At 44.9% G+C, this 72,089-nt stretch overlaps 1 protein-coding gene across 1 annotated transcript; it reads left to right on the forward strand.

Moving 5' to 3' along the window:
* Nucleotides 1-14,726: 14,726 nt before the first annotated feature.
* Nucleotides 14,727-32,617, forward strand: GJA5 (gap junction protein alpha 5). The gene is made up of 2 exons (XM_027535369.1): nucleotides 14,727-14,871; nucleotides 29,193-32,617. The coding sequence occupies exon 2, from the start codon at nucleotides 29,225-29,227 to the stop codon at nucleotides 30,302-30,304; it is 1,080 nt and encodes a 359-aa protein (XP_027391170.1). The 5' UTR covers nucleotides 14,727-14,871; nucleotides 29,193-29,224; the 3' UTR covers nucleotides 30,305-32,617.
* Nucleotides 32,618-72,089: the final 39,472 nt, after the last annotated feature.

A 72,089-nucleotide genomic window follows, 5' to 3' on the forward strand; every position in this document is an offset into this window, starting at 1 on the left:
CATCTTCTATTTGCAATGGCCAGAGGGTAAGGATGGAAACTTGAATGTGGAATTCTTGGGCCTGAAGTCACCTCAGGAGTCTTCTCTTTTCCCTCTGTCAGGGCTGTGCCATGAGGAAGCATCTGTAGATTTTATCTCTTAGCATCCATGCCTCTTCGTCATCACACCAAAATTCTGCTTTGGGGGCCCTGCCCTTCCCTGTTGATATTTGAGGAAGTATAGCAAAGGGGTGCCACACTGCCTCGGCTTGAAACCCTGCTCTGCCACCAGACCATCTGTGCGAACTGGGATGGCTAATTCAAACCCTATGGCAAAGTTTCTTCATTAGAATAGTACCTGCCTCATAGGGTTACTGTGAGAAGAAAATATGCATAAATATAGTGCTTAGAGCAGTGCCAAGTGGAAAATCAACACACCATAAACATTAGTGATTTATATCATTAATCTTTTCTAAAGCTTGGCTGAACGAGCGCTCTTTCCCTAGAATTTGAATCTTGAGCAGAATGAGAAGAAGACAGAAAGCATTAAAGCTGATTTACTCAGATAATTGTGCCCCCAAAGAAGCGGTTAATCAGCTCCTGCTCCCTGGATCCTAGGGCAGTTCTTGTCTGGTCCTTCTGGAATCTGGAGCTGCAGAATATTCTTTTATTCTACATTCCTCTCCCAACACTCTGCCAACAAATGTGCCCCGCCCCCACCTCATTTTGTTCTTCCTCTTCCTCTTTCCTCTCCTTCTCCTTTTTCTTCTCCTCTGGCTAAAAGTAGGAAGTGTTAGTTTCTGATACTTCTTGACAAGAAATTTTACTAAACCAACATCCCTTGAAAATGGCCCTTTAGCCTTGGCTTAAATCCTTCCATAAAACACCTCTCTCTTTAAATTGGTAAACTCTAAAAGTACTTCCTCATAGCAAAAAAAAAGTGTGTTAGGTGCTCAGTCATGTCTGACTCTTTGCAACCCCATGGACCACCAGGCTCCTCTGTCTATGGGATTCTCCAGGCAAGAATACTGAAGCGGGTTGCCATGCCCTCCTCCAGGGGATCTTCCCAACCCAGGGATTGAGCCTGGGTCTCCTGCACTGTAGGCAGATTCTTTATTGTCTGAGCCACTGTGAGAGAAAACCTTTCTAGGACCCTGGGGCCAGAATGTTTGGAGCCTGGCTCAGTCATTTGCTTGCTGTGTAGCTTGGTCAGGCTGCTTAACCTCTATGCCTAAGTTTCCTCATCTTTAAAACAGAGGTTGGTAATATTTAACAGTAACCCCTTCATGGTATTGTTGTGAAGATTATGTGTCGGAAACACTTAGATGCCTAGTAAGAGTGAGTTGTTGGCCCCCTTCCTCCCCCTCCTTCCCCCCTCAGGTTCTAGCTGCAACCTCTATAGCTGCCCAGAATGAGCTAAATCCTCCTCTTCATGTCAACCTTTCAAATAATGATGCTCTCCTCCTTTCATTCTTTCCCCCAGGCTCAGCCCTGCTTCCTCTGTAAGCTATTGTTTGTGGGCCAGACTGACCAAACTGGAAACAGCCAGTCTTTAACTGGCCTGCCTCATTACTTTATCAAAAATAAAGCACAAACATCTTATAAGGCTTTATGTTAAAATTTGCCCACATCCTCGGGAAGGACCTGTGCCACAACTTCTGGACCCCAGCGCCTCTGAGCCAGACTCCATCACCTGGGCTGAGAGTGGAGACTGGGGTCAGGAGGAGGAGGATGCACGAAGGCCCTGGGCACAATAGCTGTTGGGAAAACTCTCCTCTCCCGGCCGGGGTCCACCCTGGTTTGTGCAGAAGCAGATATACTTCTTGCATTTTGCCTGCTCTGCCTGCTTGGCTCTAGAATCATGGACACAGCCCTGTACTAGGCTGTTTCTGGTTGTTGACATGCCACCAACAAGCCTGCATGGTTTTCTCTTTTAGGAAGAGCTTTCCCCACATCGTGGAGAGCAAGAGTCTGATTGATAATAACATCAGTTGCGTGGCACTTCGCAATTTGGAACACATTAGTTTGGTACAGTATTGCGACGAATTTGTCAGAGCCAGAATAGCTTTTTCACACACACACAAAAACATACCCCACCCCCACCCGCAACTTTTTTTTTTCGCCATGGAGACATTGGGGCTTGGTGAGGTTAAGGGACTTGCCCAAGTCATACAGCCACCTGGTGACAGAGCTTACATTTGAGTTGAGTTTCAACTTCTTTGTGACATGCCTTGTTTGGAAGGCTTTGGGGCTACTGTTGGATTGCTATCCCTGTGATGGCATCACTCTGCCCCTGAGGCTGCAGGACCTCCTGTAGCCTTTTTCCCAACGGTCAGCAGAGACACAAGAAACAGGTGGCCTGAGAGCTCTTGTACCTACAGACCTTTGAATGTAGAGACAACAGCTTGTGATCTGACAGACCCATTATGTTCGGTCAGTCTGCAGGTGTGTCCGGGAGAGAATAAGAACAGGAATAGACTGGTGGGTTGGTATTATTCATGTTAAGGGGAAAGTCATGTTCCATTGTCTCTTCAACCTTCCGCTTAAGAAGGGAGCCTTCCAACCGAGGGACTGTGTTCTTTGAGATCTGTACAGAGATTTTAAGGAAAATAAGTGCTGGCCCCTACTTGGATTTTCTTGGATTCAGGGCTCCCAGGACAAACAGTTTTCTATGGTGGAAAGTAGATGGGGTGTCTTGCCTGGCTCTGTCATCCCTCACCTTCCAACCCTGGCCTGGCAGTAGGACTGAAGTCACCCAGCCCTGAGCTCTACCTGGTGGCCAAAGCAGAAGTGATTTTACACTGGGTGTGAAAGGTGGGATAAGGCAACTAGGCAATCATCCTGCAGATCCCTGAAAACTGAAGGAGTCCTGACTCATCTCCTTCCTTGGCTCCCTGCTGTTGCAGAACAAACTGATGTGGTTTGCAAAGCTCTTAACAATCTGGCCCCACACTTTGGCTCTGCAAGCCAAGCTCCCATGAACCTTTCAGTCCAGCTGTTGTAGAATTATTTTTTGGTCTTCAAAAATGCCAGTTTTCTTTCTCACCTCAGGTCTTGGCTCATGTTGCCTGGGGTGGACTGCTCCCGTTCCTCTGTCTGGAGAACTTCTGCTCACTCTTCAAGACATCATCACGTCACCTCCTTTGGGGAGCTTCCCTGGCACTTTTACTACTTGCTCCTTTTTCGGTTTCTACAGTCTTCTGATCTTAGCTCTGCTGCAGCCCTTCTCACATTTATTTTGCTTGTGATTTATTTTGTCATGTAATTTATTTTATGGTGAGTGAACAGACACTGAGATCAGATTGCCTGGATTCAAATCCTAGCTCAACCACAGAAATGTTGGATGACCTTGAACAAAGTCTCTGTCCTTGCTTTCCTCCTCTGTAAAATGGGAATATAACACCACAGTTACTATGAAGATTAAATGAGCTGTATATTAAAGGTTTAGGTCACTGTCTGGCACTTTTAGTGTTAGTTGGTATCATTATCAGTAGCTGTTTGAAGTCGCCTGTCAAGGTTCCATCCTTTTCAACCTGTGCTTCAACCATCATGATGTGGCCTCTTGCAGGCCCATCAATAAGTCAATGAGCCAGACCTGGAAGTGAGTGAGACGCTCTGTTTGCACCCTTGTGTGGAGGTGAATAGATGCTGACATGCATGGTTCCTGATTTCTATTCTATGTTCTTCTAGACCAGAGCTCCAACTGGATCCCTTCTGTAGTCCTTTCCAGCTCCTTCCAGCATGCTTTGCCCAGCCCCCTCAATCCAGATGGACTCCTTGGGTATCAAAATGTCCTTGTAGACTCAGCAATCTAAACCAAGATAGCATTTCTCCTCCAACTAGTTCTCCATGCCTGTGGGTCTCCCTTCTGGTAACATCACCCAGTTGATTCTCAGAAGAGTCTGGGAGCATCTGGAGCTTTATTATACCACCAAGTTCTGGTCTACATGCTATGTTTGAGTCACTCAAATATCTAGTTCTCAGCACAGTACCAAACTTTGTGCATTTTAAAAACTAGACAAATGGATGATGGAACGAATGAATAAATAAATGGATCAGTGATAGAGCCATCCATTAGCATTAACGCTTCCTATGCTTTCCCACAGTGTAGTGGTGTACGAGGTTGACTGTACCTGGATTTTCTGTAACTAACAGCTGAAAGCATCCTAATTAGAATACACTTCCAAGCATATGCTCATTTCTATTGTTCTTATCTGGAATTCTCAACACAGTGCCACCATCTGGAATAAAACAGGTCTAAGAACATATTTTGGGCTCCCAGACTGCTGGGAGGGGAACACCTCCAAGAGCAGAACAGTTGGGCATCCAAGACAAACTTCAACTTCTTCCAAGCTTTGGCTTGGTTTGGAGAGAACCAATCACTTAGAATCATAGTGATGGTGAATTTTAGAGCTGGAAGGAATGGTGAATGCAATTCAACCCAATTCCTTCCTTTAACCAAGATGGAAAAGTGAGGGCCAAAGAGAATGAGTGACTTCTCAAGGCCACTCTGCTCTCTAAGTGTCAGTTAGGACCCGAACTCAGGTCTCTCGAGTCCATGATTAGCGCGTTTCTCCCCAGCCTCTCACAGTCCCATCAGCCCTTGCCTTTTCTCGTGTCTTCACCGTCACAGGCAGAGCTGATACCTCAATCCCTAGGCTGTGTGGGAGCTCACAGAAACATGGGTAGGGCTGGTGGTTTTGAGGGCAGCGGACCTGATGGCAGTGGCAAGAGCTGTTTGTTTTCACTGTTCAGGATTTAAACATCTACTTCTGTTTACCCACAGAACTAATCTCTCAAGACTTTTGAAGGATTTTCTCAGGATCGGTCAAGGTCACCCTTATCTTCCCCAGTGTTTCACCACTCACTCAGACACTTCCTTTTGTGTGTTATGTATGTGGTGGGGAAGGGGTTGTTGAATAGGGGAGGCTAGTAATTTTTGTTTTGTTTTGAATTGTTTTGTTCAGAAATTCTGCTTTTTCCCACGAGTTGTTTGTGAGGCTTTGAAATGAGGGCTAGGAATCACATGGAGTAATTTATTTGGGGCAGACAGCGGAATGTGTCAGCGGCACCAGATTACCTTGTCTTAGAAATTAAAAGGGCGCCACTTACCTTCAACATGGTGATATTTATATTAACAAAAAGGTTGAAATGCCCAATAATATCATTAAAGGAACATTGTTAAATCTACAGAGTAAGAAATTATGCAACCTAGGGACTTAGCAATAGTTGAAGGGGACATATCTGCTGGAATCAGTCTGGAAGGTCCCGCACAGATGCTCAGCTTTGGGAATTCTAGTGCAGTGCTAACATCCTCACAGAGAGAAAGGCACAAACACATTAAATTACCTTTGGGTGTCATTTCCATTCACTACACTCTAGATAATCATTAAAAAGGTGAAGAAGATGAATACTAGTGACATAGAAAATGTCCCTGACATACTGTTAAGTATAAAAAAACAGACTACAAAGCAGTGTTTGTAATACAATTCTAATTTTGTAAAAAAAAAAAAAAAAATTATAAGGATAAGAATATGGTGGCTAAAAAAGAGATACCAATATTTTAACAGTGGTTACAGGTGATTTTAAGTCCTGTTGATACTTTTTCTGTATCATTAAATTTTTACAATAATACACTATTGTTGTTGTTGTTCAGTTGCTAAGTCGTGTCCAACTCTTTTGCAACCCTCCAGGCTCCTCTCTCCATGGGATTTTCCAGGCAAGAGTACCAGAGTGGGTTACAATTTCCTTCTCCAGGGGGTCTTCCCAAACTAGTGATCGAACCCACATCTTCTTCATTGGCAGGTGGGTTCTTTACTACTGAGCTACTTGGGAAGCCCAATACACTATTACTTTTCATAATTAGGAAAATACTATAAAGGTTTGAAAAAATAAAGCTTTCTGTTTGTAGCTGAGCTCAGGGATTGGTTTATGAAAGGAGGAGGAGGTCGGTCCTTGCCTTAAGAAAGTTAGGCGATCAATAAAATGCTATTACCCTTTCCTGTAAACAAAGGTCTGTCTAGTCAAGGCTATGATTTTTCCAGTGGTCATGTATGGATGTGAGAGTTGGACTGTGAAGAAAGCTGAGCGCTTTTGAACTGTGGTGTTGGAGAAGACTCTTGAGAGTCCCTTGGACTGCAAGGAGGTCCAACCAGTCCATTCTAAAGGAGATCAGCCCTGGGTGTTCCTTGGAAGGAATGATGCTGAAGCTGAAACTCCAGTACTTTGGCCACCTCATGAGAAGAGTTAACTCATTGGAAAAGACTCTGATGCTGGGAGGGATTGGGGGCAGGAGGAGAAGGGGACGACAGAAGATGAGATGGCTGGATGGCATCACTGACTCGATGGACATGAGTTTGAGTGAACTCTGGGAGTTGGTGACGGACAGGGAGGCCTGGCGTGCTGTGATTCATGGGGTCGCAAAGAGTCGGACACGACTGAGCGACTGAACTGAACTGACTGATGAAGAGAGGGAGGTAGGAGGAGTGTATCCTTGATGTAGGTATAGGGTAGAGATTCTTGAGTCTGAAATTCTAAAGTGTGAGATGTACTCCTGGTGTCTCCAGTCAGAGTTTGGCATCATTATTTCCCATCCAGAGACCATCTTAACTAGGTATTCTCAGCTCTGTAGTTAAACATTAGTCCTTAAATAAACATTTTGGGCCTAGTTTGGGAAGCTAACTACCCTTTACAACATTATTTCTGTGGGAAAATATGCTCCAAATTCCATACCATCAATTCACATTGGAACTTTTAAGATGCAACCATTTTCAGTTTGGAGCCATTTTTGTCCCTTTTCCCTTAAATCACTAATTATTTAAACAATCTCTATTAGTTTGTTAAAGATTACAAACTTATAAACAAATCATCTGGCTTATGCTTCATTTTTTAGAGTCCAGCACACAGTCAAAGGGTTTTCAAGACTGAAAGGGATCTTAGAGATCAGCACCAACAACTAATTTTTGAATGAATATTACTTCTCATGGGTCAAGCTGGCTAGAGCTGTCTAGGGATCAAGCAGTTGTCTGTCTTCCCCAGAATTTCTCTTATTTTTGCCATGATAATTAATTTCATGCACCAGCTTGACTGGGCTAGGATGCCCAGATCACTGGTAAAACATTATTTCTGGATATGTCTAGGAGCATGTTTCCAGAAGAGATTAACAGTTGATTCTGGGCTGGCACTATCCAGTCTGCTGAAAGCCTGAATAGAACAAAAAGGCAGAGGAAGGCTGAATTTTCTTCTTGAGCTGGGATGTCCATCTTCTTCTGCCTTTGGACATTGGGTCTTGGGCCTTCAGCTTCTGGGACTTATGCTAGTACACCATCCCCACTCCCTACCCCAACTTCAGCCTTACTATGAGAGTCACAGCATCAGCTCCCTTGCATCTCAGGCCTCTGGACTCAGACTGAACTATACCACTGGCCTTCCTGGTTGCCCTGCTTGCAGATAGCACATTGCAGCATATCTTAGCCTCCATAATTTTATGAGCCAATTCTTATAATAGATCTTTCCTTATATGTCCTTCTATCTCTATATATCCTATCGGTTCTGTTTCTCTGCAGAACCCTGACTAGTACACTTACGTACTTTTCCTTAATTGTTTAGAGAAGCTTAAGGAACATATAATTCTTTTATTCATTTTCCCAACACATTTACAAATTCATTGAGGTAAGGGTTGGACTTTGTAATCCTGAAGCTCCTCTAGCATTTGGGACAGTTTCATGACCATCCAGAAGGTGCTTAATAAACACTTGGAAACCTTAGGAGGCAGTGGAAAGAGTGCTAGATGAGGTGTGATGAAAGTTGGATGCTGGTCTTGGCTAGCTGTGCAAGTTTGAAGTTATAAAAAGGAAGCAGTGGTCAAGCTGATCTCATAGGGACTTTCTAGACCTTTAGCAGAGAAACTCACCTCATGTCAATGGGACAGATTTCGTCCTGTTTGCTAACATACTTCTAGGTCAGAGGAAAGGGAGAACATGTTGACCTCTGTTAGATTTGTCAGTCATTTCAATTACTTTGAAGGTTAGTGGCAAATAACCTTTCTTGACCTTATAGACCTAGAGCAATGATCTTTGCCCTTTTCTGAGGCAAGGGTGTTTTGTGAATCAGATCAAGAACATGGTCCCTCTTCCCCTAAAGCTTTGTGTATGAATATAGGAGTTTCTCAGCCCCATGAAGCCCACCATAAGTCTTCTAGAGGTCCATGAGTGTAATATTCAATTAAAACCCTCTGGCTAAACTCTAAATGGCTGGCTTCTGCTGCTGACCTTGGACAAGCCGCTTCCCCACTGGGGGCCTCAGTGTGCGAATCTGGTTCAGTCACTCTTTAAGTTCTCTCCCAGCTCCAGTGAGTCCTTGATACCTGTGGGACACTCTCTAAGAAGTCATGATCCTGGATCCTAACTCTGGTCCATTCCTGCTACTGAGGATACTCCTGTCCAGGGAGGAATTTCTAGAGCATCCTGACTGAGAAGCCATTGGCTCCCCAGAGGCCTCCAGGGGGAGGGCAGGAACAGGGCTTTCTTTTTGGCTTTCTGCTCTTGGAAGAAACTTACTAAGAGCCATGTCAGAGGGCAGATGCCCACTGACACATGCGTATCCAAATGAAACCCACACCCAGAGGACCAGAAAAGGCAAGCCAGCATCAGGGATTCAGCCGTGCCCTGAACAATACAAAATCTCCACTCTCAGGCGTTCTCCCACTTTCGTGACTCACCTCCTCTCATTCCAGAAAGTCATGCCCAGGAATTAATTTATGGGTCCTGTTCAGAGGTCTTTAGGTAAACAGCTCTACCAATCCTTTCAGCTTCCCAGACAGCTTGATTTCTGGCCCCAGGGAGGAAGCTAATGACTTGTAGTTACTTTGCTATTGTTTTTCCGAAAACAATTTGACTTCCTTTCTGATAGTCTCAGAATTCCTACTTTACAAATGAAGTCGCTACAGCCCAGGAAGGGCTGAGCTCACCAGGTCGCTTGCACAATGCTCCTTGCTCAGTAGCAAGATCTCCTTTGGGTGAAAAGTCCCAGAGGCTCCAGAAAGAAGGGTGGGCAGGCAATTCTGGGGATGTAAGATCTGTCTGGGGATGGAAGGCACCTTGGTGCCTCTGACTCTCTTCTGAGATCTCACCTCCATCCCAGAGCTTGCAAGAGTAACAAAGGTGTATTGGTGTCCAAAGAATAAACTTGTGAAGATGGTGTTATTATGACCATTTTATAGACCAAGACGTTGAGGCTCAGTAGTTTGCCCATACCCTCTGTCCATGGGATTTTCCAGGCAAGAATATTGGGGTGGGTTGACATTCCCATCTCCAGGGGATCTTCCTGACCCAGGGATTGAACCCAGGTCTCTCACACTGGGTGAAGATTCTTTACCATCTGAGCCACCAGGGAAGCCCAGTTGTCCTACATATGTCCACTTTAGCACTAATTACACTGCATTCAGCTTACTGGTACACAGGGCTCTCTCCAGTCATGGGGAGCATCAGGGCAGATTTTATCTCTCATATATCTTTGTATGCCCTGTCCTCACACATAGTAGGTCCTCAATATACCTTCACTGAATTAAAGATAAGTGAATAAATGACTCTACAGAACAGTGATGTTCCTCAGACTCTGGGAGGAGGATGCCGTGAGGCAAGTACAGGTCTGCTGGAAAAGTACATGTCATGTGTTCCCGAGTACAAAGGGACAGTTTTAAGTGTATGGTAACTTTGGATGTGTGCAATGCATATCTGCGTGGCTGTATCTGGTGGCCTTGCTTACAGGAGGCAATAATGGTGGCCATAATAGTTATAGCTACTATAATGGTGATAACACCATGTTCCATTGTTAATTTTTTTCTCTTTCCATAGTATTCTCCCATCTATAATTTAATTTTGATCTTCAGAACAGATCTCTATGTATTTTACACATGAGAGAGAATATTTATTTAACACTCACTATAAGCCAAACATGATATACATCTCATTCAATCTTCATAAATAATCTACAGGTTTGATAGGTACTATCATTGTCTTTATTTTAAAAGTGGACCAGATGTGGCTTTCAGGGAGAAAAAAATTGTCCTCTGTCCTTTTGGTTCAGTACTTGGGCTGGGGGAGTCGGGGTGGGTAGAGTGGCCCATGAATTGAACTCACGAAAGAGATTAATAGCACAAAAAGAGATTTTTTTTCCCAAATGCATAGGGGAGCTAACAAAAGTAGTTAGCTCACTAAATGGTTAAAGTTAGAGGCTTATATATTTAATTTAGAGAAGAGATGGGGTGGGGTGGTGGCGGGGAGGAGGGTAGAAAAGACTTCTATGGGAGGAATAAATAGGTTTCCTTAGAAAAGACAAACAGGTATTTAGGAGAACAAATAGGAGACAAGAAAGTTGTGATAATGTTTGTTTATGCAAGTAGAGTGATCATTCTGTCTTCTTCATGGCCATGAAATTTCCCTGGAGAGGGGATTTATAGTAGTCTCATTTCCCAGAAGCTGCTGCTTCTAGTCAGATAAGGGAAACTCCGAGAAGCCTTCTTTCTGCCTGCTGCTGCTGCTAAGTCACTTCAGTCGTGTCCAACTCTGTGCGACCCCATAGACGGCAGCCCACCAGGCTCCCCCGTCCCTGGGGTTCTCCAGGCAAGAACACTGGAGTGGGTTGCCATTTCCTTCTCCAATGCATGAAAGTGAAAAGTGAAAGTGAAGTCGTTCAGTCGTGTCCGACTCTTAGCGACCCCCATGGACCGCAGCCTACCTGACTCCTCCATCCATGGGATTCTCCAGGCAAGAGTACTGGAGTGGGGTGCCATTGCCTTCTCCGTCTTTCTGCCTAGTGAATCTCAAATGTCTTCAACTTACTCTTCATACCAACTCTGATGCTCCAAATGGGACCCCACATGGCAAAAGAGGACCCACGTCTGCTGAATGGAGTCAAGATCTGGACCCAAGCACTCTAACCACAAGTTTATTTGCTCTGAGTCCTGTGTTTTCTACCTTGAATATTTAGCTATCTGAACATGAGATTAACCTTTGGGGATGGGGGGCAGGGGGGTTGGAGAGAAAGAAAATTAAAACAGAAAACAGGGAAGAGTCTTAGTCTTCTAAATGCCTCTGCTGCTGCTAAGTCACTTCAGTCGTGTCCGACTCTGTGCAACCCCATAGACAGCAGCCCACCAGGCTCCCCCGTCCCTGGGATTCTTCAGGCAAGAACACTGGAGTGGGTTGCCATTTCCTTCTCCAATACATGAAAGTGAAAAGTGAAAGTGAGGTCATTCAATCGTGTCTGACTCCTAGCAACTTCATGGACTGCAGCCTACCAGGCTCCTCCACCCATGGGATTTTCCAGGCAAGAGTACTGGAATGGGTTGCCATTGCCCTCTCCGTCTAAATGCCTCTAATCTTGCATAATAACTTGACTCCAGGAGAACACTAATTTGGGAGGAGATATAACACTTTTGCTCATGAGTTTGCTTTTTATTATTATTGGCTGGATTATTAAGACAGGCCTGGGGTGTTATAGCTATTTCACATGCAAGGAAATGACTCTCCTTTGAGTGATGTGTCTGCAGGCACTTGCATTAATGGCATATTTGACGGAAAGTTTCTTGACCTTGTGTTTTAAGATGCTTGCCAATAGATCACCTAGATACCATGGACTTGACTGAAAACATCTTTCAGAATAAAGGAGAAGCAAGCCCTTTTTAGTCCTTGTGAGGTGGGTAGGTGTGGATAGACCAAGAATGCATAATTTATTATAAGAGAGAGGTGTGCTCCGGATATGCACTGCACACTCTAGACACTGCTGATGATTCAACCAAAATAAAATTCCCAGCCTTCTTGCTTTCAAGGACTTCCATTCAGATCTAGAGGACAAAGCCCATTCTAAAGTTTCCCAGAAGAAGGTCCCAATCTTTGTGGATGCAATGCGTGGACCTGGGACTCACAGAAGCCCAGTGATGCTGCATCCAGCTGTTGTCTTCATGCCCTGGCTTCAGTGGGAGAGCATCAGGCTTGGCTGATCCTGGATTCCTCCTCCTCCTCTTCTCATTTCCGTGGAGGCTGCAGGTACAAGCCCACCACAGAGTTCTTAATTTTGGAATCAGAAAAAAAATCTCACCTGCCTTAAGCCCAAGAAAAAGCTTGGTTGTGACTCAGGCCTTTTCTTGGGGACTAAAACTTGAGATGTGTTGAGAGTAGATTCATAGACCAGAGTACCAGGGGCAAGGAAGTCTGTGTTTCTTTTGCTTTCTGCTTCTTGGAACAGGATGTTCTTGCTCATTTTAACCACTGGAAAGTATGTCTTTAAGGGGACAGCTTACGACTATGGTGTCTGAATCTCCACTGGCAGAAAAGTGTGTGACCTCAGCCCACAAACCAGGGCTCCAGTGACCCATTAACACCCTCCAATGAGGCAAGAGGGACTCATCACTCTTGAAAGGAAATGCTGACAGAACTTATTTGCATGTGTTACCCTTATAGGCTCTAAGGAGAGTGGCTGTTTAAACATCTGGACCCCAGCGTCTTGGGAAGGAAACTGATGGAGTCAGAGACACATTGAGTAGAGGAGACATTGAAAGGTCTATTCATTTGCCCTCTTGCCCATCAGGAGAAGCAAAAAAGAAGCACTTTTCAAAATACCACCTTAAAAGACTCATAGAGAAGATGATTGGTCTCTTCCTGGAAACCTCAGATGGTGCTGGACCCGCTGGACTCACAGTCATGGTCAAAGACAACCTCTCCTGCAAGGGCTGGAGCCCATCCTTCTTGTGGCATCTGCAGGTCTGTTTGCTTCCAGCTGGAGGGCCCTGTGCCCCACTTCTCTGACCAGGTAAACAGGCTTCATGAGAATTTCCTCTACAGCCATGGGGAGAAAGTGCCTGGCCTTTAGCATCAGGCAGACATTTCCTCCCCCTATTAACTGAATAATCTTGGGCAAGTCACTAAACTTCTCTGAGTCTGAATTTTCTTTTCTATAAAATGGAAATAATAACAGAGCATCTACCCTGCAGTGTTGTGAGGTGAGAATGCCTGGTACTTAGAAGGCCTTCAGTAAATATGCCTTTCCCTGCCCCCTTCACCATTATCAGACATCACTCTAATGAACATGTTGTCCAAATGGTGTTTTCCCCACCCAATTTAACACTTCATTATATCATTATGCATTGACGATAAATACATATAGATACTGCCTTTATACTAACTGCTTTATCTGAATAGCTCTTTTCTGCAACTAGAATATCAGCCTCTTGCGGACAAGGAACAATCTTTTCTCCCACTTAGCATAGGCTGGCCCTATTGTTATTCAGTTGCTAAGTCCTGTCCGATTCTTTGCGACCCCATGGACTACAGCGCCCCAGGTTTCCCTGTCTTTCACTATCTCCTGGAGTTTGCTCAGATTCATGTCCATTGAGTCAGTGATGTCATCCAACCATCTCATTCTCTGTTACCCCCTTTTCCTCCTGCCTTCAATCTTACCCAGCATCAGGGTCTTCTCTAATGAGTCAGCTCTTTGTATCAAGTGGCCAAAGTATTGGAGCTTCAGCTTCAGCGTCAGTCCTTCCAATGAATATTCAGGATTGATTTCCTTTAGGATTGACTGGTTTGATCTCCTTGCAGTCCAAGGGACTCTCAAAAGTCTTCTCCAACGCCACCAGTTCAAAAGCATCTATTCTTTGGCACTCAGGTTTCTTTATAGTCCAACTCTCACCTCCATATATGACTACTGGAAAAACCATAGCTTTGATTAGATGGACCTTTGTCTGAAAAGTGATGTCTCTGCCTTTTAATACACTGTCTGGGTTTGTTATATCTTTCCTTCCAAGAAGCAAGCATCTTTTAATTTCATGGCTGCAGTCACCATCTGCAGTGATTTTGGAGCCCAAGAAAATAAAGTCTGTTACTGTTTCCATTGTTTCACCATCTATCTGCCATGAAGTGATGGGACTGTATGCCATGATCTTAGATTTTTGAATGTTGAGTTTTAAGCCAGTTTTTTTCACTCTCCTCTTTCATCCTCATCGAGAGGCTCTTTAGTTCCTCTTCACTTTCTGCCTTTAGAGAGGTATCATCTGCCTATCTGAGGCTGTTGATATTTTCCCCCAAAATTTTGATTCCAGCTTGTAATATTATGTCTATATCCATATCTATATCCATATCTATCTCACCCCATCCCGGTGCCTGACACATAAAAGTATTCTCTTTGCATTAGAGAAGGAGAGAGTGGTCCTGGGCAGTGGAGATGCCCTCTCCCCGCCCTTTGGAGCTTTCAGGTGACCCCTGGTGTCTATTCTGGGTGCTGGTGTTTGTGATTTGTGAGAGCATGTTTTCTGTGTTCAGCTCACTGATGTGGGCATAGTAGACATCCCCGAAAAACCTGCTCTGTGAATGCGCAGTCCATTTTTCTGACAACAGGAAAAGGATGGGGAAGAGGGATCTCTGGGGTAGTACCGGTTTTCCCATTGATGCCCAGGAAAGCAGCTCAGCAGCGGGTGGGCAGGCAAAGACTAGCACCATTGCACAACCAGCCTGAAGGAGAGAGGGCTAGCTCGAGGACTGTGGCAACAATGACAGGGGGGGGGGCCGGGGGGAGGGGGAGGGCTCAGTCTCCTTCTGGGGAGAACGCCGTGTGGAAAGGCTGCAAGCAGGTCAAGGGGAGAAAACTTTTTAAACAAGCAAAGATCCTAGGAGCACAAAAGGGAGAGGGGAGGGAGAGATCCTGAGGGGGAAGTGGGAGGAGAGAGAAAGAGTAGGAAGAAGTGGGCGGAGGGAGGGTGACAGATAGCGATTAAAAAGAGGGTGGGAGAGGAGCGACTGACAGGCTGGAGAGCGAGGAAGAGTGGGCAGCGGAGGACAGGCGGCCAGAGAACCAAGAAGCCTACGGGAATTCCAGACAGAAGGAGGAGGAGAAGAAGGTAAGAGTAAACTTGGATTTTAAGAGCTAAAACTACCAATTGATGGGAAAGAGCCATAGAGAAAGTCTTGAATTACAGGCTGGTCACAACAAAGCTCTTTCTCTGCACCTGTGGGTTTCTCTCCTACCTCTCTCACCACCAGCCCCTGTGATGGTCAGCTCTGGGTATATTAAAGAGGATGGCTTAGGAAGCAGTAGATAAATCACGTACTCGATTTAGAAGGAGCTGTAGAAACGCAAGTGGAGGGCCTCTGCCATCTGTCTACCTCTCACAGAGTCTCCATGCTCCAGGGGCATCTTCTAAGCAGGACACCAGGCCATTTCCAGGAACTTTTGTGAAGACTGGAATTGGCCCTTTAAAAACTCAAACGATCACTATTTTACGATGCTTCCTCTAGGCTTGGAATCTTTTGAAATGTTTCCACAGCATCTAGAAGAGTGTTTTGATTTTTTTTCCCCCCTAAGGCATGTTGGATGGTTTAAAAATATTCCCTGCCTGGTTTCTTGTGGAGTATCATGTCCCTGCTGTACATTGTGAGCAATCTGGCCCCTCGTGCTGGAGGAAAGAAGCTGGTGAGACCCAGAGAGAAAGCCCCAGAGAAGCACCCATGGGCGGTCTCCTTTCCTCCTGGGCACAGGGCAGGAAGGTTTCTGTTGGCCCCTTCATCTCCCTTTCAAGCATGTGGTAAAGGAACTGGGGCTCAGGGGGCCAAGAGACCTGGTTTCTACTGCACTGAGGGGCTTGTGATCTTGGACCAGACAATTCCCCTTCTGGGCCTCACTTTCCTCAGCTATAAGATGGAAGGTTTGAAGTAACAGGACCCCTCTCATTACCGTCAGCAGTAACATTGTCCAAGGCTGAGATTCCTAAGCTCAAATGCACCTCAGAAACACCACAGAAGGGAAGCCCGACAAAGGATTTGACATCCTTACTGCACCTTGGCTCAGTTTTTCCTTCATTCCTTCTCTCAATATCCCACCATAATGGAGGACTTCCTGGTTCTGACTCCTCAGCATCCCACCGAGCTGTTTTCTGAACACAGCTCTGGCACACAGAGTCTGACTGGCCTGAGACAAGAAAGGACACCAGGCAGGGAGTCAGGCGACCTGGGAGAGATCCAGTGACATTGGACAGAGAAGAGACCAAGGCCACCTCCATCTGCCTGGGGTGGTAGGCTCATGGCTAGGGACATAAGCTGGTATTTAGAAGCATCCCAGCCTGACTTTTACATCATCAGGCCAAGTGGCCTCTATCTCTTCCACCCACTGACCTGAGAGTCATAGCCCAGCCCAGCCCCTGACTTGCCGTTCACCAGGGACAGCTCTGAACCTGCCACCCTTCAGCCAGGGTCCCTAGGGCACCATTGCTGTTCAGAGCCTGCTCCCCCTGCTGTCTCTCCAAGCCTTTTCCTCCCTTGCTGGCGGTCAAGGAGCAGCCCCAGAGACCACTGGCATACAGTAAACCATACCAGGACATGAGTTTCCTGGCTTCCAAACTGGCATCCTGGGGCGTCCCCTCCCCAGACACATGACGTTCACAGAGCCATGGCAGTAACACAACCGTGTTCCCTGCTTGGCCACTGCCTGGAATTCCAGAGATGTTCTCGCTGCGTTGTTGAAACCGGTTATTGTTCTTGTCTATTACCTGCCTCACTCCTGTCCCTGACTCCAGATACTGCCCTGAAGTCCTAGGCCTTTAGAATTGGAAGTGGTCTCTTAGGTTTCCTTTGGCAAGTGAGGAAAACAAGGCTCAGAAAAGGGAAATGATTGTTGGAAACAAGAGAGAGCCAGGGCCAGTGTAGTTGGGAGAACACCATACTCAGCTCACTCACACCACGGGCTCTTCTGCCTCCCATCCTTGGCTGTGTTTTCTGAGTTTCCATTTCCCCCCAAACCTCCCTGCTTCTTGCATGTAAGTATCTGTACAGTCCTGTTGCCTGGCAGTGGCACCACTGTCCACCTGCTCCTCTTCATCTCCGCCAGCTGGTTGGGGGCACCCGCAGTGGAGGCTTCTGGGCTCTCACAGCCAGCAGGGCTACCACAGGGCAGCCTGGCCTCATGAGTCCTGGCTGATCTCGCCTCTGGGACCAGCTGGTCAAAACAGAGCAGGGAGCCTGTCGGTGTGGATCAATCAGACAGGAACTAGAAGACTCACAGTCCTCAGGGTTAGGGAGACCCAAGGCCCAGGCTTTGTCATCTGTCCCAGGAAAGATCTCACCCACCTTGGAGTCCAGCAGTTCTCTGTGTCTGGGCTCCAGGACTGAATTGACTGAAGGGGAGAGATGCCCACTTTTTCAGGAAAGCTTCAGGGCTCATAGGAAATAAGCTGACTTCCCTTTCAATAGCCAGAAGTTTCTGGTTCCTGGCAAGGGACAGCTTGATGCCACTGTGTGAATCAATTGTTTCTGACATATTAGCAAACAATGGGCAAGAAAAATTCAGCCTTTAGTAATCAACTCACCTTCATAAGGAAAGGGAGTCAGGAGGCCTCAGAATCAGAGGTACTGAAATAACACAGAAAGATCTTAGATTTTCTCTAATTCAGGGGCAGGGCAAAAGGAACCACATTTGGATTAGAATTTCAACTGTGTAAACCTTGGGGAAATGATTTAATGTCTTTGAGCCTCAGTTTCTTTATCTGTCAAAGTGAATACATACTTTCCTTGTAAAGTTTTATGTAGAGTAAATAAAACGATGTATTTTAAATGGCTACCATGCAGTAACTGCTCAGTGAATGATAGAACAACAGAGGAGAATACAGGTCACCTGGTGCTCAGTCCAAGTCTCTTGAATTGAGTCTCGTTTTAAGCAAAGGTCTTTCCATAGTGAAGGCTCACCATGACTTGAAATTCTGAAGGTACTGCCTGGTTTTTATGACCACAGATTTTTTTTTTTTTTTTCTGGGTCTACTTTTGCTGACCTCTAAGTTGGGAATTAGAAAATCTGGATTTGCCTCTTGACTTTCCACTAATTTGCCAGATGATCACAACTGGGCAAGTCACAAATTCCCCTGATGTTCTAACAGACCTGGAAGGGCCTAAACAATCATCCAGCTCAACCTCTTTGTTTTACCTATGAGTGAACTGAGGCTCAGGGAGAGGGAAGATCTTGTCTGGAGTCACAACCAAATAGCTGGAACCAGAAAAACCTGTCTTCTGAGGCTCTTGTCCACAGAGGACTTCTAGAAGCTGAATCCAACCTCGCATCTCCGTGATTCAGAACTTTAGGAAGTGCAGGTGTAGTTAGGGGTCAGGATGCCTCTTCCCCTCAGATCACAGAGTACACAACCTCCTATTTCTCTTTCATGGAAAACTGAGTCACCTTCAAAGCTATCCTTGTGGATGTGCCTTCGGATTGGTGATTAGATTCCTAAGTGCTGCAGCTCCTCAGAAAGAAGGAATTACATGAAGCACACATTGTAATATCGACTCATGAGTCCATCTCCAGACCCAAAATCTTGAGTTAAAGGAAAGTTGGGAGGCAGGCTGGACCAATGATGAGTATAAATGGAGCGTGATTGGAGTGGATCTCTACACGTCTCTTCCTCTCCTCCTACCACTCTTCTTTAAACCGAATGACATAACTGATGTAGAGTTAAATTAATATCCTTCCCATTGCCCATGTTTTCCTCACCTCTGACAGTCATCCTCCCCCACGTGGTAGCACATGGGGGCGGTCCTTGCTGAGGCCCTCTAGCCGGCCTGCTCATGTCAAATGCTGAGTCAAGGTGGCTCGCTGGGTCTTATTTGAGAGGAGTTTTTACTGGAAATGGCAGAAAACAAGGAACTACATCACTGAGTGGCTACTATGTGCCTATTATGGTTCTAGATGTTTCCACTTATTCACACACTGTTTAATCCCCATGAGGAAACATGCCCTCTTTACAAATGAGGAAGAAATTGAGAGGTTATGTGACTTGCCAGAGGTCACACTACTAGACAGTGATGGAGGCAGGCTCGAATCCCACTCTTCCGAGGAAGCATGAGTCCTACCACCTAACTATTTCTGTTCCCATTGCTCTTGTTGCAATCTGACATCAATGGAACTCCAGCGCCTGCTGTTTGGCCAGCTGAGAACCCAGCGGTAGACAGTGTCTCAGCCAAGGGCATTTACTGGCTAAAAAAGGAAATAACTTTCTATATGTGATTTCTGGCCAAACGGTGGCAGATGCTGAGGAGTCTGGGAATCCTGACCACTGTGGGCTGAGGGCTCCATGTGATCATCAATTCTAGGAACAGCATATGCAAGGGATGGCCAGCCAATGAACCAGAGGCTAAAAGGAAAAACCCTGGGCCTCTTATGGGAAAGTGGGGAAAGCCCTGCTTGTGGAGTTAAGACACTGGAGCTCCAGTCATGGCTTTGTCACCAGCTGTCAGTCCTGTCAGTCCTAAGGCCTCTTTGCTTTTCTTTCCCTTTTAGAGGCACAGAGAGAAAGGCAGGCTTTGAAGTCAGGTAGACCAAGTTCAAGTCTCCTACACAGCATTTGCTACTTGTGTGACTCTGTACAAGTTCTTTAAACTCTGAGTCTCAGTTTTCTCAGCTCTAAAATGGGATAATACTGCTTTCCTAGCAGGGCTAATGTAAGAGTTAGAAAGTGGACTTGTAAAATGCTTCACACGTGGAAAACACTCAGATAGTGGTTTCTGTTATTACTACCACTTAACTTCCCTGGACCCTGGTCTTCATCTTGGGTTGAGACATAAGGGGTTGATTTTGATTGATCCCTAGATTCCTAGATTCCTTTTAGCTCTACTGTACTATGAATTGATGACAAGATGTTGGAAATAATAAAGCATTTCATAAATGTATTTTTCATTAATAGCCACATAAGTATCAATCAACCCCTTCTGGGATAATAAAGATCTCCCAATATTTCCTTGTAATTCAATATCTCCATTTGCCATTCCCTCCCATCCATTCCTTGTAAATACATCTTCTAACATTTTAAGAAGATTACTTATCCTAGCATAATGCTCTTTCTCTACTTTGCCTGCTCCCTTCTACCTCCTTGGCTTTGAAACAACTGTCAGCCAGCAGGATCTCTGAATGGCCCACTCTGTCCTTGCCAGAATCAAATAATTAAATTTAAAGAGGAGTTAATTATCTGCCCTTGGCCGGAGTAAAAGGAAAACTAAAGTGATACTTAATCTCGTCCATCTGTCTCCTTCTCCCTCTCTCTCATCTCTAACTCCTCCTCCCCTCTCTAGAGATTAAGATTCAGGGGTGCAGGCCCCCTGGACTTCTCATTCTGAGAAAGTTGCCCACACTGCCCAACTCAATGCTGCTGCTACTGCTGCCAAGTCGCTTCAGTTGTGTCCAACTCTGTGCGACCCCATGGATGGCAGCCCACCAGGCTCCCCGTCCCTGGGATTCTCCAGGCAAGAACACTGGAGTGGGTTGCCATTTCCTTCTCCAATGCATGAAAGTGAAAAGTAAAAGTGAAGTCGCTCAGTCATGCCTGACTCTTAGCGACCCCATGGACGGCAGCCTACCGGATTCCTCCATCTATGGGGTTTTCCAGGCAAGAGTACTGGAGTGGGTTGCCATTGCCTTCTCCGCCCAACTCAATAGCCATAGGTATATCATAAATCTAGCTAGTTGCTTTCCCTGAGGCTGAAGTAGCTACCACAAACCTAAATCAAGAAAAGAATGAAAGTTCTAAATGTAAGAATTACCCTCAACCACGTACAAATAGTCTCCCTAGTCTCATAGTTATTTCACAAACATCCCTGTGGCAGTTATCTTATGTTAAAGAGGCCACTCTTCGACCAGTAAGGATTTTCAAAGAAAGGAACTTCAGGTGATTTAGAATCTAGCATGATTCTTAAGGCAGGAGCACTGCTGTCAGAAAAGACAAGAGTTGGCTTTGATGCCAATTTCATCGCTTACCAGCAAGTCACCCTCAAGTGATCTTGCTCAAGTCTACCCCCACTGAGGCCTGTAAGAAGGGAACAGGGTCAGTCCCTACTTTCTCTGGTTGCTGTGAGAATCAAATGAGAAAATATATATCAAGAAACTTGCAGAGTATCTGGCACATAGAAGGGTCTCATAGAGTGTTAGATTCTCTTTTTATTCTCACCTTTTTGTGTAACTCTGGGTAAACTAGCAAATGGAACTGAGAATCTGCGAGGATAATAAAGATTAATGAGGTGGCTGAGGATCAAGAGCACTCTCTCCCGTAATTCTCCCTACAAGTCTATTTTAGGGAGAAACTATTGGGGGTGAAGGAAAATTAGAAAAATGTACAATCATAAGTAAGCTTCACAAGAGCTCTGAGATGATGGTTACAGCTGACACTTCACTTTATAAAGCCACCTTTGATATCTGGCATAGCACTGAGGCTCATGGACACTTTCTGAACTGAGCTGCACTGACATGAGACTGCATCTAAGGCATCCTGTAAGTGACACCCTTTGGGTCTTTTTACAACAGAATTCTCTTCATTGGGAAGCAAGTCAACCCTGCCCTTGCCGCATTCCACTGCATGGTGAGCGAAATTATAACATGGGCCCAGGGGATTGTTATTATTACTATGAATAACAATCTTTATTGAGAACCAGAGGTCTGGTAGATACTATCCAGAACATGTGTCATTGTCCAGAATTAGACACAGACTCTGCAGAGTGATCTTAAAATCTAATTTTGACAAACTTGGATGAGTTTCCCAGTAATCTGTGGGGAGGGGGCAGAGAAGGAATAGTCCGTGGTGACCAAGTCTCTTGCTGTAGACACACTCAGTCCTGTTCAGTTAAGTGGAGGGCTCCCTCATGCGCAGAAGGAAGGCTCATGGCTCTTCTTTCCCTGGTATCCCGGTCACCATAGTAACTGTGCAGGTGACCCTAGGTTGGCTTCCCAGGGAGCTGCCTCTACTGGCATTAGGTGTTTTGAGTGACCTGAATGCTGTCATTCATCCACCGTTGTTTCTAAAAAGTACACAAATCTGCCTATCAACTTCAGGGCACAATATTAAGCTCTAAGGGAAAAGAGAGAATAGAGAGATTTCAGGGGGAGGATCCAATGATGAATCATTATGGGGTTTATCTTCAAGGACAACTCAACTCAGGGTTGAGTTGGAGAGATGATACAGAGTCAGCAGAGCAAATAATTCTCATTACGTGTGCGAAACTCAAGGTTTTACAATTAAACCCAAGCCCCAGCCCCTGAGGTGGGGACACAAATTTGTTGTTAAGTAAAATACTATAGTGGAGAAGACAATGGCACCCCACTCCAGTACTCTTGCCTGGAAAATCCCAGGGATGGAGGAGCCTGGTAGGCTGCCGTCCACAGGGTCGATAAGAGTCGGACACTACTGAGCGACTTCACTTTCACTTTTCACTTTCATGCATTGGAGACGGCAATGGCAACCCACTCCAGTGTTCTTGCCTGGAGAATCCCAGGGACGGGGGAGCCTGGTGGGCTGCCATCTATGGGGTCGCACAGAGTCGGACACGACTGAATCGACTTAGCAGCAGTAGCAGCAGCAGCAGTATACTATAGACTTCCCTGGTGGTACTGTCAATAAGAATCTGCCTGCCAATGCAGGGGATTTGAGTTCGATACCTGCTCTGGAAGGATTCCACATGCTGCAGAGCAACTGAGCCCGTGCACCACACCATTGAACCCACGCTCTAGAGCCTGTACTCCACAATGAGAAAAGCCACCGCAATAAGAAGCCTTTGCACCCCAGCTAGACAATAGCCCCCATTCTCCACAACTAGAGAAAGCCCATATGCAGCAACAAAGACCCAAAACAACCAAAAAGAAATTAATTAATTAATTAAAAAATAACATATTGTAAGGACTGATATGTTTGTTCCAGAGGACAGAACTAGAATCAACAAAAGAAAGAGAATTTTCAAGGCCTCCTCACAGTAGCTTCTAACTCACTTGCAACACACCTTCTGAGCAGGAGAGACGAAGGTGCAGTTTCTGCTATGTGCTGGGTGGCACTTGTCACCTGCAGCTTGCCTAGTTCATGCTGCAGTCATGACTAAAGGACTGCAGTGAGCAGGATGACTACCAACGGAAGGGTCTCACGTCCCCCACTCCATTTGGGGGCTGTGTCAGAGGTAATGCAACTTTATTACTAGATCAAACATTCTTCCCCCAATCATTAAGAAAACATTTATTATGCACCGAATAAGAAAACCTAATGCAATAAAAATACTAAGTATTCACTTTGGGAAGTCTACTACCCATCTTATAGGGGAAGCTGTTAAATCCTTGAGGGCAGGAATCATGTCTAATCTGGGTTTTTGCTTGTTTGGCTAGCTGGGCTGTGCAGCATGTGGAATCTTAGTTCTCTAACCAGGGAGCAAACCTGTGCCCCTTACGATGGGAGCGTGGAGTTGTAACCACCAGACCACCAGGGAAGTCCCCTGATCTGTTTATTAATTCAACAGATATTGACTGCCTAGTCTTTGCCAGGCCTGGTACCTCTGAGGTATTATTTCAGTGCCGAGAATAATAGCAGACACATAGTGCAAGTTAGCTGAAAGACAAGAAGTTTTTGGAGAACAAGGATAAGGCAGCATATAGGCCAGTGTGGGAGTATATCCCGACTGCTAGTTGGTAATTTAGCATCTTCAGAGTTCAGGAGATATCAAAGAGGGCTGAGGTCAATTTGAGACAATGTCTCCATTTCCACTCAGAATGGTGGGGCAGAGAAAGAGGTGCTGACTATGAGTTTAGGTTAATTTGGGCTGCTCTAAATTGGTTTTCTTTAAAAACATTGGCTGTGTAGGGCGGCCTAGGTGCCAACATAAGGAGGAGCGCTGGATTGGGAACTAGACACTGAATTTTATTCCTAATCATATAATACATGAAGTGAAGGAGTAAAATGATGCTCACTTTGCACAGAAACCTTCCTTTGGCCCTTTCCATCTTATCCAAGCACCACATTACTATTACCAAACAAGTTCCCTAATTACTTCTCCAAAAGTTTTGCTTTGTCCCACGATGTGACACATTGAAAGAGGACATGGAAATTCTTGGAATAAAGAATGTTTGGGGTTGGGATGTTCTTGTCCAGGTTCTAGGGACTATCTCTTTTTGCCTTGGGGGCTTCAGAACTCATATCAGTTGCAAAGGGCTGTAGAATTCAACTATCCAGGGCTCTACGAAGGGCCCAGGCCCCACCTGAGCCGGAGTCAACCTCCCGTCTTATGTTTCCATCCCTGCTGTTGCTTAGTCTCTAAGTCATGTCCAACTCTTTGTGACTGTGGACTGTAGCCCACCAGGCTCCTCTGTCCACATGATTTCCCAAGCAAGAATACTGCTGTGGGTTGCCATTTCCTTCTCCAAGGGATCTTCCTGATCCAGGGATCAAACCCAAGTCTTCTGCTGTGGCAGGAGGGTTCTTCACCACTGAGCCCCAGGCCCCTGTATTTCCCTAATGTTAACACACATTGTGCTTTATTGCAATTATGCGTTTATTCTCTCTCCTTAATGAAGGAAAATAAAGGCAGTTCAGCTCAGTAAAGGCAGGGACGCTTGTCTTTTTAGTTGCTGTATCTTCAGTGTTGTCCTCACTGAATGATGCCTGATAACTGGTAAGCATTCAATAAATGTATTAAATGAATGACGGAAAGGGAAGGACATCATAGGCTAAGAGAACATGAGAAGCCAAGATAAAGAGGTGATTTTCCCATTTAGATCACCACAGAGCATTAAGTAGAGTTCTCTATGCCATACAGTAGATTGTCATTAGTTATCGATTTTATTTATAGTACCAATAGTGCATATGTGTCAGTCCCAATCTCCCAATTCACCCCACCCACACTTTCCCCCCTCTTGATGTCTTTATGTTTGTTCTCTACATCTGTGTCTCTATTTCTGCTTTGCAAATAGATTTGTCTGTACCGTTTTCCTAGATTCCACATATATGCATTAATATATGGCATTTGTTTTTCTCTTTCTGACTTTACTCTGTATGATAGCAGAGTCTAACACAACATTGTAGAGCAACTATACTCCAATAAAAATTAAAAATAAAACAATACCAGCTATATAGGAAAAAAGATAAAGAGATGAGAAATTGTGGGTCATGAATATGTGTGTGGGGAGTTGTGTAGCTTAAGTATTGAGTATGTGAGGGGAACAGCAGAAATAGATAGGATGGGGAGGGCTTCCCAGGTAGCGAAGTAGGTAAAGAATCCGCCTGCCAATGCAAGAGATGCAAGAGACACAAGAGACTCAGGTTCAACCCCTCAGTCGGAAAGATACCCTGGAGTAGGAAATGGCAACCCCCTCCAATATTCTTGCCTGGGAAATCCCATGGACAGAGGAACCTGGTGGGTTACAGTCCATGGGGTCGCAAAGAGTTGGACACGACTGAGCATACACACACTGTGGAGGGTCTCAAGAGCAAGTTAAATAGTTTGAACTTTATAAACAGCAGGAAGCTAGTGAAGATCACAGACAAAGCAGTGGCGTATACTACCATTTGTATTTGATAGGTTTATTCATGGCATGGGCAGCTTCCTTTGCCCTCCTAACACACTTCCTGCCAAGAAATAGATAATAATCTACAAAGTATATTGTGTGCTATTCACCCAGAAAACTCAATGAGTATCTCATCTACAAGTTTCTTTGGCTGAGGTTGTAAGGGGCCCAAAGACACCCAGAGGAGTCAGGAAATTGACTTTAGCCAGGGAACTTTCCTATTATAAGCTGAGCAGCTTGTACATAACAGCAATGTGAAGTTTCTCTGACCCTGTCTGAGTCATCCAAGAAGTTACAGATGAGAGGTGTTTCACCCTATATGCTGCCACCAGGGCTCCCGGTCTGCCTCAGTCCACACCTCCTCAGTTAGTTAGTTTCTGTTGTTCTCTCCCAATGAGGCTTCCCCAGAGGCTCAGGGGTAAAGAACCCACCTGCCAGTGCAGGAGACGTGGGTTTGATCCCTGGGTCACGAAGATCCCCTGGAGAAGGAAATGGCAACCCATTTCCTTATTCTTGCCTGGGAAATCCAGTGGACAGAGGAGCCTGACAGGCTACAGTCCATGGGGTTGCAAAAGAGTCGGACACGACTTAGTGACTAAACAACAACAGCAAAGATTGTCTTTCTGATATTCTATCAAGACTGCTTTCCTTTCTGGTACCTGTGCTTTACCTCTTCCAGGTGGGACCCCTTGGACCACAAGTGAGGGAGTCAGCAGGCAAGCCTCCTGGCAGACCAGACCAAAGCATCACATTCTTTGCCTTGAACTATTTTTATACATCCTTGGGGACTTGCAAGGAATGAATGACAGTGCCAGAAGATCAAGGGAAAAGTCTTCAGGGATGGAGGAGAGTTTGAAAAACTTGCCCTGGAAGAATATACATCTGTTCCGTTTCTTTTTCATTAACCTTTCTCTTTCTCTCTGGCTTTCTGCCCTTCTCCTCTGTTTCTCTCTTCTGCTTGATAATTCACATCTCTCCACCTTCCACTTTCTTTTATTTTTGTCTTTCCCCACCACTTTCCTTGCTAGAAATGGCTGCCTTTTATTTGGTTCTTATATTCTGAGTACTGTGTGAAGTGCTTTTTATGTATCCCCTCATAATACTTGATGAGCTAAATAACAGTATCCCATTTTGCATGGGAGGAAATTGAGACATAGATCCAGTAACTTCTCCAAGCTCAGCAGATACTCACAAGGATTTGAACTCCACTTAACTAACCCCCAAACGGACTTCCCTGAACTGTTACAGTCTCTTTCCCCCCATTTCCACCACTCCCTCGTCTTTTCCCTCTTTTTAATCCTTCTCTTTCCCCTTCTCTCCCTCCCTTCTCTCTGACACTCGCCACATCCTGGCCTCTGCATGTGTGCTGATGACCCTGAAGGTGCTGAACACTGTGCACGCGCCCAGAAGGGATCGTAGACCATTCAAATTCTTATCTAATCAGCTATTTTCCTTTTGGAAAAACGCGCCACAATTTTCCACTTTGGGAGGGGGCCCTTAATCATGTGAGGAAAAGGGCAGATGTCTGGTCACAAACCAGAGGAGAGGTCTCAAGACTTGGAAGGGTCTTTGATATGAAGGCGAACACAGATAAGGTCCTTTCTGCTTACTCACGGACCCTTTCATTCCCAGGGACTCTGTGTACTCTCAGGGTTGGGGAGTGGAGTGCTGGGGGAAGACAGAGCCAAGAGGCTGGTCTCTGTCAAGATATCAACTCAGAAGCCAAAGCCTGGACCATGAAATATGGTCCTGTTCTTCCTTCCTCTTATGCATAACAACTGGAACTGGGATAGGATAGGGGGCATGCTGGCAACAAAGATGTGAAGGTTAAGGTTTGAACTTGACAACCTCTAAAGTCCCATCAGAGTCTGAGGTTTTAAGATTCCAAGAAGGGAATATTTATCTTCAACTCCCTCCTTTTTTTTTTTTTTTTTTTTTCATTAGGACTGGTTGATTAAAGGCTTAAGCCATACGAACATTTATTGCTCATCAAGTAAAAATTCTGGACATAGAAGAGTCAAGAGTTGATTCAGAAGCCTTGGGGCACTGGTTGCATTTCTGAGATTCCCTGGGCAGCTTCAGGCATCTTGACTCACACAACCTGTCCACAGGCAGTCGTGGGGGTGAAGAGGACTTCAAGGGAGGCTCTCTCTGTTTACTGGGGGATGGAAAACATTTTCTAGAGCACTCCCTCCACATTAGACCCTCCCCACCTCACCTCACAGAGCAAAACTAACTGCAGTGAAGGCTGAGAAAGTGATAGCTGACCTTCTTATCCTGCTAATGGACACAGGCAAAGAATAGGGGATTGGTTTGCCATGAGTAGGAAACATCAGTGCCTGCCACCCGCTCCTTCATTCATTCAACTAAGATTTACTAAGCCCCCACTCTGGGCTAGGTGATGATGGTACAGAGGAAAAGGCAAGTCTTGTTCTCAAGGAGCTCCTACTGGAAGAACATAGACAGAAAGAGGATCACAAGATGTTAGGAGAGGACTGAGTATCCCCAGGGTCACTGCAGAGCTGAAGATATTCAGCGTGAAGAACCCAGGGAGGGCTGGAGAAGCAATGACTGGGTTCAGTTTTGAAGAGTATATAGGATTCAGCTAGGGGTGAGGAAACATGTAGGAGGCGGTTGGGAGGAAGGCATTCAAGAATCTTTCAGGAACTGTCATGCTGGGGACCAGCAGGAAATGAGGCTGATGAAATATGCCAGGACCTATGAGGGAAGGTTCTAGGTGAGACTTAGAGGTTTGGGGCATTTATTCTGAATGTAAGGTAGTCAGGTCTGGGGGTGGATGCCTTCTGTATGCAGAAGGACAAGCTGAAAGGCACAGCTGGAATGGTTGCACTGCAGTGAGGAGTAGATCAGCACTAGCAGCTGCTCACCAGCTGGGGGAACCTGAGAAACCTCTGAATGTCTTCTTTGTGCTGCTGTGCTTAGTTGCCCAGTCAGGTCCAACTCTTTGAGACCCCATGGACTATAGCCGCCCCCCCCCACCCCCACCACCCCCAGGATCCTCTGTCCATGGGGATTCTCCAGGCAAGAGTACTGGAGTGGGATACCATTCTCTCCTCCAGGGGACCTTCCTAACTCTGGGATCAAATCCAGGTCTCCCACATTGCCAGCAGATTCTTTACCATCTGAGCCACCTTTGCCACCTCCCAGAAGATCTGACCCATGCTGCAAGGCTCCGATTGCTAGAAAATGCTTCCTGAGGAGCCAAATTTGCTACTCCCACCCTCTTTTTTCTCTACCACCTAATTCTACCTGTTGAAGTCAGAAAAATATTTTTTACCCAACAGCCACTCAACCATATGGAACATGTGAGCTATGATTTTCAGCATATCACATACCTCATCTCATTTAACCCTCAAATCCTCTGGTGTAGCTATTCCCATTTTACAGACAAGGAAACAGACTCAGTGAGGCAAAAGTCCAGAGTCACACTTGCAGATTCCTGTCCTACACTACTCCAATATTTCACAGGTGAGGTCCTTGAATATCTGCATCAGAATAACTGAGGCTGCTTGCTGCAAATCAAGATTCCCTCGGGGGCCAACCCAGACCTCCCAGAGTAGAATCTCTGGAGGTAAAAGCACAGGATCCACACACATTTTAACACACATCTCAGTTGATTTCTAGATCCATTAAAGTATGGGAATCATACTCTAATCTTGCAATCAGGAGTCCTTTGAGTCTTCTCTTTCATTTTTGCTGGGCATGGGGGAGAAGGAGAGCCTTTCAGGTGAATCTGATTTTTAAGTTGCCTTTCTTAAGGAACGCATTGGTTTGGGTCAGTGGAATCACAGGACATGATCGGACTTCTCAGACATCCGCAGAACCATCCCTCTGTTTTTCTCTCTGCCCCATTGGCAGGAGTCTTGGCGCCTGTCTTCTGCTGAGCCAAGATGGGTGACTGGAGCTTCCTGGGAGAGTTTCTGGAGGAAGTACACAAGCATTCCACGGTGATCGGCAAGGTCTGGCTCACAGTCCTCTTCATATTCCGCATGCTGGTGCTGGGCACGGCTGCCGAGTCATCCTGGGGCGATGAGCAGGCTGATTTCCTCTGTGATACGATGCAACCTGGTTGCGAGAACGTCTGCTATGACCAAGCCTTCCCCATCTCCCACATTCGATACTGGGTGCTGCAGGTCATCTTCGTCTCCACGCCCTCGCTGGTGTACCTGGGCCACGCCGTGCACATGGTGCGCGTGCAGGAGAAGCGGAAGCTGCTCCGGGAGGCGGAGAGGGCCAAAGAGGCTCGGGCCGCTGGCTCCTACGAGTACCCGGTGGCCGAGAAGACAGAGCTGTCCTGCTGGGAAGAAGTGAATGGAAGGATTGCCCTCCAGGGCAGTCTACTCAACACCTACGTCTGCAGCATCCTGATCCGCACCACCATGGAGGTGGCCTTCATTGTGGGCCAGTACCTCCTCTATGGGGTCTTCCTGGACACCCTGCATGTCTGCCGCAGGAGTCCCTGTCCCCACCCCGTCAACTGCTATGTGTCCCGGCCCACGGAAAAGAATGTCTTCATTGTCTTTATGCTGGCGGTGGCCGGACTGTCCCTTTTCCTCAGTCTTGCTGAACTTTACCACCTGGGCTGGAAAAAGATTAGGCAGCGATATGTCAAGTCCCAGCCAGGCGTAGGTGAGTGCCAGCTTCCTGGTCCCTCGGCCGGCAGAGTCCAGAGCTGCACACCACCCCCTGACTTCAATCAGTGCCTGGAGAATGGCCCTGGGGGGAAATTCTTCAGTCCATTCAGTAACAAGATGGCCTCCCAGCAGAACACAGATAACCTGGCCACGGAGCAGGTGCGAAGTCAGGAGCAGATTCCGAGAGAAGGCTTTATTCACATCCGTTATGCCCAGAAGCCCGAGGTACCCAATGAAGGCTCCCCAGGACCCAGCCTCCCCCACGGCTACCAGAGTGACAAGCGCCGTCTCAGCAAGGCCAGTAGCAAGGCCAGGTCAGATGACCTGTCGGTGTGACCTCCAGTGTGGGAGAACCAGATGGGAACAGAGGAACTCAGAGAGGGAAGGCATGTCCTTTCTGACCCCATCTCTTTCATTCTCACCACTGCTATGCTATTTTTGGACTCTGGGTCTCAATGGCATTGCTCATTCTTCCCAGAAGATGTTAGCAGGTCTTTGTGGATGCGGTCAGAGACATAGCTATCTGTCCAGGCTGCTGTCTCTTCCCCATCATCCACCCAGAATCCTCAATGAAGCCTTTCAGATTACTCTGTGAATGGGATGGAAGAAGGGAGGGGATCATAGCAAATCTGGCCTGGGAGGGATAGCCAGAGGGGTAAGATGACTCTACACAACAGCCACACAGCTGATGGATTCTCTAGGTCCTTCTGACTTCCTTGATCTGAACACCCTTCCTCTGGCAAGAAAGAGCCCAAAGTTCCCAATCCAACAATGAGCATGAGTCAGGAAACATGCCTCAGATGTGCTCTTGTGTGTTGTCTCCTTGGACCATACCTTGGAATGGTGGTGAGGTTGCCATGGTCTGCCCTCGGCTGCCCCTCCCTCTGCCCAGTCTTACTTAAAAAGAAGTCCTTGGAACTCAACCAGCAAGCTCAACTTTACAAGTGCCTTGGTATGCACCTCTGGCAAATGTCTCACCTTGGTGATATTGCAGCCTTTCCTTCTGCCAGGGTGTGCAACCAGCCCCTGGGGCTGGAAAGCTCTCCCGGGGAGTCACTGTACACACAATTCCACTGGAATTCCTGCCACCACCTGGCATCCTGCAGCTCTTTTACAGTTCAAGCTGATGATAGACACCATCCCTTCCATTCCCCCTTTGGCAGTCCCTCGAGTGCTCCCCTAAACACCTTATTGACCAGAATGCCCAAGAAGCCATTGTCCTCTCTTGAATCCTGACCAGTTCACCAGCCATGGAGGCCAGTGGAATTTCCCTAGGTCTTATGAAAACAAAGAGGACATTGTGCTTCTCAGATTCCCCTTGGGAAAAAGAATAATTCTGTTGTGAAGATAGAAAAAAAAAGGAGAGAAAATACTGGAAAACTATTTTCCCCTCCTGTTTGCTTCCCTTGCTGACTGCCAACTTCGAGTGCCAAGAGGAGGTGTGATGACAACTATGGAGGCCCCCAGATTTCCCTTTCCCTGGAGTATTTAACAGGGGCATGAAAGCAGTAAGGGAATCTCCAGTTCTCTTGGCAGGGCCCTGTTTAAGAGCACAGAGATGCCTGTGTCTTCCCAGTGCTCCCAAAGAAACTGCCAAAAGCAGTGCGGATGGCAGAAAAGCTGTGTCTCCCCAGGGACTGGCCAGGTTTCTCTCTTCAGTCCGTCCATAATGGGTGGTTGCCACTTTGGATGAAGATAAATGATGCTCAGAATTGGATGCTGAAACTTACAGGGAGATGATTACTTTTTAAAATGCATGTGTGTTTGTGTGTGTGTATGCTGATAAAGTGGATGAAGGGGAGGGGAGTCCAGAAATAAGGAAAGAATATCTTAGAGACACTTGGGTTTTCCTGCTTTCCTCTAGATGCCCGGCAGAGGGCTGAGACTCACTGTTTTCAGTGTCATCAACCTAAAGATATAGCCCTGAGAGGCCTGGATAGAGGAGGTTGAAGGCTTAGAAGGAGGCTCAGCCTCTGCCCCACCTGCCCATCTCTGGGCCCCTCTGCTGAGACTTGAATGCTATTGGTGGGGAGAGAGAAGGATGTGGGCAGAGGGGTGGAGGAAACTGACTGGGATGCCATTTAGGGAAGAATGATTGGTTATCCCAGATCCCTGGAGGGAACACCTTTTAATCTATTGTCTGGCACTGGCATTAAGACTCTCCAAAACAAAACAAGACTATCTTTCCCACTATCTCTCAAGGGTGTTTGTTTTATGCAATAAGTGTTCTTGGGTTAGAAATTCTATTAAATCAGTCCTTCATGAAGGGGCTTTCAGGAAGGAAAAAGGAAATAATATGTGTAGTTTGTCCAAATAAAGTCTGGCCCTCCATGTATCTCTTCTTTGTGTCCCTTTAATGGTATGACTATAAGATAGAGGTAGCAGCCTTGGTAGGGGAGGGGAGCACTTGATCAATATTGCAAAGGGCTTTGGAATCACACATGCTAGGGTGAAAATTGCAGCTGCTGATTTACAACTGGACTCCAGCAAGCTACTTAATCCCTGAAGCTTGGTTTCCTCATCTGTAAACTGAACCTAGTAATATCTACCTCACAGGTTGTTAAATGAGATAGTGTTTGTAAAGAGTTCAGCAGGGTGCCTGGGAAATCATAGTCTGTCATTAAATTACAATTATTGCTATTATCTTCATTATTTTTGCCATTATATTGACTACATAGAATTTGAAAACCTGGGATGTTCAGGAATGATTCCAGAACTTGCCATTATGGAGCTCACAGTCTGCTTAAGATGGTTAAACTAAATTACATAAAGGAAACAAAAGAGAATGAAATAGAAATTCATTAATGACCAATTCTAGGACCTATAAGGCTCTAAGAAGTGATCCACATGAAAAAAGCTACATTAGAGGAGGAGATACCTGACTTGGCCTTAAGGAGTGGCTAAGGTTTTAGGAAAGTGAAGACCTCAGAAATGACTCTGTGAAATAGGCCTGTGTGTGTAAGTCGCTCAGTCATGTCCGACTCTTTGCAACCCCATGGACTGTAGCCCACCAAGTTCTTCTGTCTATGAGATTCTCCAGGCAAGAATAACTAGAGTGGGTAGCCACTCCCTTCTCCAGGGAATCTTCCCAACCCAGCGATTGAACCCAGATTTCCTGCATTGCAGGTAGAGTCTTTACCATCTGAGCCACCAGGGAAGCCTGTGAAATGGGCCCAAGAACCCGAGTCTCCTACTTTGCAGGTGGATTCTTCACCACTGAGCCACCAGGGAAGCCCGAAAGTGAAATAGGCCTGATACTGGGCTTTCCAGGTGGCTCAGTGGTAAAGAATCCAGCTGCAAAGTAGGAGACTCGGGCTCAATCCCTGGGTTGGGAAAAATCCCCTGGAAAAGGAAATGGCAACCCACTCCAGCATCCTTGCCTGGGAAATCCCATGAACAGAGGAGCATGGTAGGCTACAGTCCATGGCGTCACAAGAGTTGGACATGACTTAACGACTAAACCACCACCACCATCCCCATTTTACACTTGGAAGCTGAGTTCCAGGAAGGTTCCCTGATAGTGTTCATCTTCTCACTGGCCTCTTTGATTGGGATCACATCTCTTTGGAAGAGGAAAATGCTTCATGCTAAAAAAAAAAAAAGAGTCCAGGGATCACCCAGTCCCTCACCAGCAAATGGGTGCCATTTCCTAGACAAAGAACCAAAGGCTGGGAAAAAGCAAACAAGTATTATCTGAACTACCAACTGGTCTATCAGGGCAGGGAAGCTCTTTTAAAGAGGGGTTGCAAAGAGCTCGTAGAACACATCTTGCAACACCACTGTTGAGAGTCAAGTGTGTACCTGGCACCTGTCCAAAGGTAAGGTGCTCAGCCCAGAAGTACCTGAGCAGTTCAGCTGGAAAAAGCACCTGGGATCCATTTTTTTCTCCTAGGGAAAAAAAAATAGTGAATCTCATGGTTTTATAAACATGGCTGTTAACATTTGACAGTTTATGTTACACCAAGACTTCAAAAGCCAAGGGACTTATTTTATAGGGAGTAGGATTTCAGCCTCACGTTTCTATTCTCATTTTACTTCCTTTCTGCCTCTAAATGTTCACCACTAAAGAGGTAAGCTGAGCATAATATAATGAACACACCTCGGTTGTAGGTCCCTCCAGGCCCCTTTCCTTACTTTCCTTCCTCCAGTGCCAGTTAAGACCACTAGTGTTTCATTCATATGGCTGAAGTATTGATGTGGTTAGTGCTAGTAACACTCTTATGAAGAATTGTAGTATGAATGAGTTTTTCCAGGTTTCTTCTTGATAGCAAACTTTGATAGCAGAGGGAAAAACAAAAGAGCACTAGGCACTTGGCAGATGTCTTGAAGATTGGCTTTCACGATGTGGAAATGAAGAGTGGAGCGAGGCTGGAGAAGGAAGCCAAAGATAAGCTGCCACTTCCCAGTCCCCAGTACATGCTGGAAGCCCCTGCCGCCCATCCATGTATTGGCCCTTACTGTCCATATGGTGAACAAACGAATTTACAAATGACAGCTTTTTAAATAGAATAGAATTGATGGTTTATCCTCAGTGGCCACGTGATGATCATCAGAGATGGGTATGGTCTATAGTTTTTTACTGTCATTTCAATTGGAAAAGAGGAAAACTTGAATTCAACAAATACTCATTGAGTATCTACTTTGAGCTGGCACTCTTTTGGGCTTTAGGAATACAGTTTTACAAAATAGACATGGTTCCCTCCTTTTGGAGCTTACAACCTAGTGGGGGAAGACTCCCTCAAATAAGCAAGTGAACAAAATAATTACAAATTGTGATAAGTGCCTAGAAATAAACAGACTGGGTGGGGGTGGGGGTGGGGAGCTAACAAAGGTGGGGAAGTTTCTAATTTCTAAGAAATTAGAAAACATAAACTAAATGAAATGGGAAGAGTGAATATGAAATAGAAAAAGTGAAACAAACTAGATACAAGTAAAAGATCCTCATATAGTCCATATAGCTATCAGATAGGATGGGCAGAAGGTCCTTTCTGAGGAGGTAATGTCGAGGCTGAGATCTGACAGCTGAGAAGAAGCCAGTCAGTGATGAGTAGGACAAGAACCCAGGTAGGGGAAACTAAATTACTTCCAGGAAACCCCAGAATCCAGCTGTCCCTGACCGCAATCTGATCCAACATTTTTGAAAGACACAGAATTCACACAGCAACTGGATAGCACCTAAAGCAAGACTATTCGGCACCAACTGCTGCAAAACACAACCAAGCCTCAAGGGACAGAGAAGTCTTTTTACTCAAAGAAGCAAAAGGAACATATAAAAGGTCTTAATTAAATATATGTTGTTAACATTCTAGAAAGCTCCGTTTGATGCTACAACTATTATTTCCACCAATATCAATTCTTGTAACACACTTGGGGCCTGCTAAACTAGGCCTGTTCCCTAGAGGCCACAGAAGCTGGTGGGCGCAAGACTGTGTTTGGAGGGGCTGGGAAGGAGCCAGCAAGGCGTGGTCCAGAGGAGCCTTGGCATCACAGGAATCAAAACAGCAAAACATCGAGTGCACAGAGAAGGGGAAGTGAGAGGGAGGGTAGCACATCTGCAGGGAAGCCAGGCTACAGGAGTCGTGCAAGACACCAGGCAGACAGGCATGCTGGGGACATCTCTCCACTGGATCTGGACTTGGAACTAGACCTCCAGACTCAGAGGAGGGAGTTGACATGGGCAAAGCAGAGCTTCATCCTCGGGGCTGGATGACTAGGCGGAGCACCAGGCCAGTGTCTTGGACAGAGTACAAGGTGGGTGCCCATTATCAGAATTACTAAGGTGTTGATAAAGTCATTGCCAGTAATATGTATGATTTAATAGATGCCTTTGAAATCTTAAACCGTAGGAATGACCGATTGAGACTTCCAGGTTCCCCATCAAGCATGGTGGTGGACGGGGAGATGATTTTTGGCACGGAACTTAGCACTGGTCTGAAATCGCCCCAAGTTGGCATCTACTTCCTTCACCTGCATGTAAGGCCAGCATAGCACTGGGGAAGTTGTGCCTGGACACAAGTCTTAAGTACCCTCTGTCCCTTCAACCCCGCTGACTTTTCCATTACCCTAATTCAAGACCCTTGTGTGACAGGGTAGGCACATTTACTTGCTAACAACAGTTTCCTCAGAGACAAGCTGAGAGCCATGCGTGAACGCATTCTGGAGACGGTATTGCCCTGGGCACTGTATCCTGGCCATTGCTCAACCATTCAGGCAATCGCTGCTGTTCCAGCAACAGGGGACATTCAGGGCTGGTGGAATTGTCTTATGCCTTCCTGGGACTCCTCTTCAAATGAGCTGAAATGTTAGAACCATATCTGGAGCCTTGGAGAAAAGAATTTCTCTCATTGTTTCTAATGAGTAGCCATGTTTAAAAACAACTGGATTATATGAGGCTCTTTTACTTGTATGTAGTTTGTTTTACCTTTTCTATTTCATATTCAATGTTCCCATTTCATTTAGTTTATGTTTTCTAATTTCTTCATCTCTTCTTTTTCTTTTGATATTTTTTCTCAAGCCTTTATCAAGCACAGTAGAAAAGCTTTTGTATACATACATATAAATAGTATGTATAACATATATATTTTAGAAAACTTATGAATTTTGCCTAACTAAAAGATTTATGACATTCTGACTCCACTTGTTTGACTTAGTATGAATAGAATGCTAGATTTTTAATTTTAAAAAACAGATATGCAACAAGCAACAAAAGTTTACTGTATAGCACAGGAAACTGGAGTCAATATCTTGTAATAACTTATAGTGGAAAATAATCTGAAAAATAATATACGTGCATGTGTATAACTGAATCACCTTACTGTACACCTGAAATATTGTAAGTCTTCTATACTTCAATAAAATATATGCATATTAGGAAAAAAATAAAGATTGGAGAAAGAAAAAAATTAAGCTGAAATATAACTTGGAGGGATTTAAACTTGCAAATATTTGAGGTAAAATTACGCATTTGAAACCCAGTGTAAAAAACTGTAGGGTGTCGTTGGCTAGGGACAAGTCAATTTAAAAAAAAAGAACCTCACATATTTTGGTAATAATCACATAACAAGTTTGCAGTTGTTGAACTCTAACTCTTTCATTGGCTCTGTGCTGAGATTTCATGAATGATCATTTTCCCCTTACAATAATCCTATGAGATCAGTTGACTCCACTTTACAGATAAGGAAACAGAAAGATGCAATAACCTGCACAGCTTGTAGGTGGCAGAACTCTGATACAAACACTCATCTCTCAGTCTACAGTGGGCTTCACTCAGTGTTAGTCGCTTAGTCATGTCCAACTCTTTACAACCTTAAGGACTGTAGCCCGTGAGGCTCTTCTGTCCATGGGATTCTCCAGACAAGAATACTGGAATGGGTTGCCATGCCCTTCTGCAGGGGATCTTCCTGACCCAGGAGTCGAACCCAGGTCTGCTACATTGCAGGCGGAATCTTTACCATCTGAGCCACCAGAGAAACCCAGCTTATCATATATATTTTTAGTACAAAGGCAACACACAAAATTGTACTTATGCTGTAACGTGAAAAATAGGTATTTATAAGAACAAAGGCCTGAAAAGAACAGAAATGAAAACAGTCATGCCGGTATGGTGGATCTGTAGGGGTGCTTTAATTCTCCTTATTTTCTAAAGTATTTTAACGTTATGTTATTTTTGTAATTAAAACATTTAAATTATATTTATATTCAACCTTTGGGCTAAATTTGGTGTCTCCCTGGGGCAGCTGCCAGGAGCTGCCTCTCTTCATTTCCGCAGTTCTCATGCCTGGGAACATTTTTCTTTGTTTGGGCTCTGACTGCCACCCTTAAATGGAATAAGACTAAGCAGGAGGCACCCACCCCAGGGTCTGGGCTGCCGACTACGTGACGGTGGATGGTCTGCCAGCTGTGTCTCTGGAAATTGCTGAGCTTCTGAGGGAGCGTGGGAGGCATGACCCGCACCCTCGGTGTGGTGGGTGTGGACAGTGCCCGCTCCACGTCAGGTCAGGGCCATGGACCACCAGACACTGTTTGGATGATTTAGAAGGTTATCAGTGGGAGAGAAGCCTGCCCTCAGATGCTCAGACCTAGTGGGAGAGGAGAATGATGCTAAAGCACAGGGCAGAAGCACAGTATGGTAAATGAGAGGAAAGCAGCAGTGTAGTTCTCAGAGAAAGGAGGGGACCTCGGGAGAGGAAGAGCTCAGGAAAAGAATCACCAAATAGGTGCCCCTTGAACTTGGGTGTGCAAGATGAATAAGATTTTACTATGTAGAGAAGACTTTCTAGTGGGAAGAAATAGAATGCAATGTTCCAGGAGCTGGGAGGGGCCCAGAAGGGAACTTTGAGGGGGAAGATGAGGGCAAGGCGTAAGAGGATTCTTGAAAGTGTGCCTTTCACCTTGTAGGTGATAAGGAGCTCTGAGTTTCTTTGGGCATCTGGGGAGCGGGGTGATCAATGCTGTTCTTGAAGTCAATTAAGGCCAGTGGGCTGTGGAGGGAAGAACATCGAGGCTGACCATCCATCCCCTTTTGATCTGGGGATGAAGTGAGGGGCCACAGACAGAGCCTCAACCAATGGGACTTGGTGGCTGGTGAGGAATGAAGTGGGAATAGTGGTAGGAGAAGGATGCCCGAGATAACTAAGAGGTTTCAGCTCTCTGTGAACATTTATTTATTTATTCAACAAAATTAATTCCAGGAGAGGGTAATGGGTATATTAGACCCCTTTTACGTATCAGTTCAGATCCTATCCGCCTTGGTGGTGGTGGTTTAGTCGCTAAGTCGTCTGACTCTCATGACCCCATGGACTGTGGCCCACCAGGCTCCTGTGTCTGTGGTATTTCCCAAGCAAGAATACTGGAGTAGGTTGCCATTTCCTTCTCCAAGGGATCTTCCTGAGCCATGGACTAAATCCAGGTTTCCTGCAGGCAGTCTCCTGATTTGCGGGCAGATTCTTTACCAACTGAGCCACTATGGGAGCCCCTTGTCAGCCTTAACTGTCTCTTATTTCAGTTGCCAGTGGGTGCTGATCAGCCACCCAAGGTGCATCTGACCCCACTCCAGGGTGCCCTACCGACCCAGTGGTAGAGCTCTGCTCAGCACCTACACTGGTGCATGGACAACTGGAAGTGGGGGGTCATCAGTGCAAACACAGGGTACACCTCTGAATAGTGGAGACAGAAGCCCCTCCTCTGCCCCTGCCACCTCGCCCCTGATGGTTCAAGGCCTGGTCACTGAGCAGCCCACTGCACTTACCAATGCACAGTTTGATGATGTGTCTTCCTATTTTGAGTCCTTCCCTGTTTCTCTCTCCTTGCTTCCCACTCTTGCTCCTGGAAATGTACACCCTGATAAAGTACTGATAATGTACATCAGTCTCTGCCTCGGGCTCTGCTCCCTGGGGAATCCAGACTGAACCAATGATTCCAGTTTGAAATCTGGAAATTTCAAATCTGAAATCTAGCTTTTATCACTCTACCCAGAACTGTAGAGCATTCAGTCCAAGCCAAGGTTGGCAGTTCACTCTTAGGATAATTATAAGTGTGCAGGTCACAAATCCTGACATTGACAGCTTTCAGAAGTCCAGCAGGTATAGGCATTCTCATAGTTTCTTCTGTGTCAGTCTTATCTGCCTGTATGGATCTTTACCTCCAAGACCCTGTGCCTCAGGCATTTAGGACAATGTGGGGCAGGCAGAAGATGCCAGAAAACATCTGCCAAGTTGAACTGAAGCTGTTCTCTTTTGTTTCCCTAAATTCCACATCATCTTCGGTGGCCTCACTTAATCTAGAGACTAGTTTCCAAAAGGGCATGTCCTTCTGCTTGTACTGTTTGTGCGCAGCGAAGTGGCACCGATGGAAACTTCCACTGAGCATGGCGGTGCCACGGCACTCCAGCAGATACTGGGCCATTATACAGTGCTTTATCCCAAGAGCTCGCCTCCCTCCGGCAGTGCATCTGGAGCTCCAGCCTTGGAAATATTCAGGCTGCTTGCTGCTCTTATGCCCCTGTGTCCCTCTATCCACAACATCCCTGCTCCCCTGTTCCCCCACCCACCCACCACTGACAACCATGACAACTCCCTATTTCTGTTCAAGTTTTCAGTGGGAAAGGAATTAAAAGTGTGGAAAGAAATTATTCTCCCCTCCCCAGTTAACCAAGGACTTCACTGCCACTAACTTGCCTCTCCTTCCCCATTCCTCAAATAGTCTAAAGATTTGGGGAAAATTAAAAGTTGCTACAGATGCACACACATATGCATGCATGCATACACACACACACACACACACACACACACACACACACAGGGGCCTCTATCTTCACATTTATAGCTGCCCTTAAGCCAAAGGGCTTTCTGGGTGAGGGAGGCAGCCCAAGTGATGCTGGCTTTTCTCTGAGCCTCCCGTGCCGGGTTCATGCAGGAGACCACGAGCGTGGAGGTGTTGAGTTCGGACCGCCAGGGCACTTCAGCTGGTAGAGAGAATGAAAGGCGCCCTCTGACAGCTGGGCTGGGAGCTGTCAGGGCGTGGAGAGAGCAGCTCAGGTGGCAGCTAAGCTTTCAAAGGAAAACACCTCTGGCTTTTCCAATGTGCACTCTTCTGCTTCCTTTTCCTGGCACCCACTTACACTCTGCCATCCCGAGCCCCCTGATCACTCCTTCCAACACTTTCTGTCCATCCTGCTGACCTTCTCTCCCCACCCATCAGAGCCCAGGGTCACTGGCAGATGGATGCATGTGTATATGACTCGTCTTCCCAAATAAACCCCTGAACGTCAGAGTACATCTGACTTTTCTGTTGTCCTCTGTCCCTCTCATATGAATCACAGGATTTTTAAATAGGGAGAGGCCTCTAGCAACAAATTTAACTCGCTTTTTCCAGGAAACTGAATCCTGGAGGATCAAGAATTCTGGAACCTCAGTGCTGAGCAGTCGTTTAGGCCAACCTCCTAATTGCTGCTCTCTGCCAGTGGTTGCCCAGCTTCTCCTGACACTTCCAGTGACAAAGCCCCCTGGAACTTTAATTTGCCTGGTTTCTCAGACCCAGAGTCAGAACCTAGCTTTCTACTTATAAAACCTCTTTGAGCTCTTGTTTCTCCTCTAGGAAATAGTATAATAGTATCTAACTCATAGGCTTGTTGTGAAGAATAAATTAAGGAAATAATACCTAGTACCAAATGATTACTTAATAAGTATTAGTTATCATTATGCCTTTTTCCAAGACAGCCCAGCCAATCTTCAGATGGATCTGTTGGAAACTTAGTTTTCTTTTTTAGATAAAATTGTTTTCCTGTAGTTTCCATCTTGTGTGTGCTGCCCAGAGTCACTCAGTGAGTTATGGCAGAACTGAGACCAGAACCCAGATCTCTCCATGGGCCAGGCTGTCTCTGAAATACTCGCTGCATAACTGAAAAAGAAGGCAATTTGCCACAATAAAACACTGTTGTGTTTATTCCCATTTTAGAAGGTGAGATAAGAGAGTGAGTTTTCGCTAGCCTCAGAGCTAGTTAGGTTCAGAATCGGTTCCAATCACGTCTTTTCTCCAGGCCTGTGCTCTGTCCCACTACATGTGCGGCTTTAATGGTGTTTTCTCTCTCCCGTTTCCGTCTTAGCAGATCAGAGAGGGTGGTATTTGTAGATATAGATAAATTGTAGCCTGCCCTGAGATCCCACTCATCTCCTCTGTTCATCTTTCTAATGCTAATGGGTTGGTTAAAATATAGGAATAGTTCTGGCCTGCAAGTATATTGGAGAGACAAGATTAGTCCTTCAGTTCTATAAGGGGTCACAAATAACATTCTGCTTACACCTCTATTTAAGGGTGGCCCTAAAGGACAATATAGGAGAGAAATCCTACCATGGTGCAGAGCTCTGATTGGTTCTTGTCATGATGCACTTTGTCTGGAAGAGGAAATGACCTGACCTCTGGATTGAAGCCAATTCAGAGACAATGACTAATGATTTGGAAAAATAGGGAATTTGAAGAGATAAGACAGAAAGATGTGTGACAAAGAATTTTGGGAAAGAAGTATATGAATGGACCAGTCATAATGGGCCCAGGAAGTGAAATAGATTCGTTCCATGAGAATGTTCTTCCAAAGGTGTGCACAGTGCAAGAGGCTCTCAAACAGTATACAAGATATCTTGCCCTTTGTATGTTAGCCTCTTTCCCAAGTCACCCCAGTATTTGCTCAGTGAGGTTAGGAACCTCATCCTGGTGGCAGGGTTAAGATTATTGAAAGTCTACAACATGCAATAGACTTTACCTAGGCTGACCTGGCCACCATCACTGCTGAGTATCTAACTTCCCAGAAGCTTGAACCCTCAAGATGGTACCATGACCTAGAGGTGCCTATCAACCACTTGCCTGGAAGACTGACTACATTATATCCTCTTATCATGAAGGGGGCAGAAATTTGCTTCTCCTTGAAATAGTAAGTGTGTTAGTTGCTAGTTATGTTCGACTCTTTGTGATCCCATGGACTGTAGCCCGCCAGGCTCCTCTATTCATGGGATTCCCCAGGCAAGAATACTAGAGTGGGTTGCCATTCCCTTCTCCAAAGGATCTTCCCAACCCAGGGACTGAACCCAGGTCTCCTGCATTGCAGGCAGACTGAAGACTCTTTACCAACTGAGTTACAGGGAAGTCCCACTGAAATAGATATTTCTGCATTTGCTATCTCTGCCTACCATGCTTCTGTCAGGAATATTACTTACAGCGTGCCTGCCACGCTCCTCTGTCCATGGGATTCTCCAGACAAGAATACTGGAATGGGTTGCTGTTTCCCTCTCCAGGAAGATGCCCTGACCAGAGATCAGACCCGTATCTCCTGCATTGGCAGGTGGATTCTTTACCACTGAGCCACCAGGAAAGCCCCATAGTAAATGAATGAAACACATTTAGTATTCTCCTTAAGAGATATTCTGAGGAGGGTTGAGAGAGAGGTATGAGAGAGGGGACATATGTATTTTTATGGTTGATTCACTTGTTGTAAGGCAGAAACCAACACAACATGGTAAAGCAAATATCCTCTAATTTAAAAACAAAAGAGATATTCTGATAAACACATTTCTTTCATTTCATTATATTCAGGGATGGTTAACAACCTGGTCATGTTTCCGTAATTCTTGTAAATGGAACTTTGGGAACCTGCCTGGTTGGCCCATGCCCAGCCCTCATTGAAAGAATGAACATTCTTTCATTCTAGGACTGGGAAGAGCAGAGCATACACAATGCGGGGAAATGAGGTCAAGTAGAGCTCGCCCACTAGGTGCCGTCCGGTTGGGGTAACTCCACCATTGACAGCCTGTGCATAGAGAGAACTCTGCAGCTGCTCACCCCTCAACACAGGAGCCTCACTTCCTTTTGACCCAAGGCAGGTTTTCCTGAGAGGTGAAGTGAAGGGAATATGGTGGTTCTAGATGTTTCCCTCTGATAAGGTAAACCCAATGCCTGGTCCCACTTTAATCCATAGCTTCTTCAGAACTTTGCAGAAGGCGGATGTAGCTAACATTGAGTAAAAATAAACCCTGAAACAGACATTGTTAGGAACAGGTGCTTCAGAGAAGTAGGATTTGATTCCTGCAAACAAGTACCTTTGAGGGCCTTTTTGCCAGGAGGCGGGACGCCTGATGGTGGCAGTGAAGTTGGCTTTCTTGCCCAAGACTTCCACCTACCCTCCACCTCTAACACCACCACATACCACAGCCCCATCATTCTCTCCTCACATTGCTTCCCCACCTCCTGCCCAATATAGATTCCTGAAGCCACCACCTTCTGACTCAAGGATTATAGTTTCTCAAAATAAGTTGTACTGAACAACTGCTGTCCCCGGAAAGAGATCGAGTGGAAATTCCAAGGCCCTGGGACAGGGTCTCCCCCTCCCTCATGCTTAAGCCCCTGCCTCTGTGCCCCTGTAGGTGCCTGTGATGTGTTGTTCTGAGTCACTTGGTCATGGCAAGTGGTCCACCCACTATTCATAGAGTATGGAACTGACAATAGGGTAGATTCCATTCCCCAGCATTCCCTGTATCTATGTAACTATCACCCATGGAATATGAGTAGAAATGATGTCATTTCCAGGCTGAGGGAAATCCACATTTTCTTCTCCTGTCTGCCATATGAATGTTAAGAACTCTGAGTTTCTAGGAAAGAGTGGAGCCACAAGACAGCTCCTAAGTACTACATGAAGGAATGCTGCAACCTACCAATGAGAAACATGCACACTGGACAATTACATAATCAAGAAATCAATATTTATTTGTGTTAAACCACCATTTTTTGTTATAGAAACTAGCACTATCATAATGCTGTGCTCAGTTGCTTCAATCATATCCAACTCTTTGTGACCCCATGGACTGTAACTTGACAGGCTCCTCTGTCCTTCAGATTTTCCTGGCAAGAATACTGGAGTAGGTTGCCATTTCCTCCTCCAGGGGATCTTCTCGACCCAGGGGTTGAACCCATGTCTCCTGCATCTCCTGTGCTGCAGGTGGATTCTTTACCGCTGATCAGAGGAAGCCCTGTAGGTGCCTAACCAAGAAGCAAATGGAAAGAGCAAGTCTTTCCAACCCTGTACTCCATTTTTACATCAAAAAGAGGCTGGTCAGGTCTAGGTCAATGTATTGAAAGTCCTTTTGTATTGTGCAACTCTTTGAATACAACGTCCTGTAAGCTCATACAGGCAACTGGCCCACCTGAGCAGCCCTGATCAAATTGTGAGGCAGGGAACGATATGTGGCTGGGCTTTACCCACTTTGCTCCATGTCAATCCTTCCCTCCTGTGGGCCTGGATGAGCTATTAGGATCCCTTCCGTCATAGCTCAGGGAGGACGAATGTGAGGCCCAGATTGCCCTAGCAGGAAGGGACATGCTGAATGGAGCAGGAACTGGAACTAAATTATATGTGAGCCAATCTTTTCAAGCCTATGTTGGAGATACAGATGGGATGTTATATGGCCTTGCTGGAGAGGAGAGAGGCCTGCTGGGCCAGGAACCCTGGCAGGACCAGAGAAGGCTCTCCTGGTCCAAAGAGAACTACCGTGGGGAGGAAGCCATGCAGGATCGAGTTAATCGGCAATTCTGAAGGTTAGTGGGGAAAACCTGGATTTGGTCCTATAGGCAATAGGGAACTGCTGTAACTTTCTGAGCAGAGGAACATCTCATGAAAGGGTTACCAGAAGAACAGTGGCTGTGCTCATGTAAAATCATCTCTAAAAACGCACGTGTCTGAACTACAACAACCTTTAACAAGCACTTCATGGTGTCTCTTCCTCTCATCCAACATTTCTGCCCATCTAATTTTAGATGCCCAAACATGCTGCCCAGGCTTCTGCTCAGGTGTCCAGGTTCCATCACCCAGCATGAACCCATCCTCCATCCTGAAGCTGCAGTGACTCCCTGGAACACAAATGCGGCACGGCATGGCACTCCCGCCTTCAGCGCCTTCAGTGGACCCTCACTGATTCAGGTCCAACTCCTCCACAGATTCACTGCAACCTTCTCCAATTACACTACAGCCTCCTCCAGTTATACTATGGCCTCATCCCCAGTTACACTACAGCCTCCTTCAGTTACATTATAGCCCTCTCTCCAGTTACACTATAGCCACCCTTTCTGGCTTTCTCCTCAGGACACCTACCCACACCAGCCGGTCAGCATTTCCCCTGTCTCTCCCCACCTTCCTGCCTGACTCACGCCTTCCTCTCTGCTTATTCTCCTTCCCCTCTGCAACCTCCCTTACCTTCTCTCAAGCCTACCATTGAAAATCTGTTTTTCTCTGATGCCTAGGTCTAACCTCATGTCTCTTGGAAATCCTTTTAAGATCCTCTAGTCTAAAATAGTCTCTCAAGACACCGCATTTGTATCTCCAGTGTATCTGGTTTAGCACTTATCTGTCTGCCTAGTATCAGAGTTATTTATAAATGCCTGTTCCTCCCGTTGTGTTGTGCACTCTTAGCAAGCACAGAGTTGAAATACATACTTGACCATCTTGTGTTGGCAAGCAGAGTTTATAAACTTTCATGGGGAACAGTTCTATAGATATTTGAAAAGTAAGAGTAGTCATTCTGAGCTCAGGACACTCTGAACTTTTAAGCCCCAAACACTTCCTACCCCCTTGTTTTGTGGTTGGTGAGACCTGCACTAGATAAGAAATGCTACCAAGAAGGCCAAGAGTCTCCTGCACCCCTCCCAGTCCAGGGCTGTGTCTAACTGGAGCCAGGACGGCAATTTGCAGACAGGCACAGCATCAGTATCCAAATGCTAGGACGTGATCCACTGCACGGCTCGAGTCCCTTTCCTCCCATTGTGCGTCTATAACCTGAGGCTGCTTAGTCTTATAAAGACTTTGGGGGAATGCTGCCACTCAGCAATGAGGAGAATGGTTATTTAAGAGAACGGCAGCCATCTGAGGTCACTTATTGAGCATGCTTATATGCTGGGCTCTGAACCCGAGACTGGGAAAACACAATCCTGAAAGGTTAAGAATGATGGTGAGGGGACTTCCCTGTGGTCCAGGGGTTAGAAAAATCAGCTTTCCAATGCAGGAGACTTAGGTTCAATCCCTGGTTGGGGAACTAAGATCCCAAAGGCTGCGTCCAAAGCAACTAAGCCTGAGCGCTGCAACTATTGAACGCATGCCATAATGAAGATCCTGCATGCTGCAACTAAGACCCAATGCAGCCATAAATAAATATTAAAAAAGAAAAAAGAATGATGGTGAAGTTACTAGTCAGGACAGTGTGCCACCTACAGATAGGTTGTGTTCCTGAACCACATGCGTTGCAACTTAGCATGCTTGCTTCAGAGAAACAATGAACAGGAGGGTGAGGCTTCCGGGTTATCACACAAGAGTCCACTGAACTCACAATGCAGTTAACTGTAGTATCTGAACAGTACAGAATTCAAGCAACCTTTAAAGTCTGATTCCAACAGAAGTCATTCTGCCTTCCAATATGGGATGCCATCTTCACCAAGTGCAGCCTCAGCACAGGCCTGGAGGTCCTTTCCTCTGCACCACCACAGTGGGCAGAACCCACTTTCCTTGGGGCCCCCTTCTTTGGGGCCACCACAGTGGCAGAAGCTAAGTGCCTTGGCTCCTCAGTAAGTATAAATGGAAGGGAGGAAAAGTCTCTGAAGCTTCTAGTGTTTAAGTGGGTGCCTAAGTGTCCCTAGCAGCACACAGGAGAGGGGAACTCAAATGTTTCTATCTGAGGTGGGAGTCCTTGGCTGGAATGGCCATCTGTACAGAATGGACATTCACTGACCATGGTTTGTAAGCTGAGAAGAGGAGTTGGAGAACATTAGAACTGAACGGATCTTTAAGATCAGCTAATCCAACCCCCATATTTTATAGAGGAAACTGACACTAAAGAAGTTAAACAGGGACTTCCCTGGTGGTCCAGTGGTTAAGAATCCACCTTTCCAGGCAGGGTACTTGGGTTTGATCCCTGGTGGGGGAACTAAGATTCCACAAGCCATAGGGCAACTAAGCCAGCACGTTCCAGGGCCTATGTACAACTACTGAGCCCTCGTGCCACAACTAGAGAGCTGTGTGCCATAACAAAAGATCTTGCATGATGCAATTAAGACCCGATGCAGCCAAAGAAAGAATTAGATAATTTTTGAAAAGAAGTTAAATGACTTGCCTCTGCTTACACAAAAAGAGTGGCACGACCAGCCCGTGAACCCAGAGCTTCTAAAGGTGAGCAAGTCAAGTTTAGTTCCGTCATCTGCTAGATGGGACAATGATCCTTCCTCATCTCAGGGTTATTGGGAGGTGCTCATGAAGACATCCTTAAGAAATCTTTGTAAACTGCAAAAGGCCACGTGAATGGAAGCTACTTTTCTTTCCACTACTCCTAACTGCTGCTCATTCCTCTCTTCAAACTTAGTGGTGCAGTGAGGTGATACAGAAGCCAGGATGTGCAGAGTTAGGATACCCAAAGGCAGCCCCCAATCCTGTTGGTCTACTAGCCTAAGAGGTGTGGCTTGTTAACTTCCATACTTTTATCCCAAAGCTGACATTTCTCTTTGGACAAGCTGTTAAAAAAAAAAAAAAATGCTCACTCTTCTAATCCAAACAAGAGAAGCCTAGTCTCCTGGAAAAGTTTCCAAGCTTTAAATAAGAGGCATGCTTCATCTTATTTGGGACAACACTAGAAGCACCTCCAGGTGCCTGTCAGAATGGCACCCAAAGCCCCTTGGTATTTCCCAGAAGAAGGCACTAGAAAGCAGGGAGTCCTCAGAAGAAGGCCCTTGGGAAAGAAACCATTTTCCCCTGGTGCCCACTTTGCCCTTTTGAACAAGCTGGTTTAGAATCTGCCCATGTTCCATCCCCTCCCACTTGCAGATATTCTTGCAATAAGTTAAACATTTTGTAATTGCTTGCCATTGATGGGTCACTTGTTTTTTCAATTGCTCTATGCTACCTTCAAGAGTATTCCATTCACCACCACTGCTCAGTTATGGGGTTCTGATAGCTGGTGGGAGCCCACCCATCTGGGTGCACTTGCCTTATAAGGAAGTCCTTGCTGAGTTCTGATTGGCTGATTTTCCTAGCGGTCCAGTTGATCCCAACATCTCTCTGAAGGTGGGTAGTAGTGATTTCTTGGTGAAATCTCATGGCTAATGTGTTATCTCTTGTGAAGCATGGAACAGAGGTAAGTAACAATCATAGTGAGAGCTAACATTTATGGCTCAGTGAATATCCCAGGCTCTGTGATGAGCTTGTTACTTGGGGGAACTCATTTAATCCTTATAATAACCCTCCGAGGTGGGTTGGCGGTTTTTACTCACATTTTACAAAGGAGGAAACTGAGGCTCAAATAACTTGCCCAGGGTCCCACAGCCAATAGACAGAGGAAGTAGGATCTGCTAATGTTAATCCAGGTCAATGGATTTGGTCTATGAAATTCTCAGAAACTGACTTAAAAACAAATGTATACTACTTTGTTTATGAGAAGTGCTCTTGTGCACATAAAATGGGAAAATAGTCACCCTTCACAGTTCTGTGCTCTTGTTTCAGGTCAGGACAGAGCTTACTGTGGTCTGACATGGGCTGTGTAATCTGGGAAGGACCTTGCACGCAGCAGCTGTAGATGGTCACCAAGTTCTGATGACAGAGGGGTCACCTCTGTACACCAGTCTGAAGTGCCCCCAGAGGGCTGAGCTGGACCCCTGCCCGAGTTCACATGACCCTGAACAACAATAAGAAATTATAGAAGAGTTCACCAAGGAGTGTCATTCTGCCCAAGTCACCCCACCGTAAAACTCCTGGGTGCCCATCCAGCCTCGGGGCGGGAGCTGCGTGTACTCCTGCAGGAATGGGGCTTGAGCCTCACTGGACATCGCAGATGCAAACCCACCTCACCCCCTGCTCACCCTCTGCTGTGGGCTCCACCACCTCCCTCGCCTCCTGCAGGAGGCCACTGGGTGGGATCTTTTGTTGGCACGCTCACTGAGTAGGGAAGAGTAAGCAGAGGGAGGTGGCAGCGACTGCGGCTGTGTCCTTGTCACCACAGGCACAGCTGAGACTGGGCCCCATCCAGCCACACTCTTAACTCCAGCTGTCACGGCAACCACACCCTCAGCTCAGTTTGCAAGAGTCAAAGTAGCTGTCCCCAGTGACCTCTTGGGGGCCGATAGAACTGAAAACTGAGACCAAAAGTGACTCGACAGAAAATAGACTGAGTCAGGGCTTAAAAACAATGCCTTCCTCAGCCCCCCCTTCCCCATTTGGCTTTTGTCTCTGTCCCTTATCTCGTAGGTGTGCAAGCTGTTCCATGCAGTGGGAGGAGACCGTTACATACGATGTGAAAATGTTATGATGGTCCTTTAGAACTGCCCTGGAGGGGATCTCAGGAAATATGCTGCTGACACACAGGAAAGCCCAGGAGGCTGTAGGCCCGTGTCACACAGATCATGGGGCGTCACATGGCCTCTGCCAAGCTTTCAGTCTCTGCTAAATATTAATCCACTAAAGCTCATTTCCTCTTCTTCAATAGGGGAATAGCATGAAAAAAATCTCCAAATATCTAAGACATCTGGGAAGAAGAATATTATTGCCAAACAGAAACCTTGCCCTTTGAGGAGAAACTCCATCCCACTCTCTCACCCCAACCAGCCCCACCCCAGCTCTGTTATAGGTCATCGTAGAGTCTGGGCTGAGATGCCTGAAGCAACCTCATCCCTAACCTTGGTCGTGATCCTCCAGGCCAAAAAGGGGCAAAAGGCAGTGTGCCCCCAATTCTGCCTTCCTGTGATCTGGAGAATTCCTCAGTCTTCAGGAGATGCTGAGACCACTGAGCTTCACAGGCAAGTCTCTGTGACGAGAACAAGGCAGGAACCAGGGAGCCACTCAGCCCACATTTTCTTCCTCCGATGAGTACCTTCTTCAGTGCTTTGCCCATTTCCTGATTTGTCAGTAAAACGAGGTCAGAGTAACCAGTTCAGTTGCCATTCTGGTGAGTCCTCTAACCTAGACCTAATAAACGAAGAAAAATCAAATAGAAAGGATAGATATTAAAAAAAAAAAAAAGAGCATGATGTGCACTAATGTGTAAAACAGGTAGCTGGTGGGGGCCTACTGTATCTCACAGGGAGCTCAGCTTGGTGCTTTGTGGTGACCTAGATGAGTAGGGAGGGAGTTCCCAGAGGGACGGGATATATGTACACATGTGGCTGATTCATTTGGTTGTACAGCAAAAACTAGCACAACATTATAAAAGTAACTATATCCCAATTAAAAAACAAACAGGAGGAGGGACTCATGGGGCAGAGGCAAAGAATAGAGAGGAGATGAAAGGGCGGGGAGGGGAATAGAAAAGTTCTAAAAGTCCTTGAGTAAACAAGTGATGAGGAGCCAGGCACTGTGGAGTGTGACCAATTCAGTTCATTGCACCTGAGGTCTAATAGAAAATGAATGAACGAATAAGGAAAGCGGTGTGTCTCAGAAACTAAGTCCTGAGAGAGTGCTTTGGACTGAGACGAAAAAAAATGGCACCACTCATTCACAAAAGAGACAGCCCATTGGTTATTTTAAAACTCACCCATATTCACACCCTGGCTCTGACATAATGTATTTTAAAATGTAAAAAAAAAAATTCTCCTTGCAATTCTAATACGGTGGGGAAAAATTCAAGTTATTGTAGAAAATTCTACAGTGTTTCTTCTGTTAAATGCATAAAGTAAAAATGCCAAGAAAGGAAGAAATAACCATATACGTGCCTGGGACATAGCAAGTGCTTAAATATTTATTGCGTAGTGCACAAATTCAGTAATGCAGTGTCTAACCTACTGTATGTACTATGAACACAGACTCTTTGGCATGCTTTATGTATATTTACTTGTATTTTCTTAAACTGCTCAGAATTTTCCTTTCTTTTCTTCATTGTATAATTCATGCATTCTTCCCTCTCTGGGTCTTTTCTTGCTTTTGTTTTTTCTCCTCCCCATCCCCCACCCTGGCACCACATAGCCTGTGGGATCTTAGTTCCTGGACCAGGGATGAAACCCTCGCCCCCTACAGTGGAAGTGCAGTGTCTTAATCATTGGACAGCCGGGGAAGTACCCTCTTGCTTTAGTTTTTCAACTGGCATTTGCTTTCACAAAATAACCTCAAGGAGCTTCCTTAGTTCCCAAGCCTCTCTTCTCAGTGTATTACTATTCTGTTTTCTCCTCACACACACACTCACACAGCACATCCCACAATCTGGATGCCTTTATTTAACTTCCTATAGACAGCTCAACATATACCTCTTTCAGCAGAATTTAATGCTTACCATAAAACATTAATAATATTGTATTTATTCATGTAATTATTACAAATACAGTTAATTTATACTTAGTAAGCCCAATGGTAAAACTCTTAAGAGAGCAACATATGGTTATTAATGAACACATTAATAACTATGTTTTTGATGGTATAAGTTGTTTCTATAAAGTGACTATTCCTATGACAGACTTGCTCAATTATTTAAATGCTTAAATAAAATATGTGATTTTAATACATTATATTACACAAAATGAGTAATTTATAGGGATTCTAAGATTATTTTCAAGAAGACAAAGTAAAAATGCTTCTAAATAGAATTCATTACCTATTACTTGTCAACATCTAAAATACGGTTTTCATAACTACTGAATATCTGTCTATTCATTGGCTTGGCTAGTCACCTGAGAACCATACCCTATTGAATTCTGGGGGAAATATACTTAAATATTTTAAGTAAAGCCATGCCTTATAACAACACTTGATTCTCCTCAATATGGCCTAACGTGCTGGTCTCATCTTCAGTTTCTCACCTTTACCCTCCCTTCAAGCCCAGCTGACTATGAATGTTCACAGCCTGGAATGCCCTAAGTAATTTGGCTGAAACTTACTTCAAAGTCCAGCTCAATGTCACTTGCTCTATGGGGTGGCCTCAATAACCATGACAGAATTCATCATTCTCTTATGTGCTTCTGGGTGCTCCTGTGGCACTTTTCACCTGGAGATATGAAAGTCATGTCTTTCCCTGTGTGACTTCTCCCTGGGCTTCAGAATTCCTTAAAGACAAGGATGGGGACTTATTTGGGATTGTATTTTCACACAGGGTTTGGCATATGGTAGATAGGCAAGAACAGAGAAGGCGATGGCACCCCACTCCAGTACTCTTGCCTGGAAAATCCCATGGATGGAGGAGCCTGGTGGGCTGCAGTCCATGGGGTCGAGAAGAGTTGGACACGACTGAGCGACTTCACTTTCACTTTTCACTTTCATGCATTGGAGAAGGAAATGGCAACCCACTCCAGTGTTCTTGCCTGGAGAACCCCAAGGACGGGGGAGATTGGTAGGCTGAGTCTATGGGGTCACACAGAGTCGGACATGACTGAAGTGACTTAGCAGCAGCAGCAGATAGGCAAGAAATATTTCTTGTATAGACTTATTGAAGTATTTCTGGTCTGCATTCAACATCTCTTTTTATACTTCTACTAACAATGATGCCCAACAGGTGCAGTGGAGCTGACTCCAGCCTCAAGAAGCAAAAGTCAATTGTCCTAACTTCTTTGTTGGGTCGGCTCCCTTGGCAACAGTAAACAACCTCTAGCTCCCCTAGTTTGCTTTTCCAGTCTCTCTTTTCTACTCACTCTTCTGTGTTTCCCCATAAGTGAGAACAGGAACAAAATCTCTAATGCACACCATATGAAAAGGCTTGCGTTCATGTTAAGTCATTTCAGTCATGACCGACTTTTTGTGACCCTATGGACCATAGCACGCCAGGATCCTCCGTCCATGGGATTTTCCAAGCAAGAATACTGGAGTGGGTTGCCATGCCCTCCTCCAGGGGATCGTCCCAACCCAGGGATCGTCCCAACCCAGGGATCAAACCCGCATCTCCTGTTTTGGCTGTGTGTTCTTTACCACTTGCACCACCTGGAAAGCCCCATGAAAAGGCTTATCTGCTAAAAAACGTTTTTGTGGAAATGTAATTAAGCTACACTGTATATACTCCTGTAGACCATTCTGCAATGCCTAGCACAGTCCTTGGGTCAGAAAACATTTCATCAGTATGGCAGAAATCAAATCAATATTGTAAAGCAACTATCCTTCAATTAAAAATAAATAAATTTAAAGATATTTCATCAGTTAATACATGGTTTTATCAATGCTATAAAATACCAGAGAACTTTAGCTATTTACAATAGCAAAAATGATTCATTATTAGGGTATCCTTTTTGTGGGGTACATAAATAGGGTTAGAAGATTAAGAGACTAAAAACTCTGTGCCTGCCTTATTATTGCCCCCTTAAGCTACTGGGAGACTTGGCACATGCTATTGTGGTTAGTAAACTAATTTCATAAACTCAGTTAAGATAGACTCAATTCAACCTCTGAGAAAGTAACACCAATTTTGAAAGATGGCATCAAAGTGGCCAGAGGTGGATTGTACTGTACACAGAACTGCAGGCAGCCCCTACATGCCTCCTCTGGCTAGATCTCCAGCCTCCTGGCATCTCAACTCAGCTACCACCTAAAGTTGTCACAAGTTTATAACATCTGTGGAATAGAAGAGACTTTAGAGACCAAGTTCTTCCAGCCCAGAGACCTCACATTCTCAGGAATATACTAAAGGGACAATACTAAGAGAGCCAGAGTCATTTTCAATATTTCAAAAAGACCAGTGGAGATCATAGGCTTACCAAGAATCCTATGACAAAACTCTCTTTAAAAGTCTGATTTATGTACAGATGAATCTATTTGCAGGACAGGAATAGAGATGCAGATGTAGAGAATGGATGTGTGGGGTGGGGATGGAAGGAATGAATGAATTGGAGGGGGGAATGAATTGGGGAGATTGGGATTGACATATGTACATAACTATGTGTAAAATAGAAAACTAGTGGGAATCTGCTGTATAGTAAAGGGAGCTCAGCTCGGTGCTCTGTGATAACCTAGACGGGTGGGATGAGGAGGGAGGGAGGTCCAAGAGGGAGGGGATATATGTACACATATAGCTGATTCACTTTATTGTACAGCAGAAATTAACACATTGTAAAGCAACTATACCCCCAATTTTATTTTTAAAGTCTGATTTATTTATGTTTTCGTTAAGCTTTTGTCAATTCTGTGTTATCAAGCTCTCTCTCGCTGATCAAAGTCTCTGGTTAATTACATATGGAGAAATAAATTCTGTAAAACTTGGGGGTTAGGGGAAAAGGAGACCAAATCTTTCAAAACAACATTCATGCAGATAAAAACAATACAAGAGGTCCATGGTGGTGAAGAGTTTGCTGACCTCATCCAGCACTCTCCTTTTCCCACCCAGGAAAGGAAATTTGCCTGGGTCACACAGAAGGCTACAGGCAGAGTCGGGGTGACTCTCTCTTTCCTGGGCTGATGTCTTTAGTGTCTTTTGGGCTCCCACACTGTAGCATTCTCAGTTCCTTGCCCTGAATCTGTCTCTGCTTCCTGATTTTCCTGACATCACTGGCTGTTTCAGACAGACAGGAGCGCACTGCACCCAGAGGAAAGGAGACCAGGAAGTGCCCCAAGAGAGAAAAAAGCTGGAGACTAGCGACACCCACTGCTCAGACCGTGATGAGACATACAAGTGTTCTGGGCAAAGGACCTCAGTACAGGAACTCAAGGAAGGGGACAGTGAGGAAGACTGATGGAGTCGGCTGAAGGGAAGTACACAGGTCAAGAAGAAAAGATAAAGATGGCTCTGTTTCCTGGAGGCCAGGCCTCCTTATTAAAGGGGCATTGAGGATGTGAAACATTTACTCCATCAGCTCCTAATGGTTAATCAGTGGCCCTGTGCGGTGAGATGAGTAAGCACATGGTTTGGTAGAGACCCAAAAAAGACAAAGGGAAGTAAAAGCAAAGATGCAGAGTGACCACTGATTACGTAAGGGACGCACTTGCCTCTTGAGATTTCCCTGATCTCCTCTCCCACAGTCCCTATTGCCTGCCTCCAGAGCTCACTTGGTAATAACACACAGTTAGAGTCTGTTATAGCAATTCACTCAAGTCTCGTAACAACCCTACAGGTAGGTACTATTATGTCCCCATTTTATCAGTGAAGACATGGAAACAGAGAGAGGTTAAAAAATTTGCCCAAGTCTCACAACTAGTAAGGAGCGCAGCTGGGATTCAAATTCAAGCAGTCTGCGCTAAGTGAAAGTGAAAGTCGCTCAGTCAAGTCCGACTCTTTGCAACCCCATGGACTGGGGCCTGCCAGGCTCCTCTGTCCACGGAATTCTGCAGGAGTGGGTAGCCATTCCCTTCTCCAGGAGATCATCCCAACCCAGGGATCGAACCCAGATCTCCCGCACTGCAGGCAGATTCTTTGTCATCAGCCTGACTTGCTATATAATTAACATCTTCTGTTGAAATGTTGCTTTTCCCTCTCAGTCTCTGACTCTGAATTCCTAAAGGTCAGGGACTTGATTTTACTCATTATTGTATCTACTCTACTTAGCCAAGTGCCTGATATATGGTATATTCTCAACAAATGTTTGTTAAATGAACCAAAATCCCCCTCTTTGTCTCCAAATCCTCCAGATTTCTAAGATTCCAGTAGGTCTCCTAGCTGGCATAGATTTTATTCTACCATCTCCTCCCCAGTCCCTACTCTCCCAACAGGCTTGTTCTCATGAGACCTGCTTCCTACTTAGACAATATTTCTTTCCTTTCCCCTTATACCCCTGCATTCTATAGGGCCTCTCATTTGACAAGATCCTATTTTTAGCCATCAGAAATATGAATTTATGCTAATATTAATAGATTATCATTTGTTGTCTCTCTTAGTAGGATTTCCTAACCCAAATGGAAAAACACAAATTCATTCATTCAGACAATTCAACAATTCTTTAGTCTGATTCATGGAAGGTTAGGGCAAGGCAGGATCTTAAAAGTCATCATGTTCAATCTCTTCATCCTACAAAGGATGAATCTGAGTCTTGGAGAGGGAAGTGACGGATCCTTGATGATATTGCCAGTTAGGAGCACAGTCAGCTCTCTTAGGCCCTTATTGATGGATAGGAAATGGTCCTTCCCTTCAAGAAGTCTGTGATGGAAGAATTGCTGCAGGTGCTAGTAGGGGTGGTGTTGGAGTAGACAGACCTTCTGAAATCATTCCATATAGGTGGCCACCTACTTGATTGTCCCCTGCTTTGGGCATCTAACAGTGGTTCCTAGCAATCTGGGCCAGAGGTGGGGAGCCTGCAAAAGTAAGGAGGCTGTGATAACAACCAGAAGCCAACTATTAGAAGGACCTCACTTTAATGTGTGCTTATAGTTTCAGTACAAGTAGCACCAATCTTCTGCAAATTCATTTTAAGATCTTTGGATTGACAGAACAGATCAAGAAGACATTTTTTTTTTTTTTTTTGGTTTGTTTCAAGCCTTAAATTTGGGGGAACATTTCAGTTCAGGACAATTTCATTAGTCTTCTCTGTTGACTGCCTGTAAAATGCTGTTTTCCTTCATGGCTTCATTCCCATCTATTCATTTATACCCTTTTCCTGACTGATCTCATCCATTCTCGTGGCTTTTAACCTGACTCTCAAATTCTTATCAACTGGCAGTTCTCTCCCCTGAGCCCCAGTTGCTGTATTGAATGCCTTTTGGACATCTTTATCTGGGTGACCACAGTCTATTAGACTCCATAACTTTTAGGAAGGTTTCACCAATCCTTTTCTGCCTGGCCTACCTACCCCTGCAACTCCAGACTATCAGTATCCTGTGACAGACTCTAACTCTTTGTCTACAGTTTATTATTACTGATAATAGTTGTGATGGTTATGTTTCAACTTGACTGAGCTCTGATGTGCCCAGGTCTTTGGTCAAACATTCTGGGTATCTCTATGGATGCTTTGGGATGGGATTAACATTAAATCAGTGGACTGAGAAAAGCAGATTGCCATCTGTAATGTAAGTGGGCCCCATGCAATCAGTTGAAGTTCTGAATAGACAAAAGGCTGCCCTCCCTCAAGTAGGGGAGATTCTCCTGTTCGACGGCCTTTAAACTGGGACATCACTTTTCCTGGTTCCACAGCAGCCTGCTGGCTTTGGGACTTGAATTGGGACATCAAAGCTATAGTTTTGGGACTTGTCATCATCCATGGTCTTGTGAGCCATTCCTTATAATAAATCTCATATGTTCTATTGATTCTGTTTCTCTGAATAATTCTGACTAATACAATGTGCTAACTCACTTCAGTCATGTCTGATTCTTTGCAACTCTACGGACTGTAGGCTCCTCTGTCCATGGGATTCTCCAGGCAAAAATATTGGAGTGGGTTGCCATTTCCTACTCCAGGGAATCTTCCCAACCTAGGGATCAAACCTGTGTCTCTTACGTCTCCTGCATTGTCAGGCAGGCTTTTTACAACTAGCCCCACCTGGAAGTAAGCTGACTAATACAAAAGTAATAGCTATTTATTGCCTTGTTTTACTATACTTTATTTTTGGGGGCTCCAAAATCACTGCAGATGGTGATTGCAGCCATGAAATTAAAAGACGCTTACTCCTTGGAAGGAAAGTTATGACCAACCTAGATTGCATAATAAAAAGCAGAGATATTACCCTGCCAACAAAGGTCTGTCTAGTCGAGACTATGGTTTTTCCAGTGGTCATTATGGATGTGAGAGTTGGACTGTGAAGAAAGCTGAGCGCCGAAGAATTGATGCTTTTGAACTGTGGTGCTGGAGAAGATTCTTGCAAGTCCCTTGGACTGCAAGGAGATCCAACCAGTCCATCCTAAAGGAGATCAGCCCTAGGTGTTCATTGGAAGGACTGATGCTGAGGCTGAAATTCTAATACTTTGGCCACCTCATGCAACGAGTTGACTTATTGGAAAAGACCCTGACACTGGGAGGGATTGGGGGCAGGAGGAGAAGGGGACGACAGAGGATGAGATGGCTGGATGGCATCACTGACTCGATACACATGAGTTTGAGTAAACTCCGGCAGTTGGTGATAGACAGGGAGGCCTGGTGTGCTGCGATACATGGGGTCTCAAAGAGTTGGACACGACTGAGCAACTGAACTGAACTGAACTATGTGCTATAAGCAGAAACACATTAACTGCACTTAACTTCTTTACAACTCTACATGGTAGGTATTATCTCTATTTTATAGAAGAGGTATCAGGTTTAGCATGGGATAGTGATGTGTCCAATGTGCTCTCATTTCAAGGTCCAGATTTCTGGTCACCTGTGTGTCTCTCTCACTGAATTGGATATATTCCTATATCCAAAAAATATATTCCTATATTTTCTTTCCTCTCTCGGCATCACTCAGATTCATCATATCCAAAAAAAGAGTTATTTTACCTTTTCCTTGAAGTTTCTTAGTTAAGGAAAGGGGTGGAGAGCACTTAAGGCCCTAAATTTTGGATATGCTATAAAGTGTTACCACGGAACTCTAAAGAAAGTGATGGAAACTTCTCACCACCAACATTTGCAGCACAATGCCTCACGCCTGCCCACCCTGTGAATGTCTTCCTTGCCAAGAGTTTCAAGTCTGTCGGTAAATTAACTTTAAAAATTTAACCCCGAGAACACACTACAGTTTTATGATGAAAGTCAGTGGAAAATAGAATTTTATTCATTTATTTATTCATCAATTCATATCTATTGAGTCTCTACTATTTTTCAACTTCTGGGCTAGGCATTGAGATTGACAAATATTTCCAAATTATAGATACAGGTGGATCTGTTTTATTTATTTTTATTTTTTGCATGATAAACCAATGGATTTTAATGTAAGACATTGTAGAAAGTTTATTGATGTGATTTTGGATACCACATTGCAACTTAAGAAACTGCTCCTTGCTGAGTTTGTTATGATATCAAAGAAGAATATTCACAGTTATATGCAAAAGTTATTAAAATACTTCACCACAGGTCGATCTCTTTTAATGAGAAGTATACGTTCTTATTGGGGTTTCCCACGTGGCTCAGCAGTAAAGAATCTGCCTACAATGCAGGAGACTCTGGAGACACAAGTTTAATCCCTGGGTTGGGAAGATGCCTTGGAGGAGGGCATGGCAACCCATCCAGTATTCTTGCCTGGAGAATCCCATGGACAAAGGAGCCTGTCAGGCTACAGTACATAGGGTCACAAAGAGTCAGACACAACTGAAGTGACTGAGCATGCACACACACGTGTATATTTCTTTTCAGAAATAGAAATGATACACAGTGGGTTTCACAAAAACAAGCTATGTTTTTCAGAAAATTTGAAGACATTGAAGGTTTTTGAGCAGTATCTGAAGTCTGACAGCATTCTGCAGAATGAATTAGATGCAAAAAAGAGGGAAAGATTGATGGTCTGGACATAAATTAAGGAGTAATTGCAGTAAGTTGGAGAATGTTGTAATTAGGTATAAGTTTAAAATGTGCCAGACTCAGGTACTGAAAGCAGAAATGGAAAGGGGGTGGGGTGGGTGAAAATGTATTGCAAAGGAAGAATGGACAAGATGTGGGAACTAGCAGACATTAAGGGAAGGAAGAAAAAGTGACTCTAGGAATTTGAGTGTGAGTAACTGGAAGAATGAAACTTTGGAAGGAGGAAGTGGTTTGGAGGCTAAAGCCCTGTTTCAGATACACTAAGTGGGAATGTGGTGCCTCTGGGAGGCACCCCTAGTGGGAAGTTGGTGAAGTGAAATATAGGATTACCTAACCCATGTCTTCCATGGGTTCCAAATAGGAAAAGGAGTACATCAAGGCCGTATATTGTCACCCTGATTATTTAACTTATATGCAGAGTACATCATGAGAAATGCTGGGCTGGAGGAAGCACAAGCTGGAATCAAGGTTGCCGGGAGAAATATCAATAACCTCTGATATGCAGATGACACCACCCATATGGCAGAAAGTGAAGAACTAAAGAGCCTCTTGATGAAGTGAAAGAGGAGAGTGAAAAAGTTGGCTTAAAGCTCAACATTCAGAAAACTAAAATCATGGCATCCGGTCCCATCATTTCATGGCAAATAGATGGGGAAACAGGGGAAACAGTGGCTGACTATTTTTCTGGGCTCCAAAATCACTGCAGATGGTGATTGCAGCCATGAAATTAAAAGACACTTACTCCTTGGAAGGAAGGTTATGACCAACCTAGACAGCATATTCAAAAGCAGAGACATTACTTTGCCAACAAAGGTCCGTCTGATCAAGGCTATGGTTTTTCCAGTGGTCATGTATGGATGTGAGAGTTGGACTGTGAAGAAAGCTGAGTGCCGAAGAATTGATGCTTTTGAACTGTGGTGTTGGAGAAGACTCTTGAGAGTCCCTTGGACTGCAAGGAGACCCAACCAGTCCATCCTAAAGGAGGTAAGTCCTGGGTGTTCATTGGAAGGACTGATGTTGAAGCTGAAACTCCAATACTTTGGCCACCTAATGTGAAGAGCTGACTCATTGGAAAAGACCCTGATGCTGGGAAAGATTGAGGGCAGGAGGAGAAGGGGACGACAGAAGATGGGATGGTTGGATGGCATCACCAACTCAATGGACATGGGTTTGGGTGGACTCTGGGAGTTGGTGATGGACAGGGAGGCCTGGCGTGGTGCAGTTCATGGGGTTGCAAAGAATTGGACATGAATGAGTGACTGAACTGAACTGAACTGAACCCATGTCTTCTGATTCCATGCAAATACTGCTTTAGTTGATTCACAAGAATGCTATACAATCACTTAAAGTGATGTACTTGAAAAGACATTTGTTCATTAACATGAAATGAAGTCTGCATATTAATTGGAAAAAAGTGAATAGAAAAATCTGGAAGGACTTACCCCAAATGTTAACAGTGGTTACTTCTGGGTGATACGATTATGGTGATTTTTCCCTCTTCTTTATGAATGGCATTTTTAAACCTTTGGCATAATTGTGTTATCTTGCCCTCATCTGAGACCAGTCCCAGATCAATGACTGAATGAGATCTGCTGTTTCCTTCAGTCAGGGTGGCTCACAGTCTCCTGGGCTAGTGACTGGGAGCTTCCCACAACTCTCCTCCCACCCTGCTCACAGGACAGCCAGCAAAACCACAGTGGCCACAGCTCAGCCATCCTTGGCAGTCTTAGTGCCTTCTCTGGTGGCAGAGCTCCCCACGTGTAATGTGTGCCTGGGACATCGTGGGGGTTGTCGGAAGGAAAGGTCCATCCTAGGAGGCAGCCTTCTTTTTGAAGAAATCAGGCTCAGAATCCACGTGGAAGGAAGTGGTGCGGGGAGCTTTGACCCTGTCAGAACACAGAAAGCTCAGAGCCTGTTTCTCCTGAATAAGCCACGAGGCCTCTCAGTAGCCTTAGGTGGCCCTGCCCAAGCTTTCCTCTCTCTCCATCACCCAAGAACTGTGTGTGGAAAGCTTTCCCCAGGCCTTCCAGGTGCAATAACATGAGCATGGGATTGGCACCAAGGCAGGAGAATTTGCATTCTCATTCCACCACCTCCTAATCAAATGTGTGCCAAGCATTGTCACTCTGTGTATTAACTCATTGAATCCTTACACCAACTCTAAGAAGCTGGTGACAATGACAGTCTTTCCCAGCCCCAGAGAATTGCAGAGTTCTCACTCTGACCTCTCTGATTGCTACCCTACAATGTTCCTGCACCTCCGCTAAGCTCCAGCCACAACCATCTCTATCTTCTCATTCCTATTTGCTTCTCATCCCTCTGTGATCCTCTTTATTCCAATTGCATCAGTGAAGTCCCTCAGTAATCTTCAGGCTGCCAACTCCTATGTATATTTTCCCTCATTTTGTATCACCTCTTTGTGCATTTGATTAAGTTGACCAGTATCTCTCATTTAGCTTCCAAGATACTCTCTCCCACCCCCTAGCCCTATTTTCACCTGTCTTTCAAAATCTCATTCGGATGCCATCTCAGAGTCCTGCCTACCTTCTGTTGTGCCAAGGACACTTCTTCCTCTGGGTCTTGCTCATGTCCTCTTTGTTATACTTAGCACATTACATTATCCTTTGTTTACCTGCATCCCCTATTGGCCATCCCTTGAGGGCAGAAATCATACTCCATTTCTCTATTCTAAGTATTTGATACATAAAAGTTCAGTTCAGTCTCTCAGTCGTGTCCAACTCTTTGTGACCCCATGGACTGCAGCATGCCAGGCTTCCCTGTCCATCACCAACTCCCGGAGCTTGCTCAAACTCATGTCCATTGAGTTGGTGATGCTACCCAACCATCTCATCCTCTGTCGTTCCCTTCTCTTCCTGCCTTCAATCTTTCCCAGCATCAGGGTTTTTTCAAAGGAGTCAGCTCTTCACATCAGGTGGCCAAAGTATTGGAGTTTCAGCTTCAGCATCAGTCCTTCATCAGTTCGATAGTCCAACTCCCTCATCCATACATGACTACTGGAAAAACCATAGCTTTGACTAGATGAACCTTTTTTGGCAAAGTAATGTCTCTGCTTTTTAATACACTGTCTAGAGTGGTCATAGCTTTTCTCCCAAGGAGCAAGCATTTTTAAATTTTATGGCTGCACTCACCATCTGCAGTGATTTTGGAGCCCCCCAAAATAAAGTCTTTCATTGTTTCCCCATCTATTTGCCATGAAGTGATGGGACCAGATGCCATGATCTTTGTTTTTTGAATGTTGAGTTTAAAGCCAACTTTTTCACTCTCCTCTTTCACTTTCATCAAGAGGCTTTTTAGTTCTTCTTCAATTTCTGCCATAAGGGTTGTGTCATCTGCATATCTGAGGTTATTGCTATTTCTCCTGGGAATCTTGATTCCAGCTTGTGCTTCATCCAACCTGGCATTTCTCATGATGTACTCTGCATAGAAGTTAAATGAGCAGGGTGACAATGTACAGCCTTGACATACTCCTTTCCCAATTTGGAACCAGTCTGTTGTTCCATGTTCAGTTGTAACTGTTGCTTCTTGACCTGCATACAGGTTTCTCAGGAGGCAGGTAAGGTGGTCTGGTATTCCCATCTCTTGAAGAATTTTCCACAGTTTGTTGTAATCCACACAGTCAAAGGCTTTGGCGTAGTCAATAAAGCAGATGTAGATGTTTTACTGGAACTCTCTTGCTTTTTGATGATCCAATGGATGTTGGCTATTTGATCTCTAGTTCCTTTGCCTTTTCTAAATCCAGCTTGAACATGTGGAAGTTCACGGTTCATGTACTGTTGAAGCCTGGCTTGGAGAATTTTGAGCATTACTTTACTAGCATGGGAGATGAGTGCAATTATGCGGTAATTTGAGCATTCTTTGGCATTGCCTTTCTTTGGGATGGGCTTCCCTGATAGCTCAGTTGGTAAAAAAAAATCTGCCTGGAATGCAGGAGACCGCAGTTTGATTCCCGGGTCGGGAAGATCCGCTGGAGAAGGGATAGGCTACCTACCCGAGTATTCTTGGGCTTCCTTTGTGGTTCAGCTGGTAAAGAATCCACCTACAGTGTGGGAGACCTGGGTTAGATCCCTGGGTTGGGAAGACCCTCTGGAGAAGGGAAAGGCTACCAACTCCAGTATTCTGGCCTAGAGAATTCCACAGACTGTATAGTCCATGGGGTCGCAAAGAGTCGGACATGACTGAGGGACTTTCACTTTTCTTTGGGATTGGAATGAAAACTGACCTTTTCCGGTCCTGTGGCCACTGCTGGGTTTTCCAAATTTGCTGGTATATTGAGTGCAGCACTTTAACAGCATCATCTTTTAGGATTTGAAATAGCTCAACTGGAATTCCATCACCTCCACTAGCTTTGTTCATAGTGATTCTTCCTAAGGCCCACTTGACTTTGAATTCCAGAATGTCTGGCTCTAGGTAAGTGGTCACATCATCGTGGTTATCTGGGTCATTCCCTAGGTTGGGAAGATCCTCTGGAGAAGAGGGGAAAAAAATACATAATAGGTCCTCCTCAATAAATTGCTTATTAAATAAATTAAAAACTGAGTAAATTGATGAGGACAATCAGGCATGCAAATAGTTCATTTAATAAATTTGCTAAGGACATAGGAAAGGTAGTTGGAAAACATGACCAAATGGTAGAGAAATGTGGTTTTGTGTGTGTGTTCATTTTATTTAGGGAATGGCTAAGACCTGAGACAAAGTAGTCCCTGAAGAGAGAAGAGGTTTTTAGCATAAGGAAGAGCATAGGGCTTCTTCGGTGGCTCAGAGGTAAAGAATCTGCCTGCAATGTAGGAGACAGAGGAGATGTAGGTTCGAAAGAAATACAAACCCACCCCAATATTCTTGCCTGGGAAAAACCATGGACAGAGGAGTCTGGAGGTCTATAGTCCATGAGGTTGCAAAGAGTTGGACACGACTGGGTACACACTCACAGTTCACTTCATAATTCGCACAGTTAGGTTTGCACGAGGTGGAAAGCCCGTGGTAAAGGAAGTAGGAAGGAATGAGTGTGGGGAAATACCTGAACCAGAGCCTGTGAGGAAAGTCAGGAATGGCCCTAAAGCACAGGTGGAGGGATTAGCCACGGACAGAGGAGGAGCCAGGGCCATACCCTCACCAGCTCGGCCCTGCCCTTCTCAGCAGCTTGTTACCACCCCCCTCAGCTGTGGCTTCCCCAACCCCAGCTGCCCACACCACCAAGACCTGGCAGGCAGGAAATAGGTGCTGCTCCTCCACTTGGTCATTCCTGAGCTCTGGTGGCATGGTCACCATCAGATGCTAATAACTCCTCTCTTCAGCCACAGAACAGGGCCTTCATTCTATTACAGTCACCCTAACCCCAGAATACTTTTTTTTAACTTCCTCCTTCTATTTATTATCATTCCCTCCTTAGCTCTTAGGCCTGACAGTCAGAAAACATTGTGGGGGACACTATATTCCCATTATATATACTGAGCATGAAATGGTCGAAGAAAAACTTAGTGTGTGTATGTGTGTGCGTGTGTGAGAGAGAGAGAGAGGGAGGGAGGGAGGGAGGGAAATGAGGGTGTTGGAGGAGATGTTCCAATGGCTTTGTTTTTAGCTCAGATCTCAATCAGGAAGTCATTCACTCTGGCACTAAATAGATTGGGTCAGAAAGCAAAGATGGGCCACTGAATGCTCAGAGAAGTGTAAAGAGCCAGCTGGAGCTGGAGCTTCTTGCAATTTAAGAGTGAGAAGCTGCTCTAGAATAATAATCAGGGTGGGCAGACAGGATTTTACAGAGTTTTATATCCAATTAGTCATTTGACAAATATTTTGAGTGCTTACTATATGCCTGGCACAGTGCTAGCCCCTTAGGGGTATGCTGCTACTGCTAAGTCGCTTCAGTCGTGTCCAACTCTGTGCGACCCCATAGATGGCAGCCCACCAGGCTCCCCCGTCCCTGGGATTCTCCAGACAAGAACACTGGAGTGGGTTGCCATTTCCTTCTCCAATGCATGAAAGTGAAAAATGAAAATGAAGTCGCTCAGTCGTGTCCAACTCTTCGCGACCCCATGGACTGCAGCCTACCAGGCTCCTCCATCCATGGGATTTTCCAGGCAAGAGTACTGGAGTGGATTGCCATTTCCTTCTCCAACTTAGAGGTATAACATTCAACAAAAGAGATCAAAATTACTACCATCAAGAAATTTTCATCTAGTGTGACCTGTGTGCTCAGTCCTGTCTGACTCTTTGTGATCCCATGGACTGTAGCCCACCAGGCTCCTCTGCCTGGGATTCTTTAGGCAAGAAGACTGGAGCAGGTTGCCATTCCTACTCCAGTGGATCTTCCCAACCCAGAGATTGAACCCAAGACTCTTGCATCTCCTACACTGGCACGTGGATTCTTTACCACTGCGCCATCTGGGAAACCACGTTCATCTACTGTGGGGAGGAGACCAAAAACAAACATCTGGACTAGGTAAATGATATGGTGTGTACAAAGGGATGAGTACTATGGAAAACAATAGACTTCAACATGGACCCCAGTGATCCCACCTCATGGGAACACACCTAGTGTTTTCTCCCACACTGAATATGTCTGGCCTGTGAGACTGACTGGATAAGTAGAAGAGATGGTGAGTGACTTCCAAGGCTAGGTTATAAAAGACATTGCAGCTCCTGTTATCTCTTGGATTGCTTGTTCTAGGGGGAGCCAGTTGCCATGTGGGAGAGGTCCATGTGGGAAGAAACTGAGGCTTCCTGCCAAGAGTCTCACTACAAAGGAGACACTTGAGCGGAGATTTGTAAAGAAGTCTGGGAAATAGAGGGGCAGATATCTGGGGATTTCTGCTTGGAGGAGAAAAGCATGCTTGGAGGATTTGAGAAGCAGTAAGGACTGTGTGGCTGGAGTAGAGAGATGGGGAGAGAAGTTAGTGATAAGGTCAGAGAAGTAATGGGAGGAGGGACAGTGGCTGGTCCAGAGAAATGAAAAATGATTATTGGATTTAGCTCCATAGCAGTCATTGTTGACCTTGATAAAAGTTGCTTCAGTGAACTAATAGAGATGAACACCTGCTTGGTTTGGGTTTACAAGATAATGGGAGAACAGAATTGGAGGCAGCAACTCTTTCAAGGAGTTTTTCTGTGAAGGGGAAAAGAGAAATAGAATGTAGCTGCAGAAGAAAGTGGGGTCAAGAGAAGATATATATTTTTAGATGGGAGAAATGACAGCATATGGGCATGCTAATGAGAAGGAACCAGTGACAATGGATGATGGGGAGAAATGCTGGAGGGATATGCTTGAGTAGGTGAAAGGGGATCAGATTGAAGGCATGAGTGGAGGAGCTGGATTAAAGAGGAGATGGAAGTTTCATCTAAGGAAAGGTCAGGAAGACAGAGAATATGGAACAGTTACTGGGGAGGGCAGATGTCACGGTAGGAGGCTGTGGTAGCTCTTGTCTGATTATTTCTCTTTGCTCACTAGAGGAAGTCAAAGATTTTCTCAGCCATACAATGACAAAAACTGTGTATAAAATGAGCCAGTATATAACAAAGACAGAATAAAAACCCCAGCAGAAGAAAAACACATCTCGATATAGCCTGTTGTTTAGAAAAAAGTGGCATGGAACATAGAAGAGAACTATAGAATTGAACTACCTAAGACTTCATCAAAAACCCAGGTAATTCAGCCAGACCTGGGGACTTTTGAGTCTACTTCATAGTTTTCTACTTCAAACTACTTCTACTTCTATACTACTTCTACTTCAAACTATAAATCCTTCATAGTTTTCATGTGCACTTATGTGTGAGTTTGCCATATGGCAAAGTGTATAAAGTTTTAATTGCAGAATGTAAGTTTTATCATTCTTAATTTTCATATCTTCATCAAGTCCTAAGGTATAAAGATATTTTTAAAGCTCTTATTATAGAGAGATCTCTATCTATATATATATATATGAAAATTAAGAATATATATAGATATATAGATATCTATATCTATATACCAGGGTTTCTCTGGTAGCTTAGCTGGTAAAGAATCCACCTGCAATGCAGGAGACCCTGATTTGATTTCTGGGTCAGGAAGATCCCCTGGAGAAGGGATAGGCTGCCCACTCCAGTCTTCTTGGTCTTTCCTGGTGGCTCATACCGTAAAGAATCTGCCTGCAATGTGGGAGACCTGTGTTTAATCCCTGGGATGGGAAGATTCCCTGAAGGAGGGCATGGCAACTCACTCCAGTATTCTTGCCTGGAGAATCCCCATGGACAGAGGAGCCTGGTGGGCTACAGTCCATAGTGTTGCAAAGAGTCAGACATGACTGAGCTACTAAGCACAGCACAGAGAGAGATATCTGGATTGGCTGGATCTTACTTGACTTTTGAAATTAGTATGTGGTGTCCCAAGTTTTTGTCCTGAGGTTTTAGCAAGAGAGTATTCCATACTCTATATCATCATATAACATTATATTCAAAATCATCTCTCCATTCACCCAAACAGTATCTTGGATTGAATTGGTACCCTCATCTGTCTCTTTCCTCCAGGTAAAATGTTTTAGTTTGGGACATTCAAAGGTATCCCTCTTACGGGCTGTAATTATTAAAATGAGGACCAATCATTATCTCTGACTTGTCCTGGTCCCCTCCCTCTTTAGGTTCATTAAGCCTGCATTCAAACAGAACCAGTGGCCAGCTACTCTAAGTGCTCAGATTTGCTTTGATATGCTTGAGCTCCCTAAATAGGCAAACGACTCAGCTCACCCGCCCTGGACCCTCCTACATCCCCTTTGTTCCATAAACTGAGGGGAGGATAATTCTTTTTTATTAAGACCCATCTAGGATAAGTTAAATAGCCTGCTGATTTCCCCTGAACTACCATGAGTTATTTTCAAGTCTCTTTAGATAGCACTGGGGGAGGTTGGTGGAAAAGGAACGGGGAGGGTGTTTGACTCATGTTTGAGAATTGTTCTACAATAAAGATATTAAAAAAAAAAAAGATTCCTTCTGTATAGACTTTCATTCAAACACAAAGCTTCTCTTTATTTGAGTAACAAAAAAATCCTATTTATGCTTACAATTGTGCATTAACCAAAAGCCTCAAATTAAATTGCAAGAGAATTGAGAAAATAGGGCTATTAAAATATTTGAGTTATTTACTGAAGTTGAGGAGGAAAAAAAAGACTGTTCTAGCTTCCTCCTACCTTTTATCCCTCTGCCTTTTCCCCTCCCTCGCCAATTCCCCTCTCTTCCTCAGTCTGTCTGTCTGTTTTTCACACTTTGTCACAGGAAATAACTTTAGAGGGGTCTTACAAAACATGATCCTGCCGTGGCTTTAATTGGCTGCCATATTGACCCTCAGATGGAGTGGAGAGTTTGTCCTCTATCCTGCTCTACTCCTGCTTTTCATATCATTCCAGTTGGAATCATTCATTCCACATGCGTTGAGTTCTCTCCATGTCTAAAGCACTATGATCTATAATTTGGGGGAAGAACAGGCTTAAAGAATTGAATGATGTAGTCTCCTTAGGATTTTTATCATTGAGATGTAATCATACATACATATTGTTGAATCATACATATATATTGCTGTAGTTTAGTCAATAAAATCTGTCAATGGAATTCTCCAGGCAAGAATACTAGAGTGGGTTGCCATAGCCTCCTCCAGGAGATCTTCCCGACCCAGGGATCAGACCAGTGTCTCTTACATCTCCTGCATTGGCAGGTGAGTTCTTTATCAGTAGTGCCAACTGGGAAGCCAGCTGTTCAGAATGCTAAGTCACTTCAGTCGTGTCCGACTCTGTTCGACCCCATAGACAGCAGCCCACCAGGCTCCCCCGTCCCTGGGATTCTCCAGGCAAGAACACTGGAGTGGGTTGCCATTTCCTTCTCCAATGCATGAAAGTGAAAAGTGAAAGTGAAGTCGCTCAGTCGTGTCCAACTCTTAGCGACCCCATGGATTGCAGCCTAACAGGCTCCTCCGTCCATGGGATTTTCCAAGCAAGAGTACTGGAGTGGGGTGCCAGCACAGCTCAAATGATGGCATAGAAGAAAACGTCCTAATACAGCAGGTAATAGATCACACTCCAGATAACAGATCCAAACAGCATGCTTAACATGTCTGCTGCAGCAGTCTTCCCCAGGGACAGTGAATGGATATTTGCCTTACACCTACCTGACCAAATTGATCACTAAGAGGACACTCTCAGGACAAGAGTGGGTTTTCTCAAACACACTCAGACTTCACCACCCAAGAGGCAGAAGCTGCTGCCAGTCCTCAGCTGGCAGTTTAACCAGCTCCATCAGGGTTAAAATCCATTTTCTACCTGGCAACCTATTACCCTTTTATGAATCCTTCATTGTGTCTATTTCTGATTCTGGTTCTAACTTTTTTTTAAGGCAGCAAAAGATCTCCCATGACAAACTTGAATATCTAAAAATGTGTAAACCTTTCAGTAAACTAAATCTTTAGTGTCATAAGCAATAGAGTGGTACTTGTAATATGTTGCTACTTAGGCTTTTTTAAAATGTGAACCTGATCATTTTAGTTTAAGGCTGTGACTCCATATACATCCAGTTGAATACGAAAATAAGTAATCATTTTCTAACCTTCATAATATTTAGTGACTGACTAATGGATCAGTCTCTGAGTGAGTCTCTTTGAGTCACTTTGAGTCAGTTATCTTCATGACTACAATAACTATATGAGTTTTGTAGACCTGAGTCAGCCTACTAGCTCAGACACTCCTGGAGTACTGATAAAATAGGCCCCTTGAAACTGAAATTGTTGTTCAGTCGCTAAGTTGTGTCCAGCCCTTTGTGCCCCCATGGACTGCGGTCGAATATCAGGCTTCCCTGTCCTTCACTATGTCCCAGAGTTCGCTCAAACTCACATCCACTGAGTCGGTGATGCTATCTAACCATCTCATCCTCTGCTGCCCCCTTCTACTTTTGCCTTCAGTCTTTCCCAGCATCAGGGTCTTTTCCAATGAAACTGAAGAACACACCTCAATTTCATAACAAGCTCCCCAGGTGCAGCCATGGTCTGAGAACCTTCCTGAGCCATCAGTCACATCTCTCTCTGACATCTCTTTAACAATAGCAGCTCTCAGGTCCAGGAAAAAACACTTTTCACTGAATAACAAGGACTTTCATCAGATGTGATTTGCCTAGATAGTACTCTCACCCACAGAACATCCTTAGGTTTCTTTTCAGGTCTTAACCACTGGCTCTCATTATTGAGTTGCTACTACATGCCAAACTCTGTGAAAAGCTTTTATGTATATCATCTATAATCTTAAAGAATCTTAAAGAAATTCCTGTGAGGTGGAGCATCATTTTCCTGTTTTCACAGATAACAAGCAATTCTATATGCCTTGCCTAAGGGCATGTAGAAGTGAGTGTTGAAACCAGGATCCAAATGCAAATTTGCCTGGATCCAAAGCTTTTCCTTTTTCTTATTTCTGTTCTGGATATTTCCTGCTGGCTTATTGGAGAATAAGTATTAGTGGCCACCTGTATAAGCCAGTGTACAATAATGAGAGATACCACACAGTAATTTGAACAAATGAAGTTTAGCATAAAACATTATTAACTACATCAGGGGATTGGAATAATGACAAATTGTCTTGTAAAAGGTAAAGAAGAACTTTTACATCTCAATGATAAGAAGACAGACTACTCATTTTTTTTTAATAGACAAAAATTTGAATAGATATGTCACCAAAGAACATGTATGAGTGGCTGATAAACACATGGAAAGATACTCCACATCATTAGTCATTAGGGAAATGAATATTAAAACCACAATAAGATGCCACTCACATCACTAGAATGTTTATGATAAAAAAAGACAATACCAAGTATTGGCAAGGATGTAGGGAAAGTGGAACTCTCACAAATTGCTGTTGGGAATGCAAAACGGTACAGCTGCCTTAGAAAGCAGAGTGGTAGAGTTTCTTAAAAAGTGAAACAAGCTGATTCACTTTGCTGTACAGCAGAAACAAACACGACATTGTAAAACAATGTTTATTTTTTTTTAATAAAAATTTTTTTTAAATGTGAAAACCCGTGCAGCCCAGTGATTCTGCTCTGAGGTATTTACATAAGAGAAATGAAACATAAGTCCACACAAAGGCATGAACATAACTATACAGAGCAACATTATTCATAATAGCCAAAGCCTTAAAACAAATCAAATGTCCATTAACTAAATAATGAATAAATAAGTAAATGGGATCTAAGCATATGGTCCAGATAATAGTCTATATTATCCAGCCATTAAATCCAGCCATTTAAAGGTTCAATATGGATGAACCTTTAA

The sequence above is a fragment of the Bos indicus x Bos taurus genome, chromosome 3, assembly GCF_003369695.1.
Source record: "Bos indicus x Bos taurus breed Angus x Brahman F1 hybrid chromosome 3, Bos_hybrid_MaternalHap_v2.0, whole genome shotgun sequence".
Lineage (NCBI taxonomy): Eukaryota > Metazoa > Chordata > Mammalia > Artiodactyla > Bovidae > Bos > Bos indicus x Bos taurus.

Excerpts from the sequence above, each read along its gene's own strand:
- GJA5 (XM_027535369.1), top strand. The coding sequence starts at position 29,225 with ATGGGTGACTGGAGCTTCCTGGGAGAGTTTCTGGAGGAAGTACACAAG.